Raw genomic sequence first — 72,089 nt, forward strand, 5'->3', positions numbered from 1 at the left:
ATTATGACATCATAATGGAATGTTACATTGTGATGTCATAATGGAATTTTGCATTATGACATCATAATGGAATTTTACATTATGACATCATAATGGAATTTTGCATTATGACATCATAATGGAATTTTGCATTATGACATCATAATGGAATTTTACATTATGACATCATAATGTTATTTTGCATTATGACATCATAATGGAATTTTGCATTATGACATCATAATGGAATGTTACATTATGACATCATAATGGAATTTTGCATTATGACATCATAATGGAATGTTACATTATGACATCATAATAGAATTTTGCATTATGACATCATAATGGAATTTACATTATGACATCATAATGGAATTTTACATTATGACATCATAATGGAATTTTGCATTATGACATCATAATGGAATGTTACATTATGACATCATAATGGAATTTTGCATTATGACATCATAATGGAATGTTACATTATGACATCATAATGGAATTTTGCATTATGACATCATAATGGAATGTTACATTATGACATCATAATGGCATTTTGCATTATGACATCATAATGGAATTTTGCATTATGACATCATAATGGAATGTTACATTATGACATCATAATGGAATTTTGCATTATGACATCATAATGGGATTTTACATTATGACATCATAATGGAATTTTGCATTATGACATCATAATGGAATTTTGCATTATGACATCATAATGGAATGTTACATTATGACATCATAATGGAATTTTGCATTTTGACATCATAATGGAATGTTACATTATGACATCATAATGGAATTTTGCATTATGACATCATAATGGAATGTTACATTATGACATCATAATGGAGTTTTGCATTATGACATCATAATGGAATTTTACATTATGACATCATAATGGAATTTTGCATTATGACATCATAATGGAATTTTGCATTATGACATCATAATGGAATGTTACATTATGACATCATAATGGAATTTTGCATTATGACATCATAATGGAATGTTACATTATGACATCATAATGGAATGTTACATTATGACATCATAATGGAATTTTGCATTATGACATCATAATGGAATTTTGCATTATGACATCATAATGGAATGTTACATTATGACGTCATAATTGCATTTTGCATTATGACATCATAATGGAATTTTGCATTAAGACATCATAATGGAATGTTACATTATGACATCATAATAAAATTTTGCATTATGACATCATAATGGAATGATACATTATGACATCATAATGGAATTTTTCATTATGACATCATAATGGGATTTTACATTATGACATCATAATGGAATTTTGCATTATGACATCATAATGGAATTTTACATTATGACATCATAATGGAATTTTACATTATGACATCATAATGGAATTTTGCATTATGACATCATAATGGAATTTTGCATTATGACATCATAATGGAATGTTACATTATGACATCATAATGGGATTTTTTATTATGACATCATAATGGAATTTTGCATTATGACATCATAATGGAATTTTGCATTATGACATCATAATGGAATGTTACATTATGACGTCATAATGGCATTTTGCATTATGACATCATAATGGAATTTTGCATTATGACATCATAATGGAATGTTACATTATGATGTCATAATGGAATTTTGCATTATGACATCATAATGGAATTTTACATTATGACATCATAATGGAATTTTGCATTATGACATCATAATGGAATTTTGCATTATGACATCATAATGGAATTTTACATTTTGACATCATAATGGAATTTTGCATTATGACATCATAATGGAATGTTACATTATGACGTCATAATGGCATTTTGCATTATGACATCATAATGGAATTTTGCATTATGACATCATAATGGAATGTTACATTGTGATGTCATAATGGAATTTTGCATTATGACATCATAATGGAATTTTACATTATGACATCATAATGGAATTTTGCATTATGACATCATAATGGAATTTTGCATTATGACATCATAATGGAATTTTACATTACGACATCATAATGTTATTTTGCATTATGACATCATAATGGAATTTTGCATTATGACATCATAATGGAATGTTACATTATGACATCATAATGGAATTTTGCATTATGACATCATAATGGAATGTTACATTATGACATCATAATAGAATTTTGCATTATGACATCATAATGGAATTTACATTATGACATCATAATGGAATTTTACATTATGTGCATCATAATGGAATTTTGCATTATGACATCATAATGGAATGTTACATTATGACATCATAATGGAATTTTGCATTATGACATCATAATGGAATGTTACATTATGACATCATAATGGAATTTTGCATTATGACATCATAATGGAATGTTACATTATGACGTCATAATGGCATTTTGCATTATGACATCATAATGGAATTTTGCATTATGACATCATAATGGAATGTTACATTATGACATCATAATGGAATTTTGCATTATGACATCATAATGGGATTTTACATTATGACATCATAATGGAATTTTGCATTATGACATCATAATGGAATTTTGCATTATGACATCATAATGGAATGTTACATTATGACATCATAATGGAATTTTGCATTTTGACATCATAATGGAATGTTACATTATGACATCATAATGGAATTTTGCATTATGACATCATAATGGAATGTTACATTATGACATCATAATGGAGTTTTGCATTATGACATCATAATGGAATTTTACATTATGACATCATAATGGAATTTTGCATTATGACATCATAATGGAATTTTGCATTATGACATCATAATGGAATGTTACATTATGACATCATAATGGAATTTTGCATTATGACATCATAATGGAATGTTACATTATGACATCATAATGGAATGTTACATTATGACATCATAATGGAATTTTGCATTATGACATCATAATGGAATTTTGCATTATGACATCATAATGGAATGTTACATTATGACGTCATAATGGCATTTTGCATTATGACATCATAATGGAATTTTGCATTAAGACATCATAATGGAATGTTACATTATGACATCATAATAAAATTTTGCACTATGACATCATAATGGAATGATACATTATGACATCATAATGGAATTTTTCATTATGACATCATAATGGGATTTTACATTATGACATCATAATGGAATTTTGCATTATGACATCATAATGGAATTTTACATTATGACATCATAATGGAATTTTGCATTATGACATCATAATAGAATTTTGCATTATGACATCATAATGGAATGTTACATTATGACATCATAATGGGATTTTTTATTATGACATCATAATGGAATTTTGCATTATGACATCATAATGGAATTTTGCATTATGACATCATAATGGAATGTTACATTATGACGTCATAATGGCATTTTGCATTATGACATCATAATGGAATTTTGCATTATGACATCATAATGGAATGTTACATTATGATGTCATAATGGAATTTTGCATTTTGACATCATAATGGAATTTTACATTATGACATCATAATGGAATTTTGCATTATGACATCATAATGGAATTTTGCATTATGACATCATAATGGAATTTTACATTTTGACATCATAATGGAATTTTGCATTATGACATCATAATGGAATTTTGCATTATGACATCATAATGGAATTTTGCATTATGACATCATAATGGAATTTTGCATTATGACATCATAATGGAATGTTACATTATGACATCATAATGGAATTTTTTATTATGACATCATAATGGAATTTTTTATTATGACATCATAATGGAATTTTGCATTATGACATCATAATGGAATTTTGCATTATGACATCATAATGGAATGTTACATTATGACGTCATAATGGCATTTTGCATTATGACATCATAATGGAATTTTGCATTATGACATCATGATGGAATGTTACATTATGATGTCATAATGGAATTTTGCATTATGACATCATAATGGAATTTTACATTATGACATCATAATGGAATTTTGCATTATGACATCATAATGGAATTTTGCATTATGACATCATAATGGAATTTTACATTATGACATCATAATGGAATGTTACATTATGACATCATAATGGAATTTTTTATTATGACATCATAATGGAATTTTTTATTATGACATCATAATGGAATTTTGCATTATGACATCATAATGGAATTTTGCATTATGACATCATAATGGAATTTTGCATTATGACATCATAATGGAATTTTGCATTATGACATCATAATGGAATTTTGCATTATGACATCATAATGGAATGTTACATTATGACATCATAATGGAATTTTTTATTATGACATCATAATGGAATTTTTTATTATGACATCATAATGGAATTTTGCATTATGACATCATAATGGAATTTTGCATTATGACATCATAATGGAATGTTACATTATGACGTCATAATGGCATTTTGCATTATGACATCATAATGGAATTTTGCATTATGACATCATGATGGAATGTTACATTATGATGTCATAATGGAATTTTGCATTATGACATCATAATGGAATTTTACATTATGACATCATAATGGAATTTTGCATTATGACATCATAATGGAATGTTACATTATGACGTAATAATGGCATTTTGCATTATGACATCATAATGGAATTTTGCATTAAGACATCATAATGGAATGTTACATTATGACATAATAATAAAATTTTGCATTATGACATCATAATGGAATGATACATTATGACATCATAATGGAATTTTTCATTATGACATCATAATGGGATTTTACATTATGACATCATAATGGAATTTTGCATTATGACATAATGGAATTTTACATTATGACATCATAATGGAATTTTACATTATGACATCATAATGGAATTTTGCATTATGACATCATAATGGAATTTTGCATTATGACATCATAATGGAATGTTACATTATGACATCATAATGGAATTTTTTATTATGACATCATAATGGAATTTTGCATTATGACATCATAATGGAATTTTGCATTATGACATCATAATGGAATTTTGCATTATGACATCATAATGGAATTTTGCATCATGACATCATAATGGAATGTTACATTATGACGTCATAATGGCATTTTGCATTATGACATCATAATGGAATTTTGCATTATGACATCATAATGGAATTTTGCATTATGACATCATAATGGAATTTTACATTACGACATCATAATGTTATTTTGCATTATGACATCATAATGGAATTTTGCATTATGACATCATAATGGAATGTTACATTATGACATCATAATGGAATTTTGCATTATGACATCATAATGGAATGTTACATTATGACATCATAATAGAATTTTGCATTATGACATCATAATGGAATTTACATTATGACATCATAATGGAATTTTACATTATGACATCATAATGGAATTTTGCATTATGACATCATAATGGAATGTTACATTATGACATCATAATGGAATTTTGCATTATGACATCATAATGGAATGTTACATTATGACATCATAATGGAATTTTGCATTATGACATCATAATGGAATGTTACATTATGACATCATAATGGCATTTTGCATTATGACATCATAATGGAATTTTGCATTATGACATCATAATGGAATGTTACATTATGACATCATAATGGAATTTTGCATTATGACATCATAATGGGATTTTACATTATGACATCATAATGGAATTTTGCATTATGACATCATAATGGAATTTTGCATTATGACATCATAATGAAATGTTACATTATGACATCATAATGGAATTTTGCATTTTGACATCATAATGGAATGTTACATTATGACATCATAATGGAATTTTGCATTATGACATCATAATGGAATGTTACATTATGACATCATAATGGAGTTTTGCATTATGACATCATAATGGAATTTTACATTATGACATCATAATGGAATTTTGCATTATGACATCATAATGGAATTTTGCATTATGACATCATAATGGAATGTTACATTATGACATCATAATGGAATTTTGCATTATGACATCATAATGGAATGTTACATTATGACATCATAATGGAATGTTACATTATGACATCATAATGGAATTTTGCATTATGACATCATAATGGAATTTTGCATTATGACATCATAATGGAATGTTACATTATGACGTCATAATGGCATTTTGCATTATGACATCATAATGGAATTTTGCATTAAGACATCATAATGGAATGTTACATTATGACATCATAATAAAATTTTGCATTATGACATCATAATGGAATGATACATTATGACATCATAATGGAATTTTTCATTATGACATCATAATGGGATTTTACATTATGACATCATAATGGAATTTTGCATTATGACATCATAATGGAATTTTACATTATGACATCATAATGGAATTTTGCATTATGACATCATAATAGAATTTTGCATTATGACATCATAATGGAATGTTACATTATGACATCATAATGGGATTTTTTTATTATGACATCATAATGGAATTTTGCATTATGACATCATAATGGAATTTTGCATTATGACATCATAATGGAATGTTACATTATGACGTCATAATGGCATTTTGCATTATGACATCATAATGGAATTTTGCATTATGACATCATAATGGAATGTTACATTATGATGTCATAATGGAATTTTGCATTATGACATCATAATGGAATTTTACATTATGACATCATAATGGAATTTTGCATTATGACATCATAATGGAATTTTGCATTATGACATCATAATGGAATTTTACATTTTGACATCATAATGGAATTTTGCATTATGACATCATAATGGAATTTTGCATTATGACATCATAATGGAATTTTGCATTATGACATCATAATGGAATTTTGCATTATGACATCATAATGGAATTTTGCATTATGACATCATAATGGAATGTTACATTATGACATCATAATGGAATTTTTTATTATGACATCATAATGGAATTTTTTATTATGACATCATAATGGAATTTTTTATTATGACATCATAATGGAATTTTGCATTATGACATCATAATGGAATGTTGCATTATGACATCATAATGGAATGTTGCATTATGACATCATAATGGAATTTTGCATTATGACATCATAATGGAATTTTGCATTATGACATCATAATGGAATATTGCATTATGACATCATAATGGAATGTTACATTATGACATCATAATGGAATGTTGCATTATGACATCATAATGGAATGTTACATTATGACATCATAATGGAATTTTACATTATGACATCATAATGGAATTTTGCATTATGACATCATAATGGAATGTTGCATTATGACATCATAATGGAATTTTACATTATGACATCATAATGGAATGTTACATTATGACATCATAATGGAATTTTGCATTATGACATCATAATGGAATTTTGCATTATGACATCATAATGGAATGTTGCATTATGACATCATAATGGAATGTTACATTATGACATCATAATGGAATTTTACATTATGACATCATAATGGAATTTTACATTATGACATCATAATGGAATTTTACATTATGACATCATAATGGAATTTTGCATTATGACATCATAATGGAATGTTGCATTATGACATCATAATGGAATTTTGCATTATGACATCATAATGGAATGTTACATTATGACATCATAATGGAATTTTGCATTATGACATCATAATGGAATGTTACATTATGACATCATAATGGAATGTTACATTATGACATCATAATGGAATTTTGCATTATGACATCATAATGGAATTTTGCATTATGACATCATAATGGAATGTTACATTATGACGTCATAATGGCATTTTGCATTATGACATCATAATGGAATTTTGCATTAAGACATCATAATGGAATGTTACATTATGACATCATAATAAAATTTTGCACTATGACATCATAATGGAATGATACATTATGACATCATAATGGAATTTTTCATTATGACATCATAATGGGATTTTACATTATGACATCATAATGGAATTTTGCATTATGACATCATAATGGAATTTTACATTATGACATCATAATGGAATTTTGCATTATGACATCATAATGGAATTTTGCATTATGACATCATAATGGAATGTTACATTATGACATCATAATGGAATTTTGCATTATGACATCATAATGGAATGTTACATTATGACATCATAATGGAATGTTACATTATGACATCATAATGGAATTTTGCATTATGACATCATAATGGAATTTTGCATTATGACATCATAATGGAATGTTACATTATGACGTCATAATGGCATTTTGCATTATGACATCATAATGGAATTTTGCATTAAGACATCATAATGGAATGTTACATTATGACATCATAATAAAATTTTGCACTATGACATCATAATGGAATGATACATTATGACATCATAATGGAATTTTTCATTATGACATCATAATGGGATTTTACATTATGACATCATAATGGAATTTTGCATTATGACATCATAATGGAATTTTACATTATGACATCATAATGGAATTTTGCATTATGACATCATAATAGAATTTTGCATTATGACATCATAATGGAATGTTACATTATGACATCATAATGGGATTTTTTATTATGACATCATAATGGAATTTTGCATTATGACATCATAATGGAATTTTGCATTATGACATCATAATGGAATGTTACATTATGACGTCATAATGGCATTTTGCATTATGACATCATAATGGAATTTTGCATTATGACATCATAATGGAATGTTACATTATGATGTCATAATGGAATTTTGCATTTTGACATCATAATGGAATTTTACATTATGACATCATAATGGAATTTTGCATTATGACATCATAATGGAATTTTGCATTATGACATCATAATGGAATTTTACATTTTGACATCATAATGGAATTTTGCATTATGACATCATAATGGAATTTTGCATTATGACATCATAATGGAATTTTGCATTATGACATCATAATGGAATTTTGCATTATGACATCATAATGGAATGTTACATTATGACATCATAATGGAATTTTTTATTATGACATCATAATGGAATTTTTTATTATGACATCATAATGGAATTTTGCATTATGACATCATAATGGAATTTTGCATTATGACATCATAATGGAATGTTACATTATGACGTCATAATGGCATTTTGCATTATGACATCATAATGGAATTTTGCATTATGACATCATGATGGAATGTTACATTATGATGTCATAATGGAATTTTGCATTATGACATCATAATGGAATTTTACATTATGACATCATAATGGAATTTTGCATTATGACATCATAATGGAATTTTGCATTATGACATCATAATGGAATTTTACATTATGACATCATAATGGAATGTTACATTATGACATCATAATGGAATTTTTTATTATGACATCATAATGGAATTTTTTATTATGACATCATAATGGAATTTTGCATTATGACATCATAATGGAATTTTGCATTATGACATCATAATGGAATTTTGCATTATGACATCATAATGGAATTTTGCATTATGACATCATAATGGAATTTTGCATTATGACATCATAATGGAATGTTACATTATGACATCATAATGGAATTTTTTATTATGACATCATAATGGAATTTTTTATTATGACATCATAATGGAATTTTGCATTATGACATCATAATGGAATTTTGCATTATGACATCATAATGGAATGTTACATTATGACGTCATAATGGCATTTTGCATTATGACATCATAATGGAATTTTGCATTATGACATCATGATGGAATGTTACATTATGATGTCATAATGGAATTTTGCATTATGACATCATAATGGAATTTTACATTATGACATCATAATGGAATTTTGCATTATGACATCATAATGGAATGTTACATTATGACGTAATAATGGCATTTTGCATTATGACATCATAATGGAATTTTGCATTAAGACATCATAATGGAATGTTACATTATGACATAATAATAAAATTTTGCATTATGACATCATAATGGAATGATACATTATGACATCATAATGGAATTTTTCATTATGACATCATAATGGGATTTTACATTATGACATCATAATGGAATTTTGCATTATGACATAATGGAATTTTACATTATGACATCATAATGGAATTTTACATTATGACATCATAATGGAATTTTGCATTATGACATCATAATGGAATTTTGCATTATGACATCATAATGGAATGTTACATTATGACATCATAATGGAATTTTTTATTATGACATCATAATGGAATTTTGCATTATGACATCATAATGGAATTTTGCATTATGACATCATAATGGAATTTTGCATTATGACATCATAATGGAATTTTGCATCATGACATCATAATGGAATGTTACATTATGACGTCATAATGGCATTTTGCATTATGACATCATAATGGAATTTTGCATTATGACATCATAATGGAATTTTGCATTATGACATCATAATGGAATTTTACATTACGACATCATAATGTTATTTTGCATTATGACATCATAATGGAATTTTGCATTATGACATCATAATGGAATGTTACATTATGACATCATAATGGAATTTTGCATTATGACATCATAATGGAATGTTACATTATGACATCATAATAGAATTTTGCATTATGACATCATAATGGAATTTACATTATGACATCATAATGGAATTTTACATTATGACATCATAATGGAATTTTGCATTATGACATCATAATGGAATGTTACATTATGACATCATAATGGAATTTTGCATTATGACATCATAATGGAATGTTACATTATGACATCATAATGGAATTTTGCATTATGACATCATAATGGAATGTTACATTATGACATCATAATGGCATTTTGCATTATGACATCATAATGGAATTTTGCATTATGACATCATAATGGAATGTTACATTATGACATCATAATGGAATTTTGCATTATGACATCATAATGGGATTTTACATTATGACATCATAATGGAATTTTGCATTATGACATCATAATGGAATTTTGCATTATGACATCATAATGAAATGTTACATTATGACATCATAATGGAATTTTGCATTTTGACATCATAATGGAATGTTACATTATGACATCATAATGGAATTTTGCATTATGACATCATAATGGAATGTTACATTATGACATCATAATGGAGTTTTGCATTATGACATCATAATGGAATTTTACATTATGACATCATAATGGAATTTTGCATTATGACATCATAATGGAATTTTGCATTATGACATCATAATGGAATGTTACATTATGACATCATAATGGAATTTTGCATTATGACATCATAATGGAATGTTACATTATGACATCATAATGGAATGTTACATTATGACATCATAATGGAATTTTGCATTATGACATCATAATGGAATTTTGCATTATGACATCATAATGGAATGTTACATTATGACGTCATAATGGCATTTTGCATTATGACATCATAATGGAATTTTGCATTAAGACATCATAATGGAATGTTACATTATGACATCATAATAAAATTTTGCATTATGACATCATAATGGAATGATACATTATGACATCATAATGGAATTTTTCATTATGACATCATAATGGGATTTTACATTATGACATCATAATGGAATTTTGCATTATGACATCATAATGGAATTTTACATTATGACATCATAATGGAATTTTGCATTATGACATCATAATAGAATTTTGCATTATGACATCATAATGGAATGTTACATTATGACATCATAATGGGATTTTTTTATTATGACATCATAATGGAATTTTGCATTATGACATCATAATGGAATTTTGCATTATGACATCATAATGGAATGTTACATTATGACGTCATAATGGCATTTTGCATTATGACATCATAATGGAATTTTGCATTATGACATCATAATGGAATGTTACATTATGATGTCATAATGGAATTTTGCATTATGACATCATAATGGAATTTTACATTATGACATCATAATGGAATTTTGCATTATGACATCATAATGGAATTTTGCATTATGACATCATAATGGAATTTTACATTTTGACATCATAATGGAATTTTGCATTATGACATCATAATGGAATTTTGCATTATGACATCATAATGGAATTTTGCATTATGACATCATAATGGAATTTTGCATTATGACATCATAATGGAATGTTACATTATGACATCATAATGGAATTTTTTATTATGACATCATAATGGAATTTTTTATTATGACATCATAATGGAATTTTGCATTATGACATCATAATGGAATTTTGCATTATGACATCATAATGGAATGTTACATTATGACGTCATAATGGCATTTTGCATTATGACATCATAATGGAATTTTGCATTATGACATCATGATGGAATGTTACATTATGATGTCATAATGGAATTTTGCATTATGACATCATAATGGAATTTTACATTATGACATCATAATGGAATTTTGCATTATGACATCATAATGGAATTTTGCATTATGACATCATAATGGAATTTTACATTATGACATCATAATGGAATTTTGCATTATGACATCATAATGGAATTTTGCATTATGACATCATAATGGAATGTTACATTATGACATCATAATGGAATTTTGCATTATGACATCATAATGGAATGTTACATTATGACATCATAATAGAATTTTGCATTATGACATCATAATGGAATTTTGCATTATGACATCATAATGGAATTTTGCATTATGACATCATAATGGAATTTTGCATTATGACATCATAATGGAATTTTTTATTATGACATCATAATGGAATTTTGCATTATGACATCATAATGGAATTTTGCATTATGACATCATAATGGAATTTTGCATTATGACATCATAATGGAATGTTACATTATGACGTCATAATGGCATTTTGCATTATGACATCATAATGGAATGTTACATTATGACGTCATAATGGCATTTTGCATTATGACATCATAATGGAATTTTGCATTATGACATCATGATGGAATGTTACATTATGATGTCATAATGGAATTTTGCATTATGACATCATAATGGAATTTTACATTATGACATCATAATGGAATTTTGCATTATGACATCATAATGGAATTTTGCATTATGACATCATAATGGAATTTTACATTATGACATCATAATGGAATTTTGCATTATGACATCATAATGGAATTTTGCATTATGACATCATAATGGAATGTTACATTATGACATCATAATGGAATTTTGCATTATGACATCATAATGGAATGTTACATTATGACATCATAATAGAATTTTGCATTATGACATCATAATGGAATTTACATTATGACATCATAATGGAATTTTACATTATGACATCATAATGGAATTTTGCATTATGACATCATAATGGAATGTTACATTATGACATCATAATGGAATTTTGCATTATGACATCATAATGGAATGTTACATTATGACATCATAATGGAATTTTGCATTATGACATCATAATGGAATGTTACATTATGACATCATAATGGCATTTTGCATTATGACATCATAATGGAATTTTGCATTATGACATCATAATGAAATGTTACATTATGACATCATAATGGAATTTTGCATGATGACATCATAATGGGATTTTACATTATGACATCATAATGGAATTTTGCATTATGACATCATAATGGAATTTTGCATTATGACATCATAATGGAATTTTGCATTATGACATCATAATGGAATTTTGCATTATGACATCATAATGGAATTTTGCATTATGACATCATAATGGAATTTTGCATTATGACATCATAATGGAATTTTGCATTATGACATCATAATGGAATGTTACATTATGACATCATAATGGAATTTTGCATTATGACATCATAATGGAATTTAAATTATGAGCTCATAATGGAATTTGGCATTATGACATCATAATGGAATGATACATTATGACATCATAATGGAATTTTGCATTTTGACATCATAATGGAATGTTACATTATGACATCATAATGGAATTTTGCATTATGACATCATAATGGAATTTTACATTATGACATCATAATGGAATTTTGCATTATGACATCATAATGGAATTTTGCATTATGACATCATAATGGAATTTTACAGTATGACATCATAATGGAATTTTGCATTATGACATCATAATGGAATTTTTAATTATGACATCATAATGGAATTTTACATTATGACATCATAATGGAATTTTGCATCATGACATCATAATGGAATTTTTCATTATGACATCATAATGGAATTTTACATTATGACATCATAATGGAGCTTTGCATTATGACATCATAATGGAATTTTGCATTATGACATCATAATGGAATGATACATTATGACATCATAATGGAATTTTTCATTATGACATCATAATGGGATTTTACATTATGACATCATAATGGAATTTTGCATTATGACATCATAATGGAATTTTGCATTATGACATCATAATGGAATTTTTAATTATGACATCATAATGGAATTTTACATTATGACATCATAATGGAATTTTGCATCATGACATCATAATGGAATTTTTCATTATGACATCATAATGGAATTTTACATTATGACATCATAATGGAGCTTTGCATTATGACATCATAATGGAATTTTGCATTATGACATCATAATGGAATGATACATTATGACATCATAATGGAATTTTTCATTATGACATCATAATGGGATTTTACATTATGACATCATAATGGAATTTTGCATTATGACATCATAATGGAATTTTGCATTATGACATCATAATGGAATGTTACATTATGACGTCATAATGGCATTTTGCATTATGACATCATAATGGAATTTTGCATTAAGATATCATAATGGAATGTTACATTATGACATCATAATAAAATTTTGCATTATGACATCATAATGGAATGATACATTATGACATCATAATGGAATTTTTCATTATGACATCATAATGGGATTTTACATTATGACATCATAATGGAATTTTGCATTATGACATCATAATGGAATTTTACATTATGACATCATAATGGAATTTTACATTATGACATCATAATGGAATTTTGCATTATGACATCATAATGGAATTTTGCATTATGACATCATAATGGAATGTTACATTATGACATCATAATGGAATTTTTTATTATGACATCATAATGGAATTTTGCATTATGACATCATAATGGAATTTTGCATTATGACATCATAATGGAATGTTACATTATGACGTCATAATGGCATTTTGCATTATGACATCATAATGGAATTTTGCATTATGACATCATAATGGAAGTTACATTATGACGTCATAATGGAATTTTGCATTATGACATCATAATGGAATTTTACATTATGACATCATAATGGAATTTTGCATTATGACATCATAATGGAATTTTGCATTATGACATCATAATGGAATTTTACATTATGACATCATAATGGAATTTTGCATTATGACATCATAATGGAATTTTGCATTATGACATCATAATGGAATGTTACATTATGACATCATAATGGAATTTTGCATTATGACATCATAATGGAATGTTACATTATGACATCATAATGGCATTTTGCATTATGACATCATAATGGAATTTTGCATTATGACATCATAATGGAATTTTGCATTATGACATCATAATGGAATTTTGCATTATCACATCATAATGGAATTTTGCATTATGACATCATAATGGAATTTTGCATTATGACATCATAATGGAATTTTACATTATGACATCATAATGGAATATTGCATTATGACATCATAATGGAATTTTGCATTATGACATCATAATGGAATGTTGCATTATGACATCATAATGGAATTTTACATTATGACATCATAATGGAATATTGCATTATGACATCATAATGGAATGTTACATTATGACATCATAATGGAATTTTGCATTATGACATCATAATGGAATGTTACATTATGACATCATAATGGAATTTTGCATTATGACATCATAATGGAATGTTACATTATGACATCATAATGGCATTTTGCATTATGACATCATAATGGAATTTTGCATTATGACATCATAATGGAATTTTGCATTATGACATCATAATGGAATTTTGCATTATGACATCATAATGGAATTTAAATTATGAGCTCATAATGGAATTTGGCATTATGACATCATAATGGTATGATACATTATGACATCATAATGGAATTTTGCATTTTGACATCATAATGGAATGTTACATTATGACATCATAATGGAATTTTGCATTATGACATCATAATGGAATTTTGCATTATGACATCATAATGGAATTTTACATTATGACATCATAATGGAATTTTGCATTATGACATCATAATGGAATTTTGCATTATGACATCATAATGGAATTTTGCATTATGACATCATAATGGAATGTTACATTATGACATCATAATGGAATTTTGCATTATGACATCATAATGGAATGTTACATTATGACATCATAATAGAATTTTGCATTATGACATCATAATGGAATTTACATTATGACATCATAATGGAATTTTACATTATGACATCATAATAGAATTTTGCATTATGACATCATAATGGAATGTTACATTATGACATCATAATGGAATTTTGCATTATGACATCATAATGGAATGTTACATTATGACATCATAATGGAATTTTGCATTATGACATCATAATGGAATGTTACATTATGACATCATAATGGCATTTTGCATTATGACATCATAATGGAATTTTGCATTATGACATCATAATGGAATGTTACATTATGACATCATAATGGAATTTTGCATTATGACATCATAATGGGATTTTACATTATGACATCATAATGGAATTTTGCATTATGACATCATAATGGAATTTTGCATTATGACATCATAATGGAATTTTGCATTATGACATCATAATGGAATTTTACATTATGACATCATAATGGAATTTTGCATTATGACATCATAATGGAATTTTGCATTATGACATCATAATGGAATGTTACATTATGACATCATAATGGAATTTTGCATTATGACATCATAATGGAATGTTACATTATGACATCATAATAGAATTTTGCATTATGACATCATAATGGAATGTTGCATTATGACATCATAATGGAATGTTACATTATGACATCATAATGGAATTTTGCATTATGACATCATAATGGAATGTTACATTATGACATCATAATGGAATTTTGCATTATGACATCATAATGGAATGTTGCATTATGACATCATAATGGAATTTTGCATTATGACATCATAATGGAATGTTGCATTATGACATCATAATGGAATTTTACATTATGACATCATAATGGAATTTTGCATTATGACATCATAATGGAATTTTGCATTATGACATCATAATGGAATTTTGCATTATGACATCATAATGGAATTTTGCATTATGACATCATAATGGAATTTTGCATTATGACATCATAATGGAATGTTACATTATGACATCATAATGGAATTTTGCATTATGACATCATAATGGAATGTTACATTATGACATCATAATGGAATTTTGCATTATGACATCATAATGGAATGTTGCATTATGACATCATAATGGAATTTTGCATTATGACATCATAATGGAATTTTGCATTATGACATCATAATGGAATGTTACATTATGACGTAATAATGGCATTTTGCATTATGACATCATAATGGAATTTTGCATTAAGACATCATAATGGAATGTTACATTATGACATCATAATAAAATTTTGCATTATGACATCATAATGGAATGTTACATTATGACATCATAATGGAATTTTGCATTATGACATCATAATGGAATGTTGCATTATGACATCATAATGGAATTTTGCATTATGACATCATAATGGAATGTTGCATTATGACATCATAATGGAATTTTACATTATGACATCATAATGGAATGTTACATTATGACATCATAATAGAATTTTGCATTATGACATCATAATGGAATGTTGCATTATGACATCATAATGGAATGTTACATTATGACATCATAATGGAATTTTGCATTATGACATCATAATGGAATGTTACATTATGACATCATAATGGAATTTTGCATTATGACATCATAATGGAATGTTGCATTATGACATCATAATGGAATTTTGCATTATGACATCATAATGGAATGTTGCATTATGACATCATAATGGAATTTTACATTATGACATCATAATGGAATTTTGCATTATGACATCATAATGGAATTTTGCATTATGACATCATAATGGAATTTTGCATTATGACATCATAATGGAATTTTGCATTATGACATCATAATGGAATTTTGCATTATGACATCATAATGGAATGTTACATTATGACATCATAATGGAATTTTGCATTATGACATCATAATGGAATGTTACATTATGACATCATAATGGAATTTTGCATTATGACATCATAATGGAATGTTGCATTATGACATCATAATGGAATTTTGCATTATGACATCATAATGGAATTTTGCATTATGACATCATAATGGAATGTTACATTATGACGTAATAATGGCATTTTGCATTATGACATCATAATGGAATTTTGCATTAAGACATCATAATGGAATGTTACATTATGACATCATAATAAAATTTTGCATTATGACATCATAATGGAATGATACATTATGACATCATAATGGAATTTTTCATTATGACATCATAATGGGATTTTACATTATGACATCATAATGGAATTTTGCATTATGACATCATAATGGAATTTTACATTATGACATCATAATGGAATTTTACATTATGACATCATAATGGAATTTTGCATTATGACATCATAATGGAATTTTGCATTATGACATCATAATGGAATGTTACATTATGACATCATAATGGAATTTTTTATTATGACATCATAATGGAATTTTGCATTATGACATCATAATGGAATTTTGCATTATGACATCATAATGGAATTTTGCATTATGACATCATAATGGAATTTTGCATCATGACATCATAATGGAATGTTACATTATGACGTCATAATGGCATTTTGCATTATGACATCATAATGGAATTTTGCATTATGACATCATAATGGAATGTTACATTATGACGTCATAATGGAATTTTGCATTATGACATCATAATGGAATGTTACATTATGACATCATAATGGAATTTTGCATTATGACATCATAATGGAATGTTACATTATGACATCATAATAGAATTTTGCATTATGACATCATAATGGAATGTTGCATTATGACATCATAATGGAATGTTACATTATGACATCATAATGGAATTTTGCATTATGACATCATAATGGAATGTTACATTATGACATCATAATGGAATTTTGCATTATGACATCATAATGGAATGTTGCATTATGACATCATAATGGAATTTTGCATTATGACATCATAATGGAATGTTGCATTATGACATCATAATGGAATTTTACATTATGACATCATAATGGAATTTTGCATTATGACATCATAATGGAATTTTGCATTATGACATCATAATGGAATTTTGCATTATGACATCATAATGGAATTTTGCATTATGACATCATAATGGAATTTTGCATTATGACATCATAATGGAATGTTACATTATGACATCATAATGGAATTTTGCATTATGACATCATAATGGAATGTTACATTATGACATCATAATGGAATTTTGCATTATGACATCATAATGGAATGTTGCATTATGACATCATAATGGAATTTTGCATTATGACATCATAATGGAATTTTGCATTATGACATCATAATGGAATGTTACATTATGACGTAATAATGGCATTTTGCATTATGACATCATAATGGAATTTTGCATTAAGACATCATAATGGAATGTTACATTATGACATCATAATAAAATTTTGCATTATGACATCATAATGGAATGTTACATTATGACATCATAATGGAATTTTGCATTATGACATCATAATGGAATGTTGCATTATGACATCATAATGGAATTTTGCATTATGACATCATAATGGAATGTTGCATTATGACATCATAATGGAATTTTACATTATGACATCATAATGGAATGTTACATTATGACATCATAATAGAATTTTGCATTATGACATCATAATGGAATGTTGCATTATGACATCATAATGGAATGTTACATTATGACATCATAATGGAATTTTGCATTATGACATCATAATGGAATGTTACATTATGACATCATAATGGAATTTTGCATTATGACATCATAATGGAATGTTGCATTATGACATCATAATGGAATTTTGCATTATGACATCATAATGGAATGTTGCATTATGACATCATAATGGAATTTTACATTATGACATCATAATGGAATTTTGCATTATGACATCATAATGGAATTTTGCATTATGACATCATAATGGAATTTTGCATTATGACATCATAATGGAATTTTGCATTATGACATCATAATGGAATTTTGCATTATGACATCATAATGGAATGTTACATTATGACATCATAATGGAATTTTGCATTATGACATCATAATGGAATGTTACATTATGACATCATAATGGAATTTTGCATTATGACATCATAATGGAATGTTGCATTATGACATCATAATGGAATTTTGCATTATGACATCATAATGGAATTTTGCATTATGACATCATAATGGAATGTTACATTATGACGTAATAATGGCATTTTGCATTATGACATCATAATGGAATTTTGCATTAAGACATCATAATGGAATGTTACATTATGACATCATAATAAAATTTTGCATTATGACATCATAATGGAATGATACATTATGACATCATAATGGAATTTTTCATTATGACATCATAATGGGATTTTACATTATGACATCATAATGGAATTTTGCATTATGACATCATAATGGAATTTTACATTATGACATCATAATGGAATTTTACATTATGACATCATAATGGAATTTTGCATTATGACATCATAATGGAATTTTGCATTATGACATCATAATGGAATGTTACATTATGACATCATAATGGAATTTTTTATTATGACATCATAATGGAATTTTGCATTATGACATCATAATGGAATTTTGCATTATGACATCATAATGGAATTTTGCATTATGACATCATAATGGAATTTTGCATCATGACATCATAATGGAATGTTACATTATGACGTCATAATGGCATTTTGCATTATGACATCATAATGGAATTTTGCATTATGACATCATAATGGAATGTTACATTATGACGTCATAATGGAATTTTGCATTATGACATCATAATGGAATTTTACATTATGACATCATAATGGAATTTTGCATTATGACATCATAATGGAATTTTGCATTATGACATCATAATGGAATTTTGCATTATGACATCATAATGGAATTTTGCATTATGACATCATAATGGAATGTTACATTATGACATCATAATGGAATTTTGCATTATGACATCATAATGGAATGTTACATTATGACATCATAATAGAATTTTGCATTATGACATCATAATAGAATTTACATTATGACATCATAATGGAATTTTACATTATGACATCATAATGGAATTTTGCATTATGACATCATAATGGAATGTTACATTATGACATCATAATGGAATTTTGCATAATGACATCATAATGGAATGTTACATTATGACATCATAATGGAATTTTGCATTATGACATCATAATGGAATGTTACATTATGACATCATAATGGCATTTTGCATTATGACATCATAATGGAATTTTGCATTATGACATCATAATGGAATGTTACATTATGACATCATAATGGAATTTTGCATTATGACATCATAATGGGATTTTACATTATGACATCATAATGGAATTTTGCATTATGACATCATAATGGAATTTTGCATTATGACATCATAATGGAATGTTACATTATGACATCATAATGGAATTTTGCATTATGACATCATAATGGAATGTTACATTATGACATCATAATGGAATTTTGCATTATGACATCATAATGGAATGTTACATTATGACATCATAATGGAGTTTTGCATTATGACATCATAATGGAATTTTACATTATGACATCATAATGGAATTTTGCATTATGACATCATAATGGAATTTTGCATTATGACATCATAATGGAATGTTACATTATGACATCATAATGGAATTTTGCATTATGACATCATAATGGAATGTTACATTATGACATCATAATGGAATGTTACATTATGACATCATAATGGAATTTTGCATTATGACATCATAATGGAATTTTGCATTATGACATCATAATGGAATTTTGCATCATGACATCATAATGGAATGTTACATTATGACGTCATAATGGCATTTTGCATTATGACATCATAATGGAATTTTGCATTATGACATCATAATGGAATGTTACATTATGACATCATAATGGAATTTTGCATTATGACATCATAATGGAATTTTACATTATGACATCATAATGGAATTTTGCATTATGACATCATAATGGAATTTTGCATTATGACATCATAATGGAATTTTGCATTATGACATCATAATGGAATTTTGCATTATGACATCATAATGGAATGTTACATTATGACATCATAATGGAATTTTGCATTATGACATCATAATGGAATGTTACATTATGACATCATAATAGAATTTTGCATTATGACATCATAATGGAATTTACATTATGACATCATAATGGAATTTTACATTATGACATCATAATGGAATTTTGCATTATGACATCATAATGGAATGTTACATTATGACATCATAATGGAATTTTGCATTATGACATCATAATGGAATGTTACATTATGACATCATAATGGAATTTTGCATTATGACATCATAATGGAATGTTACATTATGACATCATAATGGCATTTTGCATTATGACATCATAATGGAATTTTGCATTATGACATCATAATGGAATGTTACATTATGACATCATAATGGAATTTTGCATTATGACATCATAATGGGATTTTACATTATGACATCATAATGGAATTTTGCATTATGACATCATAATGGAATTTTGCATTATTACATCATAATGGAATGTTACATTATGACATCATAATGGAATTTTGCATTATGACATCATAATGGAATGTTACATTATGACATCATAATGGAATTTTGCATTATGACATCATAATGGAATGTTACATTATGACATCATAATGGAGTTTTGCATTATGACATCATAATGGAATTTTACATTATGACATCATAATGGAATTTTGCATTATGACATCATAATGGAATTTTGCATTATGACATCATAATGGAATGTTACATTATGACATCATAATGGAATTTTGCATTATGACATCATAATGGAATGTTACATTATGACATCATAATGGAATGTTACATTATGACATCATAATGGAATTTTGCATTATGACATCATAATGGAATTTTGCATTATGACATCATAATGGAATGTTACATTATGACGTCATAATGGCATTTTGCATTATGACATCATAATGGAATTTTGCATTAAGACATCATAATGGAATGTTACATTATGACATCATAATAAAATTTTGCATTATGACATCATAATGGAATGATACATTATGACATCATAATGGAATTTTTCATTATGACATCATAATGGGATTTTACATTATGACATCATAATGGAATTTTGCATTATGACATCATAATGGAATTTTACATTATGACATCATAATGGAATTTTACATTATGACATCATAATGGAATGTTACATTATGACATCATAATGGAATTTTGCATTATGACATCATAATGGAATGTTACATTATGACATCATAATGGAATGTTACATTATGACATCATAATGGAATTTTGCATTATGACATCATAATGGAATTTTGCATTATGACATCATAATGGAATGTTACATTATGACGTCATAATGGCATTTTGCATTATGACATCATAATGGAATTTTGCATTAAGACATCATAATGGTATGTTACATTATGACATCATAATAAAATTTTGCATTATGACATCATAATGGAATGATACATTATGACATCATAATGGAATTTTTCATTATGACATCATAATGGGATTTTACATTATGACATCATAATGGAATTTTGCATTATGACATCATAATGGAATTTTACATTATGACATCATAATGGAATTTTACATTATGACATCATAATGGAATTTTGCATTATGACATCATAATGGAATTTTGCATTATGACATCATAATGGAATGTTACATTATGACATCATAATGGAATTTTTTATTATGACATCATAATGGAATTTTGCATTATGACATCATAATGGAATTTTGCATTATGACATCATAATGGAATGTTACATTATGACGTCATAATGGCATTTTGCATTATGACATCATAATGGAATTTTGCATTATGACATCATAATGGAATGTTACATTATGATGTCATAATGGAATTTTGCATTATGACATCATAATGGAATTTTACATTATGACATCATAATGGAATTTTGCATTATGACATCATAATGGAATTTTGCATTATGACATCATAATGGAATTTTACATTATGACATCATAATGGAATTTTGCATTATGACATCATAATGGAATTTTGCATTATGACATCATAATGGAATTTTGCATTATGACATCATAATGGAATTTTGCATTATGACATCATAATGGAATGTTACATTATGACATCATAATGGAATTTTTTATTATGACATCATAATGGAATTTTGCATTATGACATCATAATGGAATTTTGCATTATGACATCATAATGGATTTTTGCATTATGACATCATAATGGAATGTTACATTATGACGTCATAATGGCATTTTGCATTATGACATCATAATGGAATTTTACATTATGACATCATAATGGAATTTTGCATTATGACATCATAATGGAATGTTACATTATGACATCATAATGGAATTTTGCATTATGACATCATAATGGAATGTTACATTATGACATCATAATGGAATTTTGCATTATGACATCATAATGGAATGTTACATTATGACATCATAATGGCATTTTGCATTATGACATCATAATGGAATTTTGCATTATGACATCATAATGGAATGTTACATTATGACATCATAATGGAATTTTGCATGATGACATCATAATGGGATTTTACATTATGACATCATAATGGAATTTTGCATTATGACATCATAATGGAATTTTGCATTATGACATCATAATGGAATTTTGCATTATGACATCATAATGGAATTTTGCATTATGACATCATAATGGAATTTTGCATTATGACATCATAATGGAATTTTGCATTATGACATCATAATGGAATTTTGCATTATGACATCATAATGGAATTTTGCATTATGCCATCATAATGGAATTTTGCATTATGACATTATAATGGAATTTTACATTATGACATCATAATGGAATGTTACATTATGACATCATAATGGAATTTTGCATTATGACATCATAATGGAATTTAAATTATGAGCTCATAATGGAATTTGGCATTATGACATCATAATGGAATGATACATTATGACATCATAATGGAATTTTGCATTTTGACATCATAATGGAATGTTACATTATGACATCATAATGGAATTTTGCATTATGACATCATAATGGAATTTTACATTATGACATCATAATGGAATTTTGCATTATGACATCATAATGGAATTTTGCATTATGACATCATAATGGAATTTTTAATTATGACATCATAATGGAATTTTACATTATGACATCATAATGGAATTTTGCATCATGACATCATAATGGAATTTTTCATTATGACATCATAATGGAATTTTACATTATGACATCATAATGGAGCTTTGCATTATGACATCATAATGGAATTTTGCATTATGACATCATAATGGAATGATACATTATGACATCATAATGGAATTTTTCATTATGACATCATAATGGGATTTTACATTATGACATCATAATGGAATTTTGCATTATGACATCATAATGGAATTTTGCATTATGACATCATAATGGAATGTTACATTATGACGTCATAATGGCATTTTGCATTATGACATCATAATGGAATTTTGCATTAAGACATCATAATGGAATGTTACATTATGACATCATAATAAAATTTTGCATTATGACATCATAATGGAATGATACATTATGACATCATAATGGAATTTTTCATTATGACATCATAATGGGATTTTACATTATGACATCATAATGGAATTTTGCATTATGACATCATAATGGAATTTTACATTATGACATCATAATGGAATTTTACATTATGACATCATAATGGAATTTTGCATTATGACATCATAATGGAATTTTGCATTATGACATCATAATGGAATGTTACATTATGACATCATAATGGAATTTTTTATTATGACATCATAATGGAATTTTGCATTATGACATCATAATGGAATTTTGCATTATGACATCATAATGGAATTTTGCATTATGACATCATAATGGAATGTTACATTATGACGTCATAATGGCATTTTGCATTATGACATCATAATGGAATTTTGCATTATGACATCATAATGGAATGTTACATTATGACGTCATAATGGAATTTTGCATTATGACATCATAATGGAATTTTACATTATGACATCATAATGGAATTTTGCATTATGACATCATAATGGAATTTTGCATTATGACATCATAATGGAATTTTACATTATGACATCATAATGGAATTTTGCATTATGACATCATAATGGAATTTTGCATTATGACATCATAATGGAATGTTACATTATGACATCATAATGGAATTTTGCATTATGACATCATAATGGAATGTTACATTATGACATCATAATAGAATTTTGCATTATGACATCATAATGGAATTTTGCATTATGACATCATAATGGAATGTTACATTATGACATCATAATGGAATTTTGCATTATGACATCATAATGGAATGTTACATTATGACATCATAATGGCATTTTGCATTATGACATCATAATGGAATTTTGCATTATGACATCATAATGGAATGTTACATTATGACATCATAATGGAATTTTGCATTATGACATCATAATGGGATTTTACATTATGACATCATAATGGAATTTTGCATTATGACATCATAATGGAATTTTACATTATGACATCATAATGGAATATTGCATTATGACATCATAATGGAATGTTACATTATGACATCATAATGGAATTTTGCATTATGACATCATAATGGAATGTTACATTATGACATCATAATGGAATTTTGCATTATGACATCATAATGGAATGTTGCATTATGACATCATAATGGAATTTTGCATTATGACATCATAATGGAATGTTGCATTATGACATCATAATGGAATTTTACATTATGACATCATAATGGAATTTTGCATTATGACATCATAATGGAATTTTGCATTATGACATCATAATGGAATTTTGCATTATGACATCATAATGGAATTTTACAGTATGACATCATAATGGAATTTTGCATTATGACATCATAATGGAATTTTTAATTATGACATCATAATGGAATTTTACATTATGACATCATAATGGAATTTTGCATCATGACATCATAATGGAATTTTTCATTATGACATCATAATGGAATTTTACATTATGACATCATAATGGAGCTTTGCATTATGACATCATAATGGAATTTTGCATTATGACATCATAATGGAATGATACATTATGACATCATAATGGAATTTTTCATTATGACATCATAATGGGATTTTACATTATGACATCATAATGGAATTTTGCATTATGACATCATAATGGAATTTTGCATTATGACATCATAATGGAATGTTACATTATGACGTCATAATGGCATTTTGCATTATGACATCATAATGGAATTTTGCATTAAGACATCATAATGGAATGTTACATTATGACATCATAATAAAATTTTGCATTATGACATCATAATGGAATGATACATTATGACATCATAATGGAATTTTTCATTATGACATCATAATGGGATTTTACATTATGACATCATAATGGAATTTTGCATTATGACATCATAATGGAATTTTACATTATGACATCATAATGGAATTTTACATTATGACATCATAATGGAATTTTGCATTATGACATCATAATGGAATTTTGCATTATGACATCATAATGGAATGTTACATTATGACATCATAATGGAATTTTTTATTATGACATCATAATGGAATTTTGCATTATGACATCATAATGGAATTTTGCATTATGACATCATAATGGAATGTTACATTATGACGTCATAATGGCATTTTGCATTATGACATCATAATGGAATTTTGCATTATGACATCATAATGGAATGTTACATTATGATGTCATAATGGAATTTTGCATTATGACATCATAATGGAATTTTACATTATGACGTCATAATGGAATTTTGCATTATGACATCATAATGGAATTTTGCATTATGACATCATAATGGAATGTTACATTATGACGTAATAATGGCATTTTGCATTATGACATCATAATGGAATTTTGCATTAAGACATCATAATGGAATGTTACATTATGACATCATAATAAAATTTTGCATTATGACATCATAATGGAATGTTACATTATGACATCATAATGGAATTTTGCATTATGACATCATAATGGAATGTTGCATTATGACATCATAATGGAATTTTGCATTATGACATCATAATGGAATGTTGCATTATGACATCATAATGGAATTTTACATTATGACATCATAATGGAATGTTACATTATGACATCATAATAGAATTTTGCATTATGACATCATAATGGAATGTTGCATTATGACATCATAATGGAATGTTACATTATGACATCATAATGGAATTTTGCATTATGACATCATAATGGAATGTTACATTATGACATCATAATGGAATTTTGCATTATGACATCATAATGGAATGTTGCATTATGACATCATAATGGAATTTTGCATTATGACATCATAATGGAATGTTGCATTATGACATCATAATGGAATTTTACATTATGACATCATAATGGAATTTTGCATTATGACATCATAATGGAATTTTGCATTATGACATCATAATGGAATTTTGCATTATGACATCATAATGGAATTTTGCATTATGACATCATAATGGAATTTTGCATTATGACATCATAATGGAATGTTACATTATGACATCATAATGGAATTTTGCATTATGACATCATAATGGAATGTTACATTATGACATCATAATGGAATTTTGCATTATGACATCATAATGGAATGTTGCATTATGACATCATAATGGAATTTTGCATTATGACATCATAATGGAATTTTGCATTATGACATCATAATGGAATGTTACATTATGACGTAATAATGGCATTTTGCATTATGACATCATAATGGAATTTTGCATTAAGACATCATAATGGAATGTTACATTATGACATCATAATAAAATTTTGCATTATGACATCATAATGGAATGATACATTATGACATCATAATGGAATTTTTCATTATGACATCATAATGGGATTTTACATTATGACATCATAATGGAATTTTGCATTATGACATCATAATGGAATTTTACATTATGACATCATAATGGAATTTTACATTATGACATCATAATGGAATTTTGCATTATGACATCATAATGGAATTTTGCATTATGACATCATAATGGAATGTTACATTATGACATCATAATGGAATTTTTTATTATGACATCATAATGGAATTTTGCATTATGACATCATAATGGAATTTTGCATTATGACATCATAATGGAATTTTGCATTATGACATCATAATGGAATTTTGCATCATGACATCATAATGGAATGTTACATTATGACGTCATAATGGCATTTTGCATTATGACATCATAATGGAATTTTGCATTATGACATCATAATGGAATGTTACATTATGACGTCATAATGGAATTTTGCATTATGACATCATAATGGAATTTTACATTATGACATCATAATGGAATTTTGCATTATGACATCATAATGGAATTTTGCATTATGACATCATAATGGAATTTTGCATTATGACATCATAATGGAATTTTGCATTATGACATCATAATGGAATGTTACATTATGACATCATAATGGAATTTTGCATTATGACATCATAATGGAATGTTACATTATGACATCATAATAGAATTTTGCATTATGACATCATAATAGAATTTACATTATGACATCATAATGGAATTTTACATTATGACATCATAATGGAATTTTGCATTATGACATCATAATGGAATGTTACATTATGACATCATAATGGAATTTTGCATAATGACATCATAATGGAATGTTACATTATGACATCATAATGGAATTTTGCATTATGACATCATAATGGAATGTTACATTATGACATCATAATGGCATTTTGCATTATGACATCATAATGGAATTTTGCATTATGACATCATAATGGAATGTTACATTATGACATCATAATGGAATTTTGCATTATGACATCATAATGGGATTTTACATTATGACATCATAATGGAATTTTGCATTATGACATCATAATGGAATTTTGCATTATGACATCATAATGGAATGTTACATTATGACATCATAATGGAATTTTGCATTATGACATCATAATGGAATGTTACATTATGACATCATAATGGAATTTTGCATTATGACATCATAATGGAATGTTACATTATGACATCATAATGGAGTTTTGCATTATGACATCATAATGGAATTTTACATTATGACATCATAATGGAATTTTGCATTATGACATCATAATGGAATTTTGCATTATGACATCATAATGGAATGTTACATTATGACATCATAATGGAATTTTGCATTATGACATCATAATGGAATGTTACATTATGACATCATAATGGAATGTTACATTATGACATCATAATGGAATTTTGCATTATGACATCATAATGGAATTTTGCATTATGACATCATAATGGAATTTTGCATCATGACATCATAATGGAATGTTACATTATGACGTCATAATGGCATTTTGCATTATGACATCATAATGGAATTTTGCATTATGACATCATAATGGAATGTTACATTATGACATCATAATGGAATTTTGCATTATGACATCATAATGGAATTTTACATTATGACATCATAATGGAATTTTGCATTATGACATCATAATGGAATTTTGCATTATGACATCATAATGGAATTTTGCATTATGACATCATAATGGAATTTTGCATTATGACATCATAATGGAATGTTACATTATGACATCATAATGGAATTTTGCATTATGACATCATAATGGAATGTTACATTATGACATCATAATAGAATTTTGCATTATGACATCATAATGGAATTTACATTATGACATCATAATGGAATTTTACATTATGACATCATAATGGAATTTTGCATTATGACATCATAATGGAATGTTACATTATGACATCATAATGGAATTTTGCATTATGACATCATAATGGAATGTTACATTATGACATCATAATGGAATTTTGCATTATGACATCATAATGGAATGTTACATTATGACATCATAATGGCATTTTGCATTATGACATCATAATGGAATTTTGCATTATGACATCATAATGGAATGTTACATTATGACATCATAATGGAATTTTGCATTATGACATCATAATGGGATTTTACATTATGACATCATAATGGAATTTTGCATTATGACATCATAATGGAATTTTGCATTATTACATCATAATGGAATGTTACATTATGACATCATAATGGAATTTTGCATTATGACATCATAATGGAATGTTACATTATGACATCATAATGGAATTTTGCATTATGACATCATAATGGAATGTTACATTATGACATCATAATGGAGTTTTGCATTATGACATCATAATGGAATTTTACATTATGACATCATAATGGAATTTTGCATTATGACATCATAATGGAATTTTGCATTATGACATCATAATGGAATGTTACATTATGACATCATAATGGAATTTTGCATTATGACATCATAATGGAATGTTACATTATGACATCATAATGGAATGTTACATTATGACATCATAATGGAATTTTGCATTATGACATCATAATGGAATTTTGCATTATGACATCATAATGGAATGTTACATTATGACGTCATAATGGCATTTTGCATTATGACATCATAATGGAATTTTGCATTAAGACATCATAATGGAATGTTACATTATGACATCATAATAAAATTTTGCATTATGACATCATAATGGAATGATACATTATGACATCATAATGGAATTTTTCATTATGACATCATAATGGGATTTTACATTATGACATCATAATGGAATTTTGCATTATGACATCATAATGGAATTTTACATTATGACATCATAATGGAATTTTACATTATGACATCATAATGGAATGTTACATTATGACATCATAATGGAATTTTGCATTATGACATCATAATGGAATGTTACATTATGACATCATAATGGAATGTTACATTATGACATCATAATGGAATTTTGCATTATGACATCATAATGGAATTTTGCATTATGACATCATAATGGAATGTTACATTATGACGTCATAATGGCATTTTGCATTATGACATCATAATGGAATTTTGCATTAAGACATCATAATGGTATGTTACATTATGACATCATAATAAAATTTTGCATTATGACATCATAATGGAATGATACATTATGACATCATAATGGAATTTTTCATTATGACATCATAATGGGATTTTACATTATGACATCATAATGGAATTTTGCATTATGACATCATAATGGAATTTTACATTATGACATCATAATGGAATTTTACATTATGACATCATAATGGAATTTTGCATTATGACATCATAATGGAATTTTGCATTATGACATCATAATGGAATGTTACATTATGACATCATAATGGAATTTTTTATTATGACATCATAATGGAATTTTGCATTATGACATCATAATGGAATTTTGCATTATGACATCATAATGGAATGTTACATTATGACGTCATAATGGCATTTTGCATTATGACATCATAATGGAATTTTGCATTATGACATCATAATGGAATGTTACATTATGATGTCATAATGGAATTTTGCATTATGACATCATAATGGAATTTTACATTATGACATCATAATGGAATTTTGCATTATGACATCATAATGGAATTTTGCATTATGACATCATAATGGAATTTTACATTATGACATCATAATGGAATTTTGCATTATGACATCATAATGGAATTTTGCATTATGACATCATAATGGAATTTTGCATTATGACATCATAATGGAATTTTGCATTATGACATCATAATGGAATGTTACATTATGACATCATAATGGAATTTTTTATTATGACATCATAATGGAATTTTGCATTATGACATCATAATGGAATTTTGCATTATGACATCATAATGGATTTTTGCATTATGACATCATAATGGAATGTTACATTATGACGTCATAATGGCATTTTGCATTATGACATCATAATGGAATTTTACATTATGACATCATAATGGAATTTTGCATTATGACATCATAATGGAATGTTACATTATGACATCATAATGGAATTTTGCATTATGACATCATAATGGAATGTTACATTATGACATCATAATGGAATTTTGCATTATGACATCATAATGGAATGTTACATTATGACATCATAATGGCATTTTGCATTATGACATCATAATGGAATTTTGCATTATGACATCATAATGGAATGTTACATTATGACATCATAATGGAATTTTGCATGATGACATCATAATGGGATTTTACATTATGACATCATAATGGAATTTTGCATTATGACATCATAATGGAATTTTGCATTATGACATCATAATGGAATTTTGCATTATGACATCATAATGGAATTTTGCATTATGACATCATAATGGAATTTTGCATTATGACATCATAATGGAATTTTGCATTATGACATCATAATGGAATTTTGCATTATGACATCATAATGGAATTTTGCATTATGCCATCATAATGGAATTTTGCATTATGACATTATAATGGAATTTTACATTATGACATCATAATGGAATGTTACATTATGACATCATAATGGAATTTTGCATTATGACATCATAATGGAATTTAAATTATGAGCTCATAATGGAATTTGGCATTATGACATCATAATGGAATGATACATTATGACATCATAATGGAATTTTGCATTTTGACATCATAATGGAATGTTACATTATGACATCATAATGGAATTTTGCATTATGACATCATAATGGAATTTTACATTATGACATCATAATGGAATTTTGCATTATGACATCATAATGGAATTTTGCATTATGACATCATAATGGAATTTTTAATTATGACATCATAATGGAATTTTACATTATGACATCATAATGGAATTTTGCATCATGACATCATAATGGAATTTTTCATTATGACATCATAATGGAATTTTACATTATGACATCATAATGGAGCTTTGCATTATGACATCATAATGGAATTTTGCATTATGACATCATAATGGAATGATACATTATGACATCATAATGGAATTTTTCATTATGACATCATAATGGGATTTTACATTATGACATCATAATGGAATTTTGCATTATGACATCATAATGGAATTTTGCATTATGACATCATAATGGAATGTTACATTATGACGTCATAATGGCATTTTGCATTATGACATCATAATGGAATTTTGCATTAAGACATCATAATGGAATGTTACATTATGACATCATAATAAAATTTTGCATTATGACATCATAATGGAATGATACATTATGACATCATAATGGAATTTTTCATTATGACATCATAATGGGATTTTACATTATGACATCATAATGGAATTTTGCATTATGACATCATAATGGAATTTTACATTATGACATCATAATGGAATTTTACATTATGACATCATAATGGAATTTTGCATTATGACATCATAATGGAATTTTGCATTATGACATCATAATGGAATGTTACATTATGACATCATAATGGAATTTTTTATTATGACATCATAATGGAATTTTGCATTATGACATCATAATGGAATTTTGCATTATGACATCATAATGGAATTTTGCATTATGACATCATAATGGAATGTTACATTATGACGTCATAATGGCATTTTGCATTATGACATCATAATGGAATTTTGCATTATGACATCATAATGGAATGTTACATTATGACGTCATAATGGAATTTTGCATTATGACATCATAATGGAATTTTACATTATGACATCATAATGGAATTTTGCATTATGACATCATAATGGAATTTTGCATTATGACATCATAATGGAATTTTACATTATGACATCATAATGGAATTTTGCATTATGACATCATAATGGAATTTTGCATTATGACATCATAATGGAATGTTACATTATGACATCATAATGGAATTTTGCATTATGACATCATAATGGAATGTTACATTATGACATCATAATAGAATTTTGCATTATGACATCATAATGGAATTTTGCATTATGACATCATAATGGAATGTTACATTATGACATCATAATGGAATTTTGCATTATGACATCATAATGGAATGTTACATTATGACATCATAATGGCATTTTGCATTATGACATCATAATGGAATTTTGCATTATGACATCATAATGGAATGTTACATTATGACATCATAATGGAATTTTGCATTATGACATCATAATGGGATTTTACATTATGACATCATAATGGAATTTTGCATTATGACATCATAATGGAATTTTGCATTATGACATCATAATGGAATTTTGCATTATGACATCATAATGGAATTTTGCATTATGACATCATAATGGAATTTTACATTATGACATCATAATGGAATTTTGCATTATGACATCATAATGGAATTTTGCATTATGACATCATAATGGAATGTTACATTATGACATCATAATGGAATTTTGCATTATGACATCATAATGGAATGTTACATTATGACATCATAATAGAATTTTGCATTATGACATCATAATGGAATGTTGCATTATGACATCATAATGGAATTTTACATTATGACATCATAATGGAATATTGCATTATGACATCATAATGGAATTTTGCATTATGACATCATAATGGAATGTTGCATTATGACATCATAATGGAATTTTACATTATGACATCATAATGGAATATTGCATTATGACATCATAATGGAATGTTACATTATGACATCATAATGGAATTTTGCATTATGACATCATAATGGAATGTTACATTATGACATCATAATGGAATTTTGCATTATGACATCATAATGGAATGTTGCATTATGACATCATAATGGAATTTTGCATTATGACATCATAATGGAATGTTGCATTATGACAGCATAATGGAATTTTACATTATGACATCATAATGGAATTTTGCATTATGACATCATAATGGAATTTTGCATTATGACATCATAATGGAATTTTGCATTATGACATCATAATGGAATTTTACAGTATGACATCATAATGGAATTTTGCATTATGACATCATAATGGAATTTTTAATTATGACATCATAATGGAATTTTACATTATGACATCATAATGGAATTTTGCATCATGACATCATAATGGAATTTTTCATTATGACATCATAATGGAATTTTACATTATGACATCATAATGGAGCTTTGCATTATGACATCATAATGGAATTTTGCATTATGACATCATAATGGAATGATACATTATGACATCATAATGGAATTTTTCATTATGACATCATAATGGGATTTTACATTATGACATCATAATGGAATTTTGCATTATGACATCATAATGGAATTTTGCATTATGACATCATAATGGAATGTTACATTATGACGTCATAATGGCATTTTGCATTATGACATCATAATGGAATTTTGCATTAAGACATCATAATGGAATGTTACATTATGACATCATAATAAAATTTTGCATTATGACATCATAATGGAATGATACATTATGACATCATAATGGAATTTTTCATTATGACATCATAATGGGATTTTACATTATGACATCATAATGGAATTTTGCATTATGACATCATAATGGAATTTTACATTATGACATCATAATGGAATTTTACATTATGACATCATAATGGAATTTTGCATTATGACATCATAATGGAATTTTGCATTATGACATCATAATGGAATGTTACATTATGACATCATAATGGAATTTTTTATTATGACATCATAATGGAATTTTGCATTATGACATCATAATGGAATTTTGCATTATGACATCATAATGGAATGTTACATTATGACGTCATAATGGCATTTTGCATTATGACATCATAATGGAATTTTGCATTATGACATCATAATGGAATGTTACATTATGATGTCATAATGGAATTTTGCATTATGACATCATAATGGAATTTTACATTATGACGTCATAATGGAATTTTGCATTATGACATCATAATGGAATTTTGCATTATGACATCATAATGGAATTTTACATTATGACATCATAATGGAATTTTGCATTATGACATCATAATGGAATTTTGCATTATGACATCATAATGGAATGTTACATTATGACATCATAATGGAATTTTGCATTATGACATCATAATGGAATGTTACATTATGACATCATAATAGAATTTTGCATTATGACATCATAATGGAATTTACATTATGACATCATAATGGAATTTTACATTATGACATCATAATGGAATTTTGCATTATGACATCATAATGGAATGTTACATTATGACATCATAATGGAATTTTGCATTATGACATCATAATGGAATGTTACATTATGACATCATAATGGAATTTTGCATTATGACATCATAATGGAATGTTACATTATGACATCATAATGGCATTTTGCATTATGACATCATAATGGAATTTTGCATTATGACATCATAATGGAATGTTACATTATGACATCATAATGGAATTTTGCATTATGACATCATAATGGAATGTTACATTATGACATCATAATAGAATTTTGCATTATGACATCATAATGGAATTTACATTATGACATCATAATGGAATTTTGCATTATGACATCATAATGGAATGTTACATTATGACATCATAATGGAATTTTGCATTATGACATCATAATGGAATGTTGCATTATGACATCATAATGGAATTTTGCATTATGACATCATAATGGAATTTTGCATTATGACATCATAATGGAATGTTACATTATGACATCATAATGGCATTTTGCATTATGACATCATAATGGAATTTTGCATTATGACATCATAATGGAATGTTACATTATGACATCATAATGGAATTTTGCATTATGACATCATAATGGGATTTTACATTATGACATCATAATGGAATTTTGCATTATGACATCATAATGGAATTTTGCATTATGACATCATAATGGAATTTTGCATTATGACATCATAATGGAATTTTGCATTATGACATCATAATGGAATTTTACATTATGACATCATAATGGAATTTTGCATTATGACATCATAATGGAATTTTGCATTATGACATCATAATGGAATGTTACATTATGACATCATAATGGAATTTTGCATTATGACATCATAATGGAATGTTACATTATGACATCATAATAGAATTTTGCATTATGACATCATAATGGAATGTTGCATTATGACATCATAATGGAATTTTACATTATGACATCATAATGGAATATTGCATTATGACATCATAATGGAATGTTACATTATGACATCATAATGGAATTTTGCATTATGACATCATAATGGAATGTTACATTATGACATCATAATGGAATTTTGCATTATGACATCATAATGGAATGTTGCATTATGACATCATAATGGAATTTTGCATTATGACATCATAATGGAATGTTGCATTATGACATCATAATGGAATTTTACATTATGACATCATAATGGAATGTTGCATTATGACATCATAATGGAATTTTGCATTATGACATCATAATGGAATTTTGCATTATGACATCATAATGGAATTTTGCATTATGACATCATAATGGAATTTTGCATTATGACATCATAATGGAATGTTACATTATGACATCATAATGGAATTTTGCATTATGACATCATAATGGAAGGTTGCATTATGACATCATAATGGAATTTTGCATTATGACATCATAATGGAATTTTGCATTATGACATCATAATGGAATGTTACATTATGACGTAATAATGGCATTTTGCATTATGACATCATAATGGAATTTTGCATTAAGACATCATAATGGAATGTTACATTATGACATCATAATAAAATTTTGCATTATGACATCATAATGGAATGATACATTATGACATCATAATGGAATTTTTCATTATGACATCATAATGGGATTTTACATTATGACATCATAATGGAATTTTGCATTATGACATCATAATGGAATTTTACATTATGACATCATAATGGAATTTTACATTATGACATCATAATGGAATTTTGCATTATGACATCATAATGGAATTTTGCATTATGACATCATAATGGAATGTTACATTATGACATCATAATGGAATTTTTTATTATGACATCATAATGGAATTTTGCATTATGACATCATAATGGAATTTTGCATTATGACATCATAATGGAATTTTGCATTATGACATCATAATGGAATTTTGCATCATGACATCATAATGGAATGTTACATTATGACGTCATAATGGCATTTTGCATTATGACATCATAATGGAATTTTGCATTATGACATCATAATGGAATGTTACATTATGATGTCATAATGGAATTTTGCATTATGACATCATAATGGAATTTTACATTATGACATCATAATGGAATTTTGCATTATGACATCATAATGGAATTTTACATTATGACATCATAATGTTATTTTGCATTATGACATCATAATGGAATTTTGCATTATGACATCATAATGGAATGTTACATTATGACATCATAATGGAATTTTGCATTATGACATCATAATGGAATGTTACATTATGACATCATAATAGAATTTTGCATTATGACATCATAATGGAATTTACATTATGACATCATAATGGAATTTTACATTATGACATCATAATGGAATTTTGCATTATGACATCATAATGGAATGTTACATTATGACATCATAATGGAATTTTGCATTATGACATCATAATGGAATGTTACATTATGACATCATAATGGAATTTTGCATTATGACATCATAATGGAATGTTACATTATGACATCATAATGGCATTTTGCATTATGACATCATAATGGAATTTTGCATTATGACATCATAATGGAATGTTACATTATGACATCATAATGGAATTTTGCATTATGACATCATAATGGGATTTTACATTATGACATCATAATGGAATTTTGCATTATGACATCATAATGGAATTTTGCATTATGACATCATAATGGAATGTTACATTATGACATCATAATGGAATGTTACATTATGACATCATAATGGAATTTTGCATTTTGACATCATAATGGAATGTTACATTATGACATCATAATGGAATTTTGCATTATGACATCATAATGGAATGTTACATTATGACGTCATAATGGCATTTTGCATTATGACATCATAATGGAATTTTGCATTATGACATCATAATGGAATGTTACATTATGACGTCATAATGGAATTTTGCATTATGACATCATAATGGAATTTTACATTATGACATCATAATGGAATTTTGCATTATGACATCATAATGGAATTTTGCATTATGACATCATAATGGAATTTTACATTATGACATCATAATGGAATTTTGCATTATGACATCATAATGGAATTTTGCATTATGACATCATAATGGAATGTTACATTATGACGTCATAATGGCATTTTGCATTATGACATCATAATGGAATTTTGCATTAAGACATCATAATGGAATGTTACATTATGACATCATAATAAAATTTTGCATTATGACATCATAATGGAATGATACATTATGACATCATAATGGAATTTTTCATTATGACATCATAATGGGATTTTACATTATGACATCATAATGGAATTTTGCATTATGACATCATAATGGAATTTTACATTATGACATCATAATGGAATTTTACATTATGACATCATAATGGAATTTTGCATTATGACATCATAATGGAATTTTGCATTATGACATCATAATGGAATGTTACATTATGACATCATAATGGGATTTTTTATTATGACATCATAATGGAATTTTGCATTATGACATCATAATGGAATTTTGCATTATGACATCATAATGGAATGTTACATTATGACGTCATAATGGCATTTTCCATTATGACATCATAATGGAATTTTGCATTATGACATCATAATGGAATGTTACATTATGATGTCATAATGGAATTTTGCATTATGACATCATAATGGAATTTTACATTATGACATCATAATGGAATTTTGCATTATGACATCATAATGGAATTTTGCATTATGACATCATAATGGAATTTTGCATTATGACATCATAATGGAATTTTGCATTATGACATCATAATGGAATTTTACATTATGACATCATAATGGAATTTTGCATTATGACATCATAATGGAATTTTGCATTATGACATCATAATGGAATTTTGCATTATGACATCATAATGGAATTTTGCATTATGACATCATAATGGAATTTTTTATTATGACATCATAATGGAATTTTTTATTATGACATCATAATGGAATTTTGCATTATGACATCATAATGGAATTTTGCATTATGACATCATAATGGAATGTTACATTATGACGTCATAATGGCATTTTGCATTATGACATCATAATGGAATTTTGCATTATGACATCATGATGGAATGTTACATTATGATGTCATAATGGAATTTTGCATTATGACATCATAATGGAATTTTACATTATGACATCATAATGGAATTTTGCATTATGACATCATAATGGAATTTTACATTATGACATCATAATGGAATTTTACATTATGACATCATAATGGAATTTTGCATTATGACATCATAATGGAATTTTGCATCATGACATCATAATGGAATGTTACATTATGACGTCATAATGGCATTTTGCATTATGACATCATAATGGAATTTTGCATTATGACATCATAATGGAATGTTACATTATGATGTCATAATGGAATTTTGCATTATGACATCATAATGGAATTTTACATTATGACATCATAATGGAATTTTGCATTATGACATCATAATGGAATTTTGCATTATGACATCATAATGGAATTTTGCATTATGACATCATAATGGAATTTTGCATTATGACATCATAATGGAATTTTGCATTATGACATCATAATGGAATGTTACATTATGACATCATAATGGAATTTTGCATTATGACATCATAATGGAATGTTACATTATGACATCATAATAGAATTTTGCATTATGACATCATAATGGAATTTACATTATGACATCATAATGGAATTTTACATTATGACATCATAATGGAATTTTGCATTATGACATCATAATGGAATGTTACATTATGACATCATAATGGAATTTTGCATTATGACATCATAATGGAATGTTACATTATGACATCATAATGGAATTTTGCATTATGACATCATAATGGAATGTTACATTATGACATCATAATGGCATTTTGCATTATGACATCATAATGGAATTTTGCATTATGACATCATGATGGAATGTTACATTATGACATCATAATGGAATTTTGCAATATGACATCATAATGGGATTTTACATTATGACATCATAATGGAATTCTGCATTATGACATCATAATGGAATTTTGCATTATGACATCATAATGGAATGTTACATTATGACATCATAATGGAGTTTTGCATTATGACATCATAATGGAATTTTACATTATGACATCATAATGGAATTTTGCATTATGACATCATAATGGAATTTTGCATTATGACATCATAATGGAATGTTACATTATGACATCATAATGGAATTTTGCATTATGACATCATAATGGAATGTTACATTATGACTAGAGATGAGCGAACGTGTTCTTAACGAACACTTACGCACCCAGACACCGGCTTATCCGAGGACTTCAGTGTCCGCGCGTAAGTATTCGGCCGGCGCCGGGCGGCGGGGGGAGGTGCGGCGGCGCGGGCGGCAGCAGCGGGGAACAGGGGGGAGCCCTCTCTCTCTCCCTCTCCCCCCCACTCCCCGCCGCACCCCCCCGCGCTGCCACGGCGACCCCCGAACTTTTTTCGCCCGAGCACGGAATTGCTCGCAAAGTTCGGTGCTCGGGTGAAAAGGGGCGGAGCCGAACACGTTCGCTCATCTCTAATTATGACATCATAATGGAATGTTACATTATGACATCATAATGGAATTTTGCATTATGACATCATAATGGAATTTTGCATTATGACATCATAATGGAATGTTACATTATGACGTCATAATGGCATTTTGCATTATGACATCATAATGGAATTTTGCATTAAGACATCATAATGGAATGTTACATTATGACATCATAATAAAATTTTGCATTATGACATCATAATGGAATGATACATTATGACATCATAATGGAATTTTTCATTATGACATCATAATGGGATTTTACATTATGACATCATAATGGAATTTTGCATTATGACATCATAATGGAATTTTACATTATGACATCATAATGGAATTTTACATTATGACATCATAATGGAATTTTGCATTATGACATCATAATGGAATTTTGCATTATGACATCATAATGGAATGTTACATTATGACATCATAATGGAATTTTTTATTATGACATCATAATGGAATTTTGCATTATGACATCATAATGGAATTTTGCATTATGACATCATAATGGAATGTTACATTATGACGTCATAATGACATTTTGCATTATGACATCATAATGGAATTTTGCATTATGACATCATAATGGAATGTTACATTATGATGTCATAATGGAATTTTGCATTATGACATCATAATGGAATTTTACATTATGACATCATAATGGAATTTTGCATTATGACATCATAATGGAATTTTGCATTATGACATCATAATGGAATTTTACATTATGACATCATAATGGAATTTTGCATTATGACATCATAATGGAATTTTGCATTATGACATCATAATGGAATTTTGCATTATGACATCATAATGGAATTTTGCATTATGACATCATAATGGAATGTTACATTATGACATCATAATGGAATTTTTTATTATGACATCATAATGGAATTTTGCATTATGACATCATAATGGAATTTTGCATTATGACATCATAATGGAATTTTGCATTATGACATCATAATGGATTTTTGCATTATGACATCATAATGGAATGTTACATTATGACGTCATAATGGCATTTTGCATTATGACATCATAATGGAATTTTACATTATGACATCATAATGGAATTTTGCATTATGACATCATAATGGAATGTTACATTATGACATCATAATGGAATTTTGCATTATGACATCATAATGGAATGTTACATTATGACATCATAATGGAATTTTGCATTATGACATCATAATGGAATGTTACATTATGACATCATAATGGCATTTTGCATTATGACATCATAATGGAATTTTGCATTATGACATCATAATGGAATGTTACATTATGACATCATAATGGAATTTTGCATGATGACATCATAATGGGATTTTACATTATGACATCATAATGGAATTTTGCATTATGACATCATAATGGAATTTTGCATTATGACATCATAATGGAATTTTGCATTATGACATCATAATGGAATTTTGCATTATGACATCATAATGGAATTTTGCATTATGACATCATAATGCAATTTTGCATTATGACATCATAATGGAATTTTGCATTATGACATCATAATGGAATTTTGCATTATGCCATCATAATGGAATTTTGCATTATGACATTATAATTGAATTTTACATTATGACATCATAATGGAATGTTACATTATGACATCATAATGGAATTTTGCATTATGACATCATAATGGAATTTAAATTATGAGCTCATAATGGAATTTGGCATTATGACATCATAATGGAATGATACATTATGACATCATAATGGAATTTTGCATTTTGACATCATAATGGAATGTTACATTATGACATCATAATGGAATTTTGCATTATGACATCATAATGGAATTTTACATTATGACATCATAATGGAATTTTGCATTATGACATCATAATGGAATTTTGCATTATGACATCATAATGGAATTTTTAATTATGACATCATAATGGAATTTTACATTATGACATCATAATGGAATTTTGCATCATGACATCATAATGGAATTTTTCATTATGACATCATAATGGAATTTTACATTATGACATCATAATGGAGCTTTGCATTATGACATCATAATGGAATTTTTCATTATGACATCATAATGGGATTTTACATTATGACATCATAATGGAATGTTACATTATGACATCATAATAGAATTTTGCATTATGACATCATAATGGAATGTTGCATTATGACATCATAATGGAATTTTACATTATGACATCATAATGGAATATTGCATTATGACATCATAATGGAATGTTACATTATGACATCATAATGGAATTTTGCATTATGACATCATAATGGAATGTTACATTATGACATCATAATGGAATTTTGCATTATGACATCATAATGGAATGTTGCATTATGACATCATAATGGAATTTTGCATTATGACATCATAATGGAATGTTGCATTATGACATCATAATGGAATTTTACATTATGACATCATAATGGAATGTTGCATTATGACATCATAATGGAATTTTGCATTATGACATCATAATGGAATTTTGCATTATGACATCATAATGGAATTTTGCATTATGACATCATAATGGAATTTTGCATTATGACATCATAATGGAATGTTACATTATGACATCATAATGGAATTTTGCATTATGACATCATAATGGAATGTTGCATTATGACATCATAATGGAATTTTGCATTATGACATCATAATGGAATTTTGCATTATGACATCATAATGGAATGTTACATTATGACGTAATAATGGCATTTTGCATTATGACATCATAATGGAATTTTGCATTAAGACATCATAATGGAATGTTACATTATGACATCATAATAAAATTTTGCATTATGACATCATAATGGAATGATACATTATGACATCATAATGGAATTTTTCATTATGACATCATAATGGGATTTTACATTATGACATCATAATGGAATTTTGCATTATGACATCATAATGGAATTTTACATTATGACATCATAATGGAATTTTACATTATGACATCATAATGGAATTTTGCATTATGACATCATAATGGAATTTTGCATTATGACATCATAATGGAATGTTACATTATGACATCATAATGGAATTTTTTATTATGACATCATAATGGAATTTTGCATTATGACATCATAATGGAATTTTGCATTATGACATCATAATGGAATTTTGCATTATGACATCATAATGGAATTTTGCATCATGACATCATAATGGAATGTTACATTATGACGTCATAATGGCATTTTGCATTATGACATCATAATGGAATTTTGCATTATGACATCATAATGGAATGTTACATTATGATGTCATAATGGAATTTTGCATTATGACATCATAATGGAATTTTACATTATGACATCATAATGGAATTTTGCATTATGACATCATAATGGAATTTTACATTATGACATCATAATGTTATTTTGCATTATGACATCATAATGGAATTTTGCATTATGACATCATAATGGAATGTTACATTATGACATCATAATGGAATTTTGCATTATGACATCATAATGGAATGTTACATTATGACATCATAATAGAATTTTGCATTATGACATCATAATGGAATTTACATTATGACATCATAATGGAATTTTACATTATGACATCATAATGGAATTTTGCATTATGACATCATAATGGAATGTTACATTATGACATCATAATGGAATTTTGCATTATGACATCATAATGGAATGTTACATTATGACATCATAATGGAATTTTGCATTATGACATCATAATGGAATGTTACATTATGACATCATAATGGCATTTTGCATTATGACATCATAATGGAATTTTGCATTATGACATCATAATGGAATGTTACATTATGACATCATAATGGAATTTTGCATTATGACATCATAATGGGATTTTACATTATGACATCATAATGGAATTTTGCATTATGACATCATAATGGAATTTTGCATTATGACATCATAATGGAATGTTACATTATGACATCATAATGGAATGTTACATTATGACATCATAATGGAATTTTGCATTTTGACATCATAATGGAATGTTACATTATGACATCATAATGGAATTTTGCATTATGACATCATAATGGAATGTTACATTATGACGTCATAATGGCATTTTGCATTATGACATCATAATGGAATTTTGCATTATGACATCATAATGGAATGTTACATTATGACGTCATAATGGAATTTTGCATTATGACATCATAATGGAATTTTACATTATGACATCATAATGGAATTTTGCATTATGACATCATAATGGAATTTTACATTATGACATCATAATGGAATTTTGCATTATGACATCATAATGGAATTTTGCATTATGACATCATAATGGAATGTTACATTATGACGTCATAATGGCATTTTGCATTATGACATCATAATGGAATTTTGCATTAAGACATCATAATGGAATGTTACATTATGACATCATAATAAAATTTTGCATTATGACATCATAATGGAATGATACATTATGACATCATAATGGAATTTTTCATTATGACATCATAATGGGATTTTACATTATGACATCATAATGGAATTTTGCATTATGACATCATAATGGAATTTTACATTATGACATCATAATGGAATTTTACATTATGACATCATAATGGAATTTTGCATTATGACATCATAATGGAATTTTGCATTATGACATCATAATGGAATGTTACATTATGACATCATAATGGGATTTTTTATTATGACATCATAATGGAATTTTGCATTATGACATCATAATGGAATTTTGCATTATGACATCATAATGGAATGTTACATTATGACGTCATAATGGCATTTTCCATTATGACATCATAATGGAATTTTGCATTATGACATCATAATGGAATGTTACATTATGATGTCATAATGGAATTTTGCATTATGACATCATAATGGAATTTTACATTATGACATCATAATGGAATTTTGCATTATGACATCATAATGGAATTTTGCATTATGACATCATAATGGAATTTTGCATTATGACATCATAATGGAATTTTACATTATGACATCATAATGGAATTTTGCATTATGACATCATAATGGAATTTTGCATTATGACATCATAATGGAATTTTGCATTATGACATCATAATGGAATTTTGCATTATGACATCATAATGGAATTTTTTATTATGACATCATAATGGAATTTTTTATTATGACATCATAATGGAATTTTTTATTATGACATCATAATGGAATTTTGCATTATGACATCATAATGGAATGTTACATTATGACGTCATAATGGCATTTTGCATTATGACATCATAATGGAATTTTGCATTATGACATCATGATGGAATGTTACATTATGATGTCATAATGGAATTTTGCATTATGACATCATAATGGAATTTTACATTATGACATCATAATGGAATTTTGCATTATGACATCATAATGGAATTTTACATTATGACATCATTATGGAATTTTACATTATGACATCATAATGGAATTTTGCATTATGACATCATAATGGAATTTTGCATCATGACATCATAATGGAATGTTACATTATGACGTCATAATGGCATTTTGCATTATGACATCATAATGGAATTTTGCATTATGACATCATAATGGAATGTTACATTATGATGTCATAATGGAATTTTGCATTATGACATCATAATGGAATTTTACATTATGACATCATAATGGAATTTTGCATTATGACATCATAATGGAATTTTGCATTATGACATCATAATGGAATTTTGCATTATGACATCATAATGGAATTTTGCATTATGACATCATAATGGAATTTTGCATTATGACATCATAATGGAATGTTACATTATGACATCATAATGGAATTTTGCATTATGACATCATAATGGAATGTTACATTATGACATCATAATAGAATTTTGCATTATGACATCATAATGGAATTTACATTATGACATCATAATGGAATTTTACATTATGACATCATAATGGAATTTTGCATTATGACATCATAATGGAATGTTACATTATGACATCATAATGGAATTTTGCATTATGACATCATAATGGAATGTTACATTATGACATCATAATGGAATTTTGCATTATGACATCATAATGGAATGTTACATTATGACATCATAATGGAATTTTGCATTATGACATCATAATGGAATGTTACATTATGACATCATAATGGCATTTTGCATTATGACATCATAATGGAATTTTGCATTATGACATCATAATGGAATGTTACATTATGACATCATAATGGAATTTTGCAATATGACATCATAATGGGATTTTACATTATGACATCATAATGGAATTCTGCATTATGACATCATAATGGAATTTTGCATTATGACATCATAATGGAATGTTACATTATGACATCATAATGGAATTTTGCATTATGACATCATAATGGAATGTTACATTATGACATCATAATGGAATTTTGCATTATGACATCATAATGGAATGTTACATTATGACATCATAATGGAGTTTTGCATTATGACATCATAATGGAATTTTACATTATGACATCATAATGGAATTTTGCATTATGACATCATAATGGAATTTTGCATTATGACATCATAATGGAATGTTACATTATGACATCATAATGGAATTTTGCATTATGACATCATAATGGAATGTTACATTATGACATCATAATGGAATGTTACATTATGACATCATAATGGAATTTTGCATTATGACATCATAATGGAATGTTACATTATGACATCATAATGGAATTTTGCATTATGACATCATAATGGAATGTTGCATTATGACATCATAATGGAATGTTGCATTATGACATCATAATGGAATGTTGCATTATGACATCATAATGGAATTTTACATTATGACATCATAATGGAATTTTGCATTATGACATCATAATGGAATGTTGCATTATGACATCATAATGGAATTTTACATTATGACATCATAATGGAATGTTGCATTATGACATCATAATGGAATTTTGCATTATGACATCATAATGGAATTTTACATTATGACATCATAATGGAATTTTGCATTATGACATCATAATGGAATTTTGCATTATGACATCATAATGGAATGTTACATTATGACATCATAATGGAATTTTGCATTATGACATCATAATGGAATGTTGCATTATGACATCATAATGGAATTTTGCATTATGACATCATAATGGAATGTTGCATTATGACATCATAATGGAATGTTACATTATGACGTAATAATGGCATTTTGCATTATGACATCATAATGGAATTTTGCATTAAGACATCATAATGGAATGTTACATTATGACATCATAATAAAATTTTGCATTATGACATCATAATGGAATGATACATTATGACATCATAATGGAATTTTTCATTATGACATCATAATGGGATTTTACATTATGACATCATAATGGAATTTTGCATTATGACATCATAATGGAATTTTACATTATGACATCATAATGGAATTTTACATTATGACATCATAATGGAATTTTGCATTATGACATCATAATGGAATTTTGCATTATGACATCATAATGGAATGTTACATTATGACATCATAATGGAATTTTTTATTATGACATCATAGTGGAATTTTGCATTATGACATCATAATGGAATTTTGCATTATGACATCATAATGGAATGTTACATTATGACGTCATAATGACATTTTGCATTATGACATCATAATGGAATTTTGCATTATGACATCATAATGGAATGTTACATTATGATGTCATAATGGAATTTTGCATTATGACATCATAATGGAATTTTACATTATGACATCATAATGGAATTTTGCATTATGACATCATAATGGAATTTTGCATTATGACATCATAATGGAATTTTACATTATGACATCATAATGGAATTTTGCATTATGACATCATAATGGAATTTTGCATTATGACATCATAATGGAATTTTGCATTATGACATCATAATGGAATTTTGCATTATGACATCATAATGGAATGTTACATTATGACATCATAATGGAATTTTTTATTATGACATCATAATGGAATTTTGCATTATGACATCATAATGGAATTTTGCATTATGACATCATAATGGAATTTTGCATTATGACATCATAATGGATTTTTGCATTATGACATCATAATGGAATGTTACATTATGACGTCATAATGGCATTTTGCATTATGACATCATAATGGAATTTTACATTATGACATCATAATGGAATTTTGCATTATGACATCATAATGGAATGTTACATTATGACATCATAATGGAATTTTGCATTATGACATCATAATGGAATGTTACATTATGACATCATAATGGAATTTTGCATTATGACATCATAATGGAATGTTACATTATGACATCATAATGGCATTTTGCATTATGACATCATAATGGAATTTTGCATTATGACATCATAATGGAATGTTACATTATGACATCATAATGGAATTTTGCATGATGACATCATAATGGGATTTTACATTATGACATCATAATGGAATTTTGCATTATGACATCATAATGGAATTTTGCATTATGACATCATAATGGAATTTTGCATTATGACATCATAATGGAATTTTGCATTATGACATCATAATGGAATTTTGCATTATGACATCATAATGCAATTTTGCATTATGACATCATAATGGAATTTTACATTATGACATCATAATGGAATTTTGCATTATGCCATCATAATGGAATTTTGCATTATGACATTATAATTGAATTTTACATTATGACATCATAATGGAATGTTACATTATGACATCATAATGGAATTTTGCATTATGACATCATAATGGAATTTAAATTATGAGCTCATAATGGAATTTGGCATTATGACATCATAATGGAATGATACATTATGACATCATAATGGAATTTTGCATTTTGACATCATAATGGAATGTTACATTATGACATCATAATGGAATTTTGCATTATGACATCATAATGGAATTTTACATTATGACATCATAATGGAATTTTGCATTATGACATCATAATGGAATTTTGCATTATGACATCATAATGGAATTTTTAATTATGACATCATAATGGAATTTTACATTATGACATCATAATGGAATTTTGCATCATGACATCATAATGGAATTTTTCATTATGACATCATAATGGAATTTTACATTATGACATCATAATGGAGCTTTGCATTATGACATCATAATGGAATTTTTCATTATGACATCATAATGGGATTTTACATTATGACATCATAATGGAATGTTACATTATGACATCATAATAGAATTTTGCATTATGACATCATAATGGAATGTTGCATTATGACATCATAATGGAATTTTACATTATGACATCATAATGGAATATTGCATTATGACATCATAATGGAATGTTACATTATGACATCATAATGGAATTTTGCATTATGACATCATAATGGAATGTTACATTATGACATCATAATGGAATTTTGCATTATGACATCATAATGGAATGTTACATTATGACATCATAATGGAATTTTGCATTATGACATCATAATGGAATGTTGCATTATGACATCATAATGGAATTTTGCATTATGACATCATAATGGAATGTTGCATTATGACATCATAATGGAATTTTACATTATGACATCATAATGGAATGTTGCATTATGACATCATAATGGAATTTTGCATTATGACATCATAATGGAATTTTGCATTATGACATCATAATGGAATTTTGCATTATGACATCATAATGGAATTTTGCATTATGACATCATAATGGAATGTTACATTATGACATCATAATGGAATTTTGCATTATGACATCATAATGGAATGTTGCATTATGACATCATAATGGAATTTTGCATTATGACATCATAATGGAATTTTGCATTATGACATCATAATGGAATGTTACATTATGACGTAATAATGGCATTTTGCATTATGACATCATAATGGAATTTTGCATTAAGACATCATAATGGAATGTTACATTATGACATCATAATAAAATTTTGCATTATGACATCATAATGGAATGATACATTATGACATCATAATGGAATTTTTCATTATGACATCATAATGGGATTTTACATTATGACATCATAATGGAATTTTGCATTATGACATCATAATGGAATTTTACATTATGACATCATAATGGAATTTTACATTATGACATCATAATGGAATTTTGCATTATGACATCATAATGGAATTTTGCATTATGACATCATAATGGAATGTTACATTATGACATCATAATGGAATTTTTTATTATGACATCATAATGGAATTTTGCATTATGACATCATAATGGAATTTTGCATTATGACATCATAATGGAATTTTGCATTATGACATCATAATGGAATTTTGCATCATGACATCATAATGGAATGTTACATTATGACGTCATAATGGCATTTTGCATTATGACATCATAATGGAATTTTGCATTATGACATCATAATGGAATGTTACATTATGATGTCATAATGGAATTTTGCATTATGACATCATAATGGAATTTTACATTATGACATCATAATGGAATTTTGCATTATGACATCATAATGGAATTTTACATTATGACATCATAATGTTATTTTGCATTATGACATCATAATGGAATTTTGCATTATGACATCATAATGGAATGTTACATTATGACATCATAATGGAATTTTGCATTATGACATCATAATGGAATGTTACATTATGACATCATAATAGAATTTTGCATTATGACATCATAATGGAATTTACATTATGACATCATAATGGAATTTTACATTATGACATCATAATGGAATTTTGCATTATGACATCATAATGGAATGTTACATTATGACATCATAATGGAATTTTGCATTATGACATCATAATGGAATGTTACATTATGACATCATAATGGAATTTTGCATTATGACATCATAATGGAATGTTACATTATGACATCATAATGGCATTTTGCATTATGACATCATAATGGAATTTTGCATTATGACATCATAATGGAATGTTACATTATGACATCATAATGGAATTTTGCATTATGACATCATAATGGGATTTTACATTATGACATCATAATGGAATTTTGCATTATGACATCATAATGGAATTTTGCATTATGACATCATAATGGAATGTTACATTATGACATCATAATGGAATGTTACATTATGACATCATAATGGAATTTTGCATTTTGACATCATAATGGAATGTTACATTATGACATCATAATGGAATTTTGCATTATGACATCATAATGGAATGTTACATTATGACGTCATAATGGCATTTTGCATTATGACATCATAATGGAATTTTGCATTATGACATCATAATGGAATGTTACATTATGACGTCATAATGGAATTTTGCATTATGACATCATAATGGAATTTTACATTATGACATCATAATGGAATTTTGCATTATGACATCATAATGGAATTTTACATTATGACATCATAATGGAATTTTGCATTATGACATCATAATGGAATTTTGCATTATGACATCATAATGGAATGTTACATTATGACGTCATAATGGCATTTTGCATTATGACATCATAATGGAATTTTGCATTAAGACATCATAATGGAATGTTACATTATGACATCATAATAAAATTTTGCATTATGACATCATAATGGAATGATACATTATGACATCATAATGGAATTTTTCATTATGACATCATAATGGGATTTTACATTATGACATCATAATGGAATTTTGCATTATGACATCATAATGGAATTTTACATTATGACATCATAATGGAATTTTACATTATGACATCATAATGGAATTTTGCATTATGACATCATAATGGAATTTTGCATTATGACATCATAATGGAATGTTACATTATGACATCATAATGGGATTTTTTATTATGACATCATAATGGAATTTTGCATTATGACATCATAATGGAATTTTGCATTATGACATCATAATGGAATGTTACATTATGACGTCATAATGGCATTTTCCATTATGACATCATAATGGAATTTTGCATTATGACATCATAATGGAATGTTACATTATGATGTCATAATGGAATTTTGCATTATGACATCATAATGGAATTTTACATTATGACATCATAATGGAATTTTGCATTATGACATCATAATGGAATTTTGCATTATGACATCATAATGGAATTTTGCATTATGACATCATAATGGAATTTTACATTATGACATCATAATGGAATTTTGCATTATGACATCATAATGGAATTTTGCATTATGACATCATAATGGAATTTTGCATTATGACATCATAATGGAATTTTGCATTATGACATCATAATGGAATTTTTTATTATGACATCATAATGGAATTTTTTATTATGACATCATAATGGAATTTTGCATTATGACATCATAATGGAATTTTGCATTATGACATCATAATGGAATGTTACATTATGACGTCATAATGGCATTTTGCATTATGACATCATAATGGAATTTTGCATTATGACATCATGATGGAATGTTACATTATGATGTCATAATGGAATTTTGCATTATGACATCATAATGGAATTTTACATTATGACATCATAATGGAATTTTGCATTATGACATCATAATGGAATTTTACATTATGACATCATTATGGAATTTTACATTATGACATCATAATGGAATTTTGCATTATGACATCATAATGGAATTTTGCATCATGACATCATAATGGAATGTTACATTATGACGTCATAATGGCATTTTGCATTATGACATCATAATGGAATTTTGCATTATGACATCATAATGGAATGTTACATTATGATGTCATAATGGAATTTTGCATTATGACATCATAATGGAATTTTACATTATGACATCATAATGGAATTTTGCATTATGACATCATAATGGAATTTTGCATTATGACATCATAATGGAATTTTGCATTATGACATCATAATGGAATTTTGCATTATGACATCATAATGGAATTTTGCATTATGACATCATAATGGAATGTTACATTATGACATCATAATGGAATTTTGCATTATGACATCATAATGGAATGTTACATTATGACATCATAATAGAATTTTGCATTATGACATCATAATGGAATTTACATTATGACATCATAATGGAATTTTACATTATGACATCATAATGGAATTTTGCATTATGACATCATAATGGAATGTTACATTATGACATCATAATGGAATTTTGCATTATGACATCATAATGGAATGTTACATTATGACATCATAATGGAATTTTGCATTATGACATCATAATGGAATGTTACATTATGACATCATAATGGAATTTTGCATTATGACATCATAATGGAATGTTACATTATGACATCATAATGGAATTTTGCATTATGACATCATAATGGAATGTTACATTATGACATCATAATGGCATTTTGCATTATGACATCATAATGGAATTTTGCATTATGACATCATAATGGAATGTTACATTATGACATCATAATGGAATTTTGCAATATGACATCATAATGGGATTTTACATTATGACATCATAATGGAATTCTGCATTATGACATCATAATGGAATTTTGCATTATGACATCATAATGGAATGTTACATTATGACATCATAATGGAATTTTGCATTATGACATCATAATGGAATGTTACATTATGACATCATAATGGAATTTTGCATTATGACATCATAATGGAATGTTACATTATGACATCATAATGGAGTTTTGCATTATGACATCATAATGGAATTTTACATTATGACATCATAATGGAATTTTGCATTATGACATCATAATGGAATTTTGCATTATGACATCATAATGGAATGTTACATTATGACATCATAATGGAATTTTGCATTATGACATCATAATGGAATGTTACATTATGACATCATAATGGAATGTTACATTATGACATCATAATGGAATTTTGCATTATGACATCATAATGGAATGTTACATTATGACATCATAATGGAATTTTGCATTATGACATCATAATGGAATGTTGCATTATGACATCATAATGGAATTTTGCATTATGACATCATAATGGAATGTTGCATTATGACATCATAATGGAATTTTACATTATGACATCATAATGGAATTTTGCATTATGACATCATAATGGAATGTTGCATTATGACATCATAATGGAATTTTACATTATGACATCATAATGGAATGTTGCATTATGACATCATAATGGAATTTTGCATTATGACATCATAATGGAATTTTGCATTATGACATCATAATGGAATTTTGCATTATGACATCATAATGGAATTTTGCATTATGACATCATAATGGAATGTTACATTATGACATCATAATGGAATTTTGCATTATGACATCATAATGGAATGTTGCATTATGACATCATAATGGAATTTTGCATTATGACATCATAATGGAATTTTGCATTATGACATCATAATGGAATGTTACATTATGACGTAATAATGGCATTTTGCATTATGACATCATAATGGAATTTTGCATTAAGACATCATAATGGAATGTTACATTATGACATCATAATAAAATTTTGCATTATGACATCATAATGGAATGATACATTATGACATCATAATGGAATTTTTCATTATGACATCATAATGGGATTTTACATTATGACATCATAATGGAATTTTGCATTATGACATCATAATGGAATTTTTTATTATGACATCATAATGGAATTTTGCATTATGACATCATAATGGAATTTTGCATTATGACATCATAATGGAATTTTGCATTATGACATCATAATGGAATTTTGCATCATGACATCATAATGGAATGTTACATTATGACGTCATAATGGCATTTTGCATTATGACATCATAATGGAATTTTGCATTATGACATCATAATGGAATGTTACATTATGATGTCATAATGGAATTTTGCATTATGACATCATAATGGAATTTTACATTATGACATCATAATGGAATTTTGCATTATGACATCATAATGGAATTTTTCATTATGACATCATAATGTTATTTTGCATTATGACATCATAATGGAATTTTGCATTATGACATCATAATGGAATGTTACATTATGACATCATAATGGAATTTTGCATTATGACATCATAATGGAATGTTACATTATGACATCATAATAGAATTTTGCATTATGACATCATAATGGAATTTACATTATGACATCATAATGGAATTTTACATTATGACATCATAATGGAATTTTACATTATGACATCATAATGGAATTTTGCATTATGACATCATAATGGAATGTTACATTATGACATCATAATGGAATTTTGCATTATGACATCATAATGGAATGTTACATTATGACATCATAATGGAATTTTGCATTATGACATCATAATGGAATGTTACATTATGACATCATAATGGCATTTTGCATTATGACATCATAATGGAATTTTGCATTATGACATCATAATGGAATGTTACATTATGACATCATAATGGAATTTTGCATTATGACATCATAATGGGATTTTACATTATGACATCATAATGGAATTTTGCATTATGACATCATAATGGAATTTTGCATTATGACATCATAATGGAATGTTACATTATGACATCATAATGGAATGTTACATTATGACATCATAATGGAATTTTGCATTTTGACATCATAATGGAATGTTACATTATGACATCATAATGGAATTTTGCATTATGACATCATAATGGAATGTTACATTATGACGTCATAATGGCATTTTGCATTATGACATCATAATGGAATTTTGCATTATGACATCATAATGGAATGTTACATTATGACGTCATAATGGAATTTTGCATTATGACATCATAATGGAATTTTACATTATGACATCATAATGGAATTTTGCATTATGACATCATAATGGAATTTTACATTATGACATCATAATGGAATTTTGCATTATGACATCATAATGGAATTTTGCATTATGACATCATAATGGAATGTTACATTATGACGTCATAATGGCATTTTGCATTATGACATCATAATGGAATTTTGCATTAAGACATCATAATGGAATGTTACATTATGACATCATAATAAAATTTTGCATTATGACATCATAATGGAATTTTACATTATGACATCATAATGGAATTTTACATTATGACATCATAATGGAATTTTACATTATGACATCATAATGGAATTTTACATTATGACATCATAATGGAATTTTGCATTATGACATCATAATGGAATTTTGCATTATGACATCATAATGGAATGTTACATTATGACATCATAATGGGATTTTTTATTATGACATCATAATGGAATTTTGCATTATGACATCATAATGGAATTTTGCATTATGACATCATAATGGAATGTTACATTATGACGTCATAATGGCATTTTCCATTATGACATCATAATGGAATTTTGCATTATGACATCATAATGGAATGTTACATTATGATGTCATAATGGAATTTTGCATTATGACATCATAATGGAATTTTACATTATGACATCATAATGGAATTTTGCATTATGACATCATAATGGAATTTTGCATTATGACATCATAATGGAATTTTACATTATGACATCATAATGGAATTTTGCATTATGACATCATAATGGAATTTTGCATTATGACATCATAATGGAATTTTGCATTATGACATCATAATGGAATTTTGCATTATGACATCATAATGGAATTTTTTATTATGACATCATAATGGAATTTTTTATTATGACATCATAATGGAATTTTGCATTATGACATCATAATGGAATTTTGCATTATGACATCATAATGGAATGTTACATTATGACGTCATAATGGCATTTTGCATTATGACATCATAATGGAATTTTGCATTATGACATCATGATGGAATGTTACATTATGATGTCATAATGGAATTTTGCATTATGACATCATAATGGAATTTTACATTATGACATCATAATGGAATTTTGCATTATGACATCATAATGGAATTTTACATTATGACATCATTATGGAATTTTACATTATGACATCATAATGGAATTTTGCATTATGACATCATAATGGAATTTTGCATCATGACATCATAATGGAATGTTACATTATGACGTCATAATGGCATTTTGCATTATGACATCATAATGGAATTTTGCATTATGACATCATAATGGAATGTTACATTATGATGTCATAATGGAATTTTGCATTATGACATCATAATGGAATTTTACATTATGACATCATAATGGAATTTTGCATTATGACATCATAATGGAATTTTGCATTATGACATCATAATGGAATTTTGCATTATGACATCATAATGGAATTTTGCATTATGACATCATAATGGAATTTTGCATTATGACATCATAATGGAATGTTACATTATGACATCATAATGGAATTTTGCATTATGACATCATAATGGAATGTTACATTATGACATCATAATAGAATTTTGCATTATGACATCATAATGGAATTTACATTATGACATCATAATGGAATTTTACATTATGACATCATAATGGAATTTTGCATTATGACATCATAATGGAATGTTACATTATGACATCATAATGGAATTTTGCATTATGACATCATAATGGAATGTTACATTATGACATCATAATGGAATTTTGCATTATGACATCATAATGGAATGTTACATTATGACATCATAATGGAATTTTGCATTATGACATCATAATGGAATGTTACATTATGACATCATAATGGCATTTTGCATTATGACATCATAATGGAATTTTGCATTATGACATCATAATGGAATGTTACATTATGACATCATAATGGAATTTTGCAATATGACATCATAATGGGATTTTACATTATGACATCATAATGGAATTCTGCATTATGACATCATAATGGAATTTTGCATTATGACATCATAATGGAATGTTACATTATGACATCATAATGGAATTTTGCATTATGACATCATAATGGAATGTTACATTATGACATCATAATGGAATTTTGCATTATGACATCATAATGGAATGTTACATTATGACATCATAATGGAGTTTTGCATTATGACATCATAATGGAATTTTACATTATGACATCATAATGGAATTTTGCATTATGACATCATAATGGAATTTTGCATTATGACATCATAATGGAATGTTACATTATGACATCATAATGGAATTTTGCATTATGACATCATAATGGAATGTTACATTATGACATCATAATGGAATGTTACATTATGACATCATAATGGAATTTTGCATTATGACATCATAATGGAATTTTGCATTATGACATCATAATGGAATGTTACATTATGACGTCATAATGGCATTTTGCATTATGACATCATAATGGAATTTTGCATTAAGACATCATAATGGAATGTTACATTATGACATCATAATAAAATTTTGCATTATGACATCATAATGGAATGATACATTATGACATCATAATGGAATTTTTCATTATGACATCATAATGGGATTTTACATTATGACATCATAATGGAATTTTGCATTATGACATCATAATGGAATTTTACATTATGACATCATAATGGAATTTTACATTATGACATCATAATGGAATTTTGCATTATGACATCATAATGGAATTTTGCATTATGACATCATAATGGAATGTTACATTATGACATCATAATGGAATTTTTTATTATGACATCATAATGGAATTTTGCATTATGACATCATAATGGAATTTTGCATTATGACATCATAATGGAATGTTACATTATGACGTCATAATGACATTTTGCATTATGACATCATAATGGAATTTTGCATTATGACATCATAATGGAATGTTACATTATGATGTCATAATGGAATTTTGCATTATGACATCATAATGGAATTTTACATTATGACATCATAATGGAATTTTGCATTATGACATCATAATGGAATTTTGCATTATGACATCATAATGGAATTTTACATTATGACATCATAATGGAATTTTGCATTATGACATCATAATGGAATTTTGCATTATGACATCATAATGGAATTTTGCATTATGACATCATAATGGAATTTTGCATTATGACATCATAATGGAATGTTACATTATGACATCATAATGGAATTTTTTATTATGACATCATAATGGAATTTTGCATTATGACATCATAATGGAATTTTGCATTATGACATCATAATGGATTTTTGCATTATGACATCATAATGGAATGTTACATTATGACGTCATAATGGCATTTTGCATTATGACATCATAATGGAATTTTACATTATGACATCATAATGGAATTTTGCATTATGACATCATAATGGAATGTTACATTATGACATCATAATGGAATTTTGCATTATGACATCATAATGGAATGTTACATTATGACATCATAATGGAATTTTGCATTATGACATCATAATGGAATGTTACATTATGACATCATAATGGCATTTTGCATTATGACATCATAATGGAATTTTGCATTATGACATCATAATGGAATGTTACATTATGACATCATAATGGAATTTTGCATGATGACATCATAATGGGATTTTACATTATGACATCATAATGGAATTTTGCATTATGACATCATAATGGAATTTTGCATTATGACATCATAATGGAATTTTGCATTATGACATCATAATGGAATTTTGCATTATGACATCATAATGCAATTTTGCATTATGACATCATAATGGAATTTTGCATTATGACATCATAATGGAATTTTGCATTATGCCATCATAATGGAATTTTGCATTATGACATTATAATGGAATTTTACATTATGACATCATAATGGAATGTTACATTATGACATCATAATGGAATTTTGCATTATGACATCATAATGGAATTTAAATTATGAGCTCATAATGGAATTTGGCATTATGACATCATAATGGAATGATACATTATGACATCATAATGGAATTTTGCATTTTGACATCATAATGGAATGTTACATTATGACATCATAATGGAATTTTGCATTATGACATCATAATGGAATTTTACATTATGACATCATAATGGAATTTTGCATTATGACATCATAATGGAATTTTGCATTATGACATCATAATGGAATTTTTAATTATGACATCATAATGGAATTTTACATTATGACATCATAATGGAATTTTGCATCATGACATCATAATGGAATTTTTCATTATGACATCATAATGGAATTTTACATTATGACATCATAATGGAGCTTTGCATTATGACATCATAATGGAATTTTTCATTATGACATCATAATGGGATTTTACATTATGACATCATAATGGAATTTTGCATTATGACATCATAATGGAATTTTGCATTATGACATCATAATGGAATGTTACATTATGACGTCATAATGGCATTTTGCATTATGACATCATAATGGAATTTTGCATTAAGACATCATAATGGAATGTTACATTATGACATCATAATAAAATTTTGCATTATGACATCATAATGGAATGATACATTATGACATCATAATGGAATTTTTCATTATGACATCATAATGGGATTTTACATTATGACATCATAATGGAATTTTGCATTATGACATCATAATGGAATTTTACATTATGACATCATAATGGAATTTTACATTATGACATCATAATGGAATTTTGCATTATGACATCATAATGGAATTTTACATTATGACATCATAATGGAATTTTGCATTATGACATCATAATGGAATTTTGCATTATGACATCATAATGGAATGTTACATTATGACATCATAATGGAATTTTTTATTATGACATCATAATGGAATTTTGCATTATGACATCATAATGGAATTTTGCATTATGACATCATAATGGAATGTTACATTATGACGTCATAATGGCATTTTGCATTATGACATCATAATGGAATTTTGCATTATGACATCATAATGGAATGTTACATTATGACGTCATAATGGAATTTTGCATTATGACATCATAATGGAATTTTACATTATGACATCATAATGGAATTTTGCATTATGACATCATAATGGAATTTTGCATTATGACATCATAATGGAATTTTGCATTATGACATCATAATGGAATTTTACATTATGACATCATAATGGAATTTTGCATTATGACATCATAATGGAATTTTGCATTATGACATCATAATGGAATGTTACATTATGACATCATAATGGAATTTTGCATTATGACATCATAATGGAATGTTACATTATGACATCATAATAGAATTTTGCATTATGACATCATAATGGAATTTTGCATTATGACATCATAATGGAATGTTACATTATGACATCATAATGGAATTTTGCATTATGACATCATAATGGAATGTTACATTATGACATCATAATGGCATTTTGCATTATGACATCATAATGGAATTTTGCATTATGACATCATAATGGAATGTTACATTATGACATCATAATGGAATTTTGCATTATGACATCATAATGGGATTTTACATTATGACATCATAATGGAATTTTGCATTATGACATCATAATGGAATTTTGCATTATGACATCATAATGGAATTTTGCATTATGACATCATAATGGAATTTTGCATTATGACATCATAATGGAATTTTGCATTATGACATCATAATGGAATGTTACATTATGACATCATAATGGAATTTTGCATTATGACATCATAATGGAATGTTACATTATGACATCATAATAGAATTTTGCATTATGACATCATAATGGAATGTTGCATTATGACATCATAATGGAATTTTACATTATGACATCATAATGGAATATTGCATTATGACATCATAATGGAATTTTGCATTATGACATCATAATGGAATTTTGCATTATGACATCATAATGGAATGTTGCATTATGACATCATAATGGAATTTTACATTATGACATCATAATGGAATATTGCATTATGACATCATAATGGAATGTTACTTTATGACATCATAATGGAATTTTGCATTATGACATCATAATGGAATGTTACATTATGACATCATAATGGAATTTTGCATTATGACATCATAATGGAATGTTGCATTATGACATCATAATGGAATTTTGCATTATGACATCATAATGGAATGTTGCATTATGACATCATAATGGAATTTTACATTATGACATCATAATGGAATTTTGCATTATGACATCATAATGGAATTTTGCATTATGACATCATAATGGAATTTTGCATTATGACATCATAATGGAATTTTACAGTATGACATCATAATGGAATTTTGCATTATGACATCATAATGGAATTTTACAGTATGACATCATAATGGAATTTTGCATTATGACATCATAATGGAATTTTTAATTATGACATCATAATGGAATTTTACATTATGACATCATAATGGAATTTTGCATCATGACATCATAATGGAATTTTACATTATGACATCATAATGGAATTTTGCATTATGACATCATAATGGAATTTTGCATTATGACATCATAATGGAATGTTACATTATGACGTCATAATGGCATTTTGCATTATGACATCATAATGGAATTTTGCATTAAGACATCATAATGGAATGTTACATTATGACATCATAATAAAATTTTGCATTATGACATCATAATGGAATGATACATTATGACATCATAATGGAATTTTTCATTATGACATCATAATGGGATTTTACATTATGACATCATAATGGAATTTTGCATTATGACATCATAATGGAATTTTACATTATGACATCATAATGGAATTTTACATTATGACATCATAATGGAATTTTGCATTATGACATCATAATGGAATTTTGCATTATGACATCATAATGGAATGTTACATTATGACATCATAATGGAATTTTTTATTATGACATCATAATGGAATTTTGCATTATGACATCATAATGGAATTTTGCATTATGACATCATAATGGAATGTTACATTATGACGTCATAATGGCATTTTGCATTATGACATCATAATGGAATTTTGCATTATGACATCATAATGGAATGTTACATTATGATGTCATAATGGAATTTTGCATTATGACATCATAATGGAATTTTACATTATGACGTCATAATGGAATTTTGCATTATGACATCATAATGGAATTTTGCATTATGACATCATAATGGAATTTTGCATTATGACATCATAATGGAATGTTACATTATGACATCATAATGGAATTTTGCATTATGACATCATAATGGAATGTTACATTATGACATCATAATAGAATTTTGCATTATGACATCATAATGGAATTTACATTATGACATCATAATGGAATTTTACATTATGACATCATAATGGAATTTTGCATTATGACATCATAATGGAATGTTACATTATGACATCATAATGGAATTTTGCATTATGACATCATAATGGAATGTTACATTATGACATCATAATGGAATTTTGCATTATGACATCATAATGGAATGTTACATTATGACATCATAATGGCATTTTGCATTATGACATCATAATGGAATTTTGCATTATGACATCATAATGGAATGTTACATTATGACATCATAATGGAATTTTGCATTATGACATCATAATGGGATTTTACATTATGACATCATAATGGAATTTTGCATTATGACATCATAATGGAATTTTGCATTATGACATCATAATGGAATTTTGCATTATGACATCATAATGGAATTTTGCATTATGACATCATAATGGAATTTTACATTATGACATCATAATGGAATTTTGCATTATGACATCATAATGGAATTTTGCATTATGACATCATAATGGAATGTTACATTATGACATCATAATGGAATTTTGCATTATGACATCATAATGGAATGTTACATTATGACATCATAATAGAATTTTGCATTATGACATCATAATGGAATGTTGCATTATGACATCATAATGGAATTTTACATTATGACATCATAATGGAATATTGCATTATGACATCATAATGGAATGTTACATTATGACATCATAATGGAATTTTGCATTATGACATCATAATGGAATGTTACATTATGACATCATAATGGAATTTTGCATTATGACATCATAATGGAATTTTGCATTATGACATCATAATGGAATGTTGCATTATGACATCATAATGGAATTTTACATTATGACATCATAATGGAATGTTGCATTATGACATCATAATGGAATTTTGCATTATGACATCATAATGGAATTTTGCATTATGACATCATAATGGAATTTTGCATTATGACATCATAATGGAATTTTGCATTATGACATCATAATGGAATGTTACATTATGACATCATAATGGAATTTTGCATTATGACATCATAATGGAATGTTGCATTATGACATCATAATGGAATTTTGCATTATGACATCATAATGGAATTTTGCATTATGACATCATAATGGAATGTTACATTATGACGTAATAATGGCATTTTGCATTATGACATCATAATGGAATTTTGCATTAAGACATCATAATGGAATGTTACATTATGACATAATAATAAAATTTTGCATTATGACATCATAATGGAATGATACATTATGACATCATAATGGAATTTTTCATTATGACATCATAATGGGATTTTACATTATGACATCATAATGGAATTTTGCATTATGACATAATGGAATTTTACATTATGACATCATAATGGAATTTTACATTATGACATCATAATGGAATTTTGCATTATGACATCATAATGGAATTTTGCATTATGACATCATAATGGAATGTTACATTATGACATCATAATGGAATTTTTTATTATGACATCATAATGGAATTTTGCATTATGACATCATAATGGAATTTTGCATTATGACATCATAATGGAATTTTGCATTATGACATCATAATGGAATTTTGCATCATGACATCATAATGGAATGTTACATTATGACGTCATAATGGCATTTTGCATTATGACATCATAATGGAATTTTGCATTATGACATCATAATGGAATGTTACATTGTGATGTCATAATGGAATTTTGCATTATGACATCATAATGGAATTTTACATTATGACATCATAATGGAATTTTGCATTATGACATCATAATGGAATTTTACATTATGACATCATAATGTTATTTTGCATTATGACATCATAATGGAATTTTGCATTATGACATCATAATGGAATGTTACATTATGACATCATAATGGAATTTTGCATTATGACATCATAATGGAATGTTACATTATGACATCATAATAGAATTTTGCATTATGACATCATAATGGAATTTACATTATGACATCATAATGGAATTTTACATTATGACATCATAATGGAATTTTGCATTATGACATCATAATGGAATGTTACATTATGACATCATAATGGAATTTTGCATTATGACATCATAATGGAATGTTACATTATGACATCATAATGGAATTTTGCATTATGACATCATAATGGAATGTTACATTATGACATCATAATGGCATTTTGCATTATGACATCATAATGGAATTTTGCATTATGACATCATAATGGAATTTTGCATTATGATATCATAATGGAATTTTACATTATGACATCATAATGGAATTTTGCATTATGACATCATAATGGAATTTTGCATTATGACATCATAATGGAATGTTACATTATGACATCATAATGGAATTTTGCATTATGACATCATAATGGAATGTTACATTATGACATCATAATAGAATTTTGCATTATGACATCATAATGGAATGTTGCATTATGACATCATAATGGAATTTTACATTATGACATCATAATGGAATATTGCATTATGACATCATAATGGAATGTTACATTATGACATCATAATGGAATTTTGCATTATGACATCATAATGGAATGTTACATTATGACATCATAATGGAATTTTGCATTATGACATCATAAAGGAATGTTGCATTATGACATCATAATGGAATTTTGCATTATGGCATCATAATGGAATGTTGCATTATGACATCATAATGGAATTTTACATTATGACATCATAATGGAATGTTGCATTATGACATCATAATGGAATTTTGCATTATGACATCATAATGGAATTTTGCATTATGACATCATAATGGAATTTTGCATTATGACATCATAATGGAATTTTGCATTATGACATCATAATGGAATGTTACATTATGACATCATAATGGAATTTTGCATTATGACATCATAATGGAATGTTGCATTATGACATCATAATGGAATTTTGCATTATGACATCATAATGGAATTTTGCATTATGACATCATAATGGAATGTTACATTATGACGTAATAATGGCATTTTGCATTATGACATCATAATGGAATTTTGCATTAAGACATCATAATGGAATGTTACATTATGACATCATAATGGAATTTTGCATTATGACATCATAATGGAATTTTGCATCATGACATCATAATGGAATGTTACATTATGACGTCATAATGGCATTTTGCATTATGACATCATAATGGAATTTTGCATTATGACATCATAATGGAATGTTACATTGTGATGTCATAATGGAATTTTGCATTATGACATCATAATGGAATTTTACATTATGACATCATAATGGAATTTTGCATTATGACATCATAATGGAATTTTGCATTATGACATCATAATGGAATTTTACATTATGACATCAGAATGTTATTTTGCATTATGACATCATAATGGAATTTTGCATTATGACATCATAATGGAATGTTACATTATGACATCATAATGGAATTTTGCATTATGACATCATAATGGAATGTTACATTATGACATCATAATAGAATTTTGCATTATGACATCATAATGGAATTTACATTATGACATCATAATGGAATTTTACATTATGACATCATAATGGAATTTTGCATTATGACATCATAATGGAATGTTACATTATGACATCATAATGGAATTTTGCATTATGACATCATAATGGAATGTTACATTATGACATCATAATGGAATTTTGCATTATGACATCATAATGGAATGTTACATTATGACATCATAATGGCATTTTGCATTATGACATCATAATGGAATTTTGCATTATGACATCATAATGGAATGTTACATTATGACATCATAATGGAATTTTGCATTATGACATCATAATGGGATTTTACATTATGACATCATAATGGAATTTTGCATTATGACATCATAATGGAATTTTGCATTATGACATCATAATGGAATGTTACATTATGACATCATAATGGAATTTTGCATTTTGACATCATAATGGAATGTTACATTATGACATCATAATGGAATTTTGCATTATGACATCATAATGGAATGTTACATTATGACATCATAATGGAGTTTTGCATTATGACATCATAATGGAATTTTACATTATGACATCATAATGGAATTTTGCATTATGACATCATAATGGAATTTTGCATTATGACATCATAATGGAATGTTACATTATGACATCATAATGGAATTTTGCATTATGACATCATAATGGAATGTTACATTATGACATCATAATGGAATGTTACATTATGACATCATAATGGAATTTTGCATTATGACATCATAATGGAATTTTGCATTATGACATCATAATGGAATGTTACATTATGACGTCATAATTGCATTTTGCATTATGACATCATAATGGAATTTTGCATTAAGACATCATAATGGAATGTTACATTATGACATCATAATAAAATTTTGCATTATGACATCATAATGGAATGATACATTATGACATCATAATGGAATTTTTCATTATGACATCATAATGGGATTTTACATTATGACATCATAATGGAATTTTGCATTATGACATCATAATGGAATTTTACATTATGACATCATAATGGAATTTTACATTATGACATCATAATGGAATTTTGCATTATGACATCATAATGGAATTTTGCATTATGACATCATAATGGAATGTTACATTATGACATCATAATGGGATTTTTTATTATGACATCATAATGGAATTTTGCATTATGACATCATAATGGAATTTTGCATTATGACATCATAATGGAATGTTACATTATGACGTCATAATGGCATTTTGCATTATGACATCATAATGGAATTTTGCATTATGACATCATAATGGAATGTTACATTATGATGTCATAATGGAATTTTGCATTATGACATCATAATGGAATTTTACATTATGACATCATAATGGAATTTTGCATTATGACATCATAATGGAATTTTGCATTATGACATCATAATGGAATTTTACATTTTGACATCATAATGGAATTTTGCATTATGACATCATAATGGAATGTTA

The sequence above is a fragment of the Eleutherodactylus coqui genome, chromosome 8, assembly GCF_035609145.1.
Source record: "Eleutherodactylus coqui strain aEleCoq1 chromosome 8, aEleCoq1.hap1, whole genome shotgun sequence".
In the NCBI taxonomy this organism is placed as follows: domain Eukaryota; kingdom Metazoa; phylum Chordata; class Amphibia; order Anura; family Eleutherodactylidae; genus Eleutherodactylus; species Eleutherodactylus coqui.